The 72,089-nt window shown below is 44.1% G+C and overlaps 2 protein-coding genes across 2 annotated transcripts; both read left to right on the top strand.

The window, feature by feature from the left end:
- The first annotated feature begins 11,521 nt into the window (after positions 1-11,521).
- On the top strand, positions 11,522-68,615 carry LOC142748240 (uncharacterized). The gene is made up of 12 exons (XM_075855347.1): positions 11,522-11,600; positions 43,593-43,634; positions 45,393-45,451; positions 45,551-45,638; positions 51,165-51,282; positions 54,941-55,116; positions 55,656-55,737; positions 59,525-59,670; positions 61,606-63,132; positions 63,219-63,350; positions 67,818-67,951; positions 68,479-68,615. The coding sequence occupies exons 6-12, from the start codon at positions 54,972-54,974 to the stop codon at positions 68,557-68,559; spliced, it is 2,247 nt and encodes a 748-aa protein (XP_075711462.1). The 5' UTR covers positions 11,522-11,600; positions 43,593-43,634; positions 45,393-45,451; positions 45,551-45,638; positions 51,165-51,282; positions 54,941-54,971; the 3' UTR covers positions 68,560-68,615.
- Positions 68,616-69,217: 602 nt separating this feature from the next.
- On the top strand, positions 69,218-70,910 carry ADRA2B (adrenoceptor alpha 2B). The gene has a single exon (XM_075855346.1). It carries the CDS (start codon positions 69,504-69,506, stop codon positions 70,698-70,700), a length of 1,197 nt encoding a protein of 398 aa, XP_075711461.1. The 5' UTR covers positions 69,218-69,503; the 3' UTR covers positions 70,701-70,910.
- Positions 70,911-72,089: the final 1,179 nt, after the last annotated feature.

The following is a 72,089-nucleotide window of genomic DNA, read 5'->3' as shown; positions in this document are numbered from 1 at the left end:
GGGAGCAGTGTGTAAGGAGGGGGTCACATGGGGAGCAGTGTGTGAGGAGGGGGGTACATGGGGAGCAGTGTGTGAGGAGGGGGTGTACATAGGGAGCAGTGTGTGAGGAGGGGGGTACTTGGGGAGCGGTGTGTGAGGAGGGGGGTAAATGGGGAGCAGTATATGAGGAGGGGTATACATGGGACGCTGTGGGATACTTGTTTAGAGTTGTGTTGTGAGTAGTGTGTGTGTGTATCTAGTGCTTATGCGGTGAAGTGTTTGTAATGTCTGTGTGTGAGACGTGTGAGTAGTAAATGGGGGGGGGGGCTCTATTCTGAGGATATAACATTTAGGTGTCTTTTTGTTGTCTCTGAATTTATTTAAGGGACAGAATTCATTTTTTAAGGAGTAGCTGTCACCAAGTCCTAACATCCCGTTTACATATATTACCTTTACCCCGCTCCCTCCCCGTTTCCAGAGCGAGGCAGTTTAGAACAAATGCGTTTGATTAGAAGACTTCTCCCTGCGTGGTGATTGGACAAGGCTTGTCATAAGATACTTTGCGCTGATTGGACAGCATCAGAGGCCGTGAAGTTGGCTCCACCCAGGGGGATTCACTGTAGTTCACGCCTTGTTGGCTAACTACAGAGAATTACAATATTGGTCGCCTAAAGTCGGAGCATCATTATTCAGGAACAGGGGGGATCAGAACAAAAAGAAAAACAGCTTTTAAAACCGTACTTGTCCCCTGTGCCCATTCCCTCCACGTCATGCTGCTACAGCTAGTATAACCGTACTTGTACCCTGTGCCCATTCCCACCATGTCATGCTGCTACAGCTAGTATAACCGTACTTGTCCCCTGTCCCCATTCCCACCATGTCATGCTGCTACAGCTAGTATAACCGTACTTGTCCCCTGTGCCCATTCCCTCCACGTCATGCTGCTACAGCTAGTATAACCGTACTTGTCCCCTGTCCCCATTCCCTCCATGTCATGCTGCTACAGCTAGTATAACCGTACTTGTCCCCTGTGCCCATTCCCACCATGTCATGCTGCTACAGCTAGTATAACCGTACTTGTCCCCTGTGCCCATTCCCACCATGTCATGCTACTACAGCTAGTATAACCGTACTTGTCCCCTGTGCCCATTCCCACCATGTCATGCTGCTACAGCTAGTATAACCGTACTTGTCCCCTGTGCCCATTCCCACCATGTCATGCTGCTACAACTAGTATAACCAAACTTGTCCCCTGTGCCCATTCCCACCATGTCATGCTGCTACAGTTAGTATAACCGTACTTGTCCCCTGTGCCCATTCCCACCATGTCATTCTACTACAGCTAGTATAACCGTACTTGTCCCCTGTGCCCATTCCCACCATGTCATGCTACTCCAGCTAGTATAACCGTACTTGTCCCCTGTGCCCATTCCCACCATGTCATGCTGCTACAGCTAGTATAACCGTACTTGTCCCCTGTGCCCATTCCCACCATGTCATGCTGCTACAGCTAGTATAACCGTACTTGTCCCCTGTGCCCATTCCCACCATGTCATGCTGCTACAACTAGTATAACCGTACTTGTCCCCTGTGCCCATTCCCACCATGTCATGCTGCTACAGCTATTATAACCGCACTTGTCCCCTGTGCCCATTCCCACCATATCATGCTGCTACAGCTAGTATAACCGTACTTGTCCCCTGTGCCCATTCCCACCATGTCATGCTGCTACAGCTAGTATAACCGTACTTGTCCCCGGTGCCCATCCCCACCATACCCTATACTGAGAATAAAAGGAGACCCCAAAATAGGTGTCGTGTGTGTTTAAAGATAGAGATAACAAAAGTGTCAGGGTGCATTTACTTCGTTTCTTGTACTGTAGATGAAACGTTTGTCCTATACAAACTCATTTGTGAAAAAAAACATAAAAATGTAATATTTCATACCTACATTGTATTAATTCCTGCAAAAAAATAACAAATGAGCTCAAACTAAAACTACACGTTAAAAAAATTTCAAAGTCACACGCACTCTACAGTCAATTCAATAGGCACCAATCAACCTTTGAGTTTATATTTAGGAGACATGCAATAACTGGCACAAGCAAGCAGAACAAGCTTCTCATGGTGCATGTGGATGTGGGATGTGGTACTAGTGGATGTGGGAAGGGAGATTTTTCATGGGCATTGTACATTGTACATTGCCATTACAAATGTGGCAGTGTCCACTTCTCGGTTTTGTCTTTTTATCCTAGAAGTTGACTGGCCTCTATCCTTTTTCAAGCCAGTAGCAGCACTCCCATTTCATACACTCTTACACATCATCAATCGTGTGCTTTTGCAGGGGAGAGGAGAACGGATCATCATTCCATCATATGGTAGGCTTGGCAGCACCTAGCAGAACGGAAACAGGAACAATGTATAGGGATATGAATTGTGTGTGCAGTATATGGCAGCAATATTTGTGTATACAGCATAAGGGTAGATTGTTTGTTTGTATAGTATAGAAGTGCAAGCACCCCTGCTAAAAAGAGTTGTCCTACAGAAAGCCAGAAGTAAAATGGAACATTGAATTGAATAGAATTGAAATGAAATGCAGTTGCGGTGCTTCTTTTGCCAACTGCTCATTAAAATATATCAAAAAGCTAGCTTGATGATTGGCTGAAACTATAGCTTAGTGGTTAGAGCATCGCCTTTCAGTGCTGGGGTTTAAAGTTCAAATCCCACCTTGACAACATCTCTTCAATTTCTGAGGCTTGCCTGCTTGTGCTCTTTTTTTACCCTCTTCTAAATGAAAAAAGTCAAGTAAAGCCTCATTCACTCAGTTGTATTTTGGTCAGTATTATACTTCAGTGTTTGCAAGCCAAACTTCAGGAGTGGATCCAAAACAAGGAAGACGTGCAAATCCTTCCACTATGATAGATTTACGCTGACACTGATGTCATCGCTGTGTTTTTGGATCGATCACCCCAATCACCAAGCCTGGCTGCATAGTGGACTACAACTGCTTCATGGGTGGGGTGGACTTATCCCATCAAGTCATTAAGCCCTACGGTGCCATGCGTAAGACCGAAACATGGTACAAGACGCTAAGTCCGCCTCACCCAAACTGCATGGTATGATGCGTTTGTGTTGGCCAGGTATACAGGAAAATGTGACCGATTCATCCGATTCTGGAAGAAGGTTCTCAAGGCCCTTATCTTTGGGAATCCAGAAGGGGAGGGCACTGCATAGGGCAGTCACATCTGCCGCATAATTCCTGAACAACATTTTCCATCTGAAATACCCCATACTGAGAAAAAAAGGAGACCCCAAAATAGGTGTCGTGTGTGTTTAAAGATAGAGATAACAAAAATGTCAGGGTGCATTTACTTCGTTTCTTGTACTGTAGATGAAACGTTTGTCCTATACAAAACTCATTTGTGAAAAAAACCATAAAAATTAAATTTTTCATACCTACATTGTATTAATTCCTGCAAAAAAATAAGAGATGAGTTCAAACTACACGTTAAAAAAATGTCAAAATCACACGCACTCTACAGTCAATTCAATAGGCACCAATCAACCTATGAGTTTATATTTAGGAGACATGCAGTAACTGGCACAAGCAAGCAGAACAAGCTTCTCATGATGCAGATGTTGACAAAGCAGGATTTCAACCCACAGCACTTCAAGGTGATTCTCTAACAAGTAAACAACCACACCAACCAATCAGAGGCCTTGCTCATCGATATATGCTAATGAGCTGGTGTCTGTCAAAAGGGGCACAAGCAACTTCTTTCCAATAAAATACTCCTAAATATTCTATTTTCAGCGAGGGTGGGTCATTTAGTAGCCAGGTCCCTTTCCATTGTCTTGCGATAGGCCTCCCAAGGGCCGCCATCAGGGGGGTATTAGGGGGTACTACTGTAGGGGGCCCGGCCAAACTTAATTGAAAGGGGGGCCCGGCAACTGCCGCGACTTGCCTTTGGTAGAAAAAAACAGGCCCCTGCAATGGGGCCTGTTCTTTTCACCAAAGCAATGTCGTGAGCTGCGGGCCCCCCTCTCGTCAAACACCGCCGTGAGCTGCGGGCCCCCTCTCATCTAACACCGCCGCAAAACACAGCGCGCGAACGACCACAAGCACGCACCGGCGCGCTCGTTACCGCAAACGCGCGCGAACGCGTGAACGACCGGACACGCCGGAAAGCAACCCGCTCGTGCCCGCCGCCGAGAGGGATGCACACAAATGTACAGCGACCAATCAACTGGGAAGAACAGCCAGGACAGCGGCACACAGTCTAATTACCTGCTGGCACGCCTCAGACTCCGCCTCCTCGTCCTCCTCCTCGCCTCCTCGTCCTCCTCCTCCGCCTCCTCGTCCAGCGCCTCCTCGTCCAGCGCCTCCTCGTCCAACTCCGCCTCCTCGTCCAACTCCGCCTCCTCTTCCTTCTTCTCCAGAGCGTAGCTGCGTAAGGAGAGGGGGAGGAGTCCAGTTCTTGCGCGGTGGCAGGAGTTCTTCGATCCCCGCCATTGCCTGGAGGTGAAGGACGACATCTGGACCGAAGACATCGCCTGACGAGGACTGGAGTGGGAGCAGCTCTTCTGACACAGTGAGTAAAATGTCTCAAAGTGCTGTTTATGTATGGCCCTGTTCACACAGAGTATTTTGCAGGCCGAAAAAATCTGCCTCAAAATTCCTTAAAGAATTTTGAGGCAGATTTTGACCTGCCCACACTATCTTGCCGCGTTTTTTGCTGCGTTTTTTGCCTGTGGCGATTGAAGACAGCAGACAAAAAACGCAGCGAAAAATGCATTTTCTGCCTCCCATTGATTTCGATGGGAGGTCAGAGGCGGAACCGCGGCAAGAAAGGACGTGCTGCTTTTTCTTTTTTCCGCCACTGGCTCCCATTGATTTCAGATTAAATCAATGGGAGGCGGTTTTGGAAGTTGTTTGGTGCTGATTCTGACGCAGTGTCCGAGTCAATATCAAGGCCCAAAAACTCTGAACTGGGCCTTATTGTTAGGGCTTATTCAGACGAACGTGTAATACGTCCGTGCAACGCGCGTGATTTTCACGTGCCTCGCACGGACCTATGTTACTCTATGGGGCCGTTCAGACTGTCAGTGATTTTCACGCAGCATGTGTCCTCTGCGTAAAACTCACGACATGTCCGATATTTGTGCATTGTTCGCGCATCACGCACCCATTGAAGTCAATGGGTGCGTGAAAATCACGGCCAGCGCTTCCGCAGCCGTATAAACTATGAATGAAAACAGAAAAGCACCACGTGCTACAAACATACAAACAGAGTGTCATAATGATGGCGGCTGCGCGAAAATCACGCAGCCGCGCATCATACGCTGCTGCCACACGGAGCTGTTATGGACCTTTTGCATGCGCAAAACGCCACGTTTTTGCGCACGCAAAAAGCATACGCTTGTGTAAATCCGGCCTTAGGGTAGGAACACACTAGGCATGAACGCTGCGGATTTTATGCAACACATTTTATTGTGGAAAATCCGCTTCGTATTACAGTCGCAGCAGAGTGGATGAGATTTGAACAAATCTCATCCGCACACTGCAAAAATAATGGACCTGCAGTGTGGCTTTTTAAGCCGCAGCGTGTCAATTTATTCTGTGGGATCGCTGCTCCTCTGTTGCGGAAATGCTGCGGTTCTGCCGCAAAAATCACACATGAGAAAAAAAAAAGGTACTTTATTACATTTATAAAAAAGTTTAGACATACCCCGACCGTAGTCCTGGTGACGCGATCCTCTATTCTTAGCGCAGCTCGGCCTCCTGTCATGACGTTTCATACCATGTGACTGCTGCAGCGGTCACATGGTCTACAGCGTCATCCCAGGAGGCGGGGCTACGTTCAGAAGAGAGAGATGCGTGACCAGGACTACGGCCGGGGTAAGTCTAAACTTTTTTTTCCCTGCAGGATTCCCGCAGCGGACAAGCCTCACGAAACCTGCGCCCCTATTTGGTGCGGTTTTGCTGGCAGAATTCCCTGCGGCTACCAGGGCGGATAAGCTGTGTAGTTTTACTCAGCATATCCGCCTAGTGTGTCCCTTATGATGTCGCTCCTGGAGCTGCTGCCGGTCTCTAAATAGGAAATTGGTCCAGTAGAATTTGGAATTATTTTTTTTTGTGAACCAGCTTAAAAAAATACAAAACTTTTGTGTTAGGGCCTGTTCACATCACCGTTCGCTTCCGCTCCGGGGTTCCGTCTGAGGTTTCTGTCGGGTGAACCCCGCAACGGAAAGTGAAAGTGACAGCACAGCTTCCGTTTCAGTCACCATTGATCTCAATGGTGACGGAAACATCGCTAATGGTTTCCGTTCGTCACCATTCCGGCAGGTTTTCGGACGGAATCAATAGCGGAGTCGACTGCGCTAATGCTGACTGAAACGGAAGCTGTGCTGTCACTTTCACTTTCCGTTGTGGGGTTCACCCGACGGAAACCTCAGACGGAACCCCGGAGCGGAAGTGAACGGTGATGTGAACAGGCCCTAACACAAAAGTTTTGTATTTTTTTAAGCTGGTTCACAAAAAAAAATAATTCCAAATTCTACTGGACCAATTTCCTATTTAGAGACCGGCAGCAGCTCCAGGAGCGACATCATAAGGGTAGGAACACACTAGGCGGATATGCTGAGTAAAACTACACAGCTTATCCGCCCCGGTAGCCGCAGGGAATTCCGCCAGCAAAACCGCACCAAATAGTGGCGCAGGTTCCGTGACGCATGTCCGCTGCGGGAATCCTGCAGGGAAAAAAAAGTTTAGACTTACCCCGGCCGTAGTCCTGGTGACGCATCTCTCTCTTCTGAACGTAGCCCCGCCTCCTGGGATGACGCTGTAGACCATGTGACCGCTGCAGCAGTCACATGGTATGAAACGTCATGACAGGAGGCGGGGCTGCGCTAAGAATAGAGGATCGCGTCACCAGGACTACGGCCGGGGTAAGTAAACTTTTTTATAAATTTAAAAAAGTGCCTTTTTTTTTTTTCTCATGTGTGATTTTTGCGGCAGAACCACAGCATTTCCGCAACAGAGGAGCAGCGATCCCACAGAATAAATTGACACGCTGCGGCTTAAAAAGCCACACTGCAGGTCCATTATTTTTGCAGCGTGCGGATGAGATTTGTTCAAATCTCATCCACTCTGCTGCGACTGTGATACGCTGCGGATTTTCCACAATAAAATGTGTTGCATAAAATCCGCAGCGTTCATACCTAGTGTGTTCCTACCCTAAGGCCGGATTTACACGAGCGTGTGCTTTTTGCGTGCGCAAAAACGTGGCGTTTTGCGCATGCAAAAGGTCCATAACAGCTCCGTGTGGCAGCAGCGTATGATGCGTGGCTGCGTGATTTTCGCGCAGCCGCCATCATTATGGCACTCTGTTTGTATGTTTGTAGCACGTGGTGCTTTTCTGTTTTCATTCATAGTTTATACGGCTGCGGAAGCGCTGGCCGTGATTTTCATGCACCCATTGACATCAATGGGTGCGTGATGCGCGAACAATGCACAAATATCGGACATGTCGTGAGTTTTACGCAGCGGACACACGCTGCGTGAAAATCACTGACAGTCTGAACGGCCCCATAGAGTAACATAGGTCCGTGCGAGGCGCGTGAAAATCACGCACGTTGCACGGACGTATTACACGTTCGTCTGAATAAGCCCTAACAATAAGGCCCAGTTCACAAAGTTTTTGGGCCTTGATATTGACTCGGACACTGCGTCAGAATCAGCACCAAAGAACTTCCAAAACCGCCTCCCATTGATTTAATCTGAAATCAATGGGAGTAAGTGGCGGAAAAAAGAAAAAGCAGCACGTCCTTTCTTGCCGCGGTTCCGCCTCTGACCTCCCATCGAAATCAATGGGAGGCAGAAAATGCATTATTCGCTGCGTTTTTTGTCTGCTGTCCTCAATCGCCGCGGGCAAAAAACGCGGCAAGGTAGTGTGGGCAGGTCAAAATCTGCCTCAAAATTCGGTGCGCGGTTCCAGGCGGTCGCGGGTGCGCATGCGCGGGAGTTTGCGGGTGCGCGCGATCGGTCGCACGGGCGGCAGTGTTTGACGGCCCCCATGACGACCCCCATGCTACCCAGGGCCGCCATCAGGGGGGGTATTATGGGTACTGATGTGAGAGGCCCGGCCAAACCTAATTGAAAGGGGGGCCCGCAGCTCACGACATTCTTTTGGTGAAAAAAAAAAGCCCCATTGCAGTGGCCTGTTTTTTTTTCTACCAAAGTTGCCGGGCTCCCCTTTCAATTAGGTTTGGCCGGGCCTCTCACATCAGTACCCATAATACCCCCCCCCTCATGGCGGCCCTGGGCCTCCCACTCTCTCTCTAAGATCAAAGTTTCTCTAACTTCGGACACATAAATAGAGTTGAGGTTTAATAGTGAATGTGGGAAGGGAGATTGCTCATGGGCATTGTACATTGTGCATAGCTACCACAAACATGGCAGTTTCCACTTCTCGGTTTTGTCTTTTTGTCCTACAGCTTGACTGGCCTCTATCCTTTTTCAAGCCAGTAGCAGCACTCCCATTTCATACACTCTACACATCATCAATCAAAGGGTGCTTTTGCAGGGGAGAGGAGAACGGATCCTCATTCCATCATATGGTAGGCTTGGCAGCACCTAGCACAACGGAAACAGGAACAATGTATAGGGATATGAATTGTGTGTGAAGTATATGGCAGCAAGATTTGTGTATACAGCATAAGGGTAGATTGTTTGTTTGTATAGTATAGAAATGCAAGCACCTCCGCTGAAAAGAGTTGTCCTACAGAAAGGCAGAAGTAAAATGGAGCATTGAATAGAATGGAAGTGAAATACAGTTGCGCTGCTTCTTTTGCCACCTGCTCATTAAAATATATCAAAAAGCCAGCTGCGTGATTGGCTGAAACTATAGCTTAGTGGTTAGAGCATCGCCTTTCAGTGCTGGGGTTTAAAGTTGAAATCCCACCTTGACAACATCTGTTCAATTTATGAGGCTTGCCTGCTTGTGCTCTTTTTTTACCCTCTTCTAAATGAAAAAAGTCAAGTAAAGCCTCATTCACTCAGTTGTATTTTGGTCAGTATTATACTTCAGTGTTTGCAAGCCAAACTTCAGGAGTGGATCCAAAACAAGGAAGACGTGCAAATCCTTCCACTATGATAGATTTACGCTGACACTGATGTCATCGCTGTGTTTTTGGATCGATCGCCCCAATCACCAAGCCTGGCTGCATAGTGGACTACAACTGCTTCATGGGTGGGGTGGACTTATCCCATCAAGTCATTAAGCCCTACGGTGCCATGCGTAAGACCGAAACATGGTACAAGACGCTAAGTCCGCCTCACCCAAACTGCATGGTATGATGCGTTTGTGTTGGCCAGGTATACAGGAAAATGTGACCGATTCATCCAATTCTGGAAGAAGGTTCTCAAGGCCCTTATCTTTGGGAATCAAGAAGGGGAGGGCACTGCATAGGGCAGTAACATCTGCCGCATAATTCCTGAACAACATTTTCCCTCTGAAATACCCCATACTGAGAAAAAAAGGAGACCCCAAAATAGGTGTCAGGTGTGTTTAAAGATAGAGATAACAAAAATGTCAGGGGGCATTTACTTCGTTTCTTGTACTGTAGATGAAACGTTTGTCCTATACAAAACTCATTTGTGAAAAAAAACATAAAAATTTAATTTTTCATACCTACAATGTATTAATTCCTGCAAAAAAAAAACAGATGAGCTCAAACTACACGTTAAAAAAATGTCAAAATCACACGCACTCTACAGTCAATTCAATAGGCACCAATCAACCTATGAGTTTATATTTAGGAGACATGCAGTAACTGGCACAAGCAGGCAGAACAAGCTTCTCATGGTGCATGTGGATGTGGGATGTGGGATGTGGTACTAGTGGATGTGGGAAGGGAGATTGTTCATGGGCATTGTACATTGTACATTGCCATTACAAACATGGCAGTGTCCACTTCTCAGTTTTGTCTTTTTATCCTACAGGTTGACTGGCCTCTATCCTTTTTCAAGCCAGTAGCAGCACTCCCATTTCATACACTCTACACATCATCAATCGTGTGCTTTTGCAGTGGAGAGGAGAACGGATCATCATTCCATCATATGGTAGGCTTGGCAGCACCTAGCACAACGGAAACAAGAACAATGTATAGGGATATGAATTGTGTGTGCAGTATATGGCAGCAATATTTGTGTATACAACATAAGGGTAGATTGTTTGTTTGTATAGTATAGAAATGCAAGCACCTCCGCTGAAAAGAGTTGTCCTACAGAAAGCCAGAAGTAAAATGGAACATTGAACAGAATTGAAGTGAAATGCAGTTGCGGTGCTTCTTTCGCCACCTGCTCATTAGAATATATCAAAAAGTTAGCTCTATGAATGGCTGAAACTATAGCTTAGTGGTTAGAGCATCGCCTTTCAGTGCTGGGGTTTAAAGTCCAAATCCCACCTTGACAACGTCTCTTCAATTTATGAGGCTTGCCTGCTTGTGCTCTTTTTTTACCTTCTTCTAAATGAAAAAAATCAATTTAAGCCTCATTCACTCAGTTGTGTTTTGGTCAGTATTATACTTCAGTGTTTGCAAGCCAAACTTCAGGAGTGGATCCAAAACAAGGAAGACGTGCAAATCCTTCCACTATGATAGATTTACGCTGACACTGATGTCATCGCTGTGTTTTTGGATCGATCACCCCAATCACCAAGCCTGGCTGCATAGTGGACTACAACTGCTTCATGGGTGGGGTGGACTTATCCCATCAAGTCATTAAGCCCTACGGTGCCATGCGTAAGACCGAAACATGGTACAAGATGCTAAGTCCGCCTCACCCAAACTGCATGGTATGATGCGTTTGTGTTGGCCAGGTATACAGGAAAATGTGACCGATTCATCCGATTCTGGAAGAAGGTTCTCAAGGCCCTTATCTTTGGGAATCCAGAAGGGGAGGGCACTGCATAGGGCAGTAACATCTGCCGCATAATTCCTGAACAACATTTTCCTTCTGAAATACCCCATACTGAGAAAAAAAGGAGACTCCAAAATAGGTGTCGTGTGTGTTTAAAGATAGAGATAACAAAAATGTCAGGGTGCATTTACTTCGTTTCTTGTACTGTAGATGAAACGTTTGTCCTATACAAAACTCATTTGTGAAAAAAACCATAAAAAACGTAATTTTTCATACCTACATTGTATTAATTCCTGCAAAAAAATAAGAGATGAGCTCAAACTACACGTTAAAAAAATGTCAAAATCACACGCACTCTACAGTCAATTCAATAGGCACCAATCAACCTATGAGTTTATATTTAGGAGACATGCAGTAACTGGCACAAGCAAGCAGAACAAGCTTCTCATGGTGCATGTGGATGTGGGATGTGGTACTAGTGGATGTGGGAAGGGAGATTGTTCATGGGCATTGTACATTGTACATTGCCATTACAAACGTGGCAGTGTCCACTTCTCAGTTTTGTCTTTTTGTCCTACAGGTTGACTGGCCTCTATCCTTTTTCAAGCCAGTAGCAGCACTCCCATTTCATACACTCTTACACATCATCAATCGTGTGCTTTTGCAGGGGAGAGGAGAACGGATCATCATTCCATCATATGGTAGGCTTGGCAGCACCTAGCAGAATGGAAACAGGAACATATCTACAGGGGGGCTATATGGCGCTATCTACAGGGGGGCTGTATGGCGCTATCTACAGGGGGGCTGTATGGCGCTATCTACAGGGGCTGTATGGCGCTATCTACAGGGGGACTGTATGGCGCTATATACAGGGGGAACTGTATGGCGCTATCTACAGAGGGGCCTGTATGGCGTTATCTAGAGGGGGGACTGTATGGCGTTATCTACGGAGGGGGCTGTATGGCGTTCCCTACAGAGGGGGCTATCTGGCGTTATCTACAGGGGGGACTGTATAGCGTTACCTACAGGGAGTCTGTATGGCGTTCCCTACAGGGGGGTCTGTAGGGAACGCCATACAGCCCCCCCCTGTAGGGAACGCCATACAGCCCCCCCTGTAGGGAACGCCATACAGCGTCCCCCCCTGTAGGGAACGCCATACAGCGCCCCCCCCCCCCTGTAGGGAACGCCATACAGCGTCCCCCCCCTGTAGGGAATGCCATACAGCGTCCCCCCCTGTAGGGAACGCCATACAGCGTCCCCCCCTGTAGGAAACACCATACAGCGTCCCCCCCCTGTAGGGAACGCCATACAGCGTCGTCCCCCCTGTAGGGAACGCCATACAGCCCCCCCCTGTAGAGAACGCCATACAGCGTCCCCCCTCCCAAAAAAATGCGACCTACAGTGTGTCCTAATAAAAGACATGTATCCCCTATCCACAGGATCGGGGAGACATGTGTGATCGCTGGCAGCGATAGGGAGAACGGGGGACCGAAAGTCCCCCTGAATTTCTCCATGACTATCCTCTGACTTCCGGCGTCTGCGCAGCTCTGTAGAAATGAATGGAGCGCTGGTTACGCATGCGCACAAGCGGGACCGGCGCTCCATTCATTTCCACGGAGCTGACGACACAGACCCCGGATGTCCGAGGTTTGTGATGGAGAACTTCAGGGGACTTTCAGTCCCCCGTTCTCCCTATCGCTGCCAGCGATCATACATGTATCTCCTATCCTGTGGATAGGGGATACATGTCTTTTGCTTAATGGCAGAGCGGCGAGATACCTCCCTGCTCTGCCGTACTGTTCAGTGGCGTCCCGCTGTAGCAGCCATAGCGGCTGCTAGCGGAGCCCCCGGCCATGGTGGGGGCCCGTGCCGGCGGGCGACACGGGCCCCCTCATGCCGCGGGCCCCGTAGCAGTCGCTACTGCTGATACGGCGGTAGTTACGCCACTGGTCCACATACAGGTTATGGCCCTTTTCTAGAAATGGGGTAATAAGCTTCCAAGCAATTTTTCCACTTGTCCCTATATAGGAGAGGGGGGGGGGGGCATTATGGTGGGTTTAGTTGGCTTTCGTTTCCCTCATAAATGCGAAAAGCTGATGTGTACCCTGTTGCACTCTCGCACATTTTATAGAGTTCTATTCCAAACCTTGCTCTTTTAGATGGAATAAAATGTTTGAAGTGCAGTCTCCCTTTGAATTTTACTAGGGACTGATCAATGGAAATGTTTTGCGTGGGGGTGTAAATTAATAAAAATGTGTCTGACAACGCTTTGATGATGGGCCTGATTTTGTAGAGTCGGTCATAATCTGGGGCACTTCTAGGGAGGCACTGGCTGTTATTGTTGAAATGCCAAAATCTCATGAGCATTTCATAACGGGCTCTAGGAAAAATGGCAGCAAAGGCAGGGGTGGTTAGAAGGGGATAGGTGGACCAGTATGATTGAATGCTCGGTTTTTTAACAAGCCCCATGTGAGGCCTTTAAATCTTTTCATTCCATCAATATCTGTTGGCCTCCATGAATTTTGCCTGGCATAATAGGAACGGGGATTCTGAGAGATGAATTCGGAAGCATATAAATTAGTTTGGAAAATAGTATGTTCCAGCAAATCATTTGTTAGAAAGAAGTTAAAAAAATTAATTAGTCCAAAACCTTCCACCTCCACATTTGTACCTAGGGTGGCATTAAAGTCAGGGATGAATGGCGTACCAGAATTTGAAGCCTCCCATCTAATAAATGCTACATCTAGTGGCAAACTCCCTTGTAGGTTAGCATGCGCCTGTTCACTAAAACGAGGCATGTCGCTTGTACTGGGCATCGTGCCCTGATTTGGAGAAGTTTCTCAAACAGCCCTCTCTACCTCTCCTGTACTGGTCCTTGTCTTTTAAGAGGATGAACCAGAATGACCGCTAGACTCTGAGCTGTCACTTTCGCTAAGAGCAAAACCCTCAAAATAGTCATCGCCATCTGACAAGACACTATCTTCGCTGTCAGAACATAAAAGGGCATAAGCCTCCACTGCAGAATAAAATTCACGGGCCATTTTATTACGTTTATATTTTTATACGTAAAGGTCTATAAACGTAAATGGTATGAAATTAGTTCATTTAATTAGAACAAATTAATTGCTACAACAAATTAATTGACTGGCACAGCACTTCCTATCAAATTGATTACTAATATAACTTATACTACCCTAACAGTCACCCTAAATTATTACTAACTATTCCCTAATAATTAATATTACTAACTATACCCTAATACTAAAACCTAGCACTATACCCTAACCCCATATCCTACCTAACAAGGCAGATTAATGGGATTGGGGGAATTTGTTATATGGTGTTTTTTTACTGTGTCTTATACTGTAAGGCTGGGTTCACACGACCTATTTTCAGACGTAAACGAGGGGTGTAGTGTGCACTTTGACCCCACAAGTGTTTCATAGATTTTATCAGAATTGGGCAGTGAAAAAATTTTCTTCAATAAGTTTTAGCTCAAAACTACGACGCGTAAATTGACTGCCTCGGCAAAGAAGTGCAGGACACTTCTTTGCAACGTAATTTGAGCCGTTCTTCATTGAAGTCAATGAAGAGCAGCTCAAGATTACAGGCGTCAAAGACGCCTCTCATAATACGAGGAGCAGCATTTATGTCTGAAACGAGGCAGCTGTTTTCTCCTGAAAACAGTCTGTCTTTTCAGACGTAAAAGCCTCTCATCGTGTGCACATACCCTAATATTCACAGATCTGACACTGTCTCTCCTCTGTTTGTTCTCTGACAGAGAGCAGGGGAGAGAGAGTGTTTTTATATACTTGGTCCCAGGGAACGTTTGTTGCTACAACAAACTTTCCCTGCAATGGCCATGATTTGTTACCTTGACCATCACATGATCGGGACCTAAAACAATCAGGTCCCGATCATGTGTCTGGGACCAGAGGCGGACGTCAGCAGCGTGATCCGGGTGTCAGCGGCTCTCTGAGACACCCAATAGCTCTGTTAACACCCACCGTGAATTCACGTTGGCGCTGCACAGAGCCCAACCAGCGCCGACGTGAATTTACTGTGGGCGGTTGGGAAGCGGTTAACACCATACTGCATTGGTATAATTTTGAAAAATGGTTAAATGGGACTAGAGAGGGGCGGGGCTTAACTATGGCGGAGTGAACACGCATCTCGGGGGAGCTCCGTGCAGCCGAGTCATATAAAGCAGCTTGAGCCCGTCTAGAACCGGCGGGAGATGCCCGGAAAGCGTCGGGGACAAGGCTCTACACCCTCCCGCTCCGGTGCCTCCAGGTGTCATGGCGGACCCTGCACAGTCGTCAACCACGTGGAGACCAGACGGCCTACTGAGCACGCCAGCCGGCTCACACTTGCAGGGACAGATGATCGCACCGCAGCCTGGGGTCAGCACTTTTGTGGTACCGCCTGTGTCCCCTGCCCTCTCCCCGCCTGCCCTGCCGTCAGCCACTTTACCCCTGCCAAGAAGCTCAGATGATCTGCCTCTGCAGCCTGCCCTGCATGCGGATTTACACCTACTCAGGAAATTGATTCAGGCTCTCCCCACCAGACAGGATTTAGACTCCCTGGTTACTAGGATTGAGCAATCCCACCAACAAGATATTGCTGACTTAAGACAAGAAGTGGATAGGGTGGACACTAGGATTAATACCACTGACCACACAGTTTCCTCTATTGATCGCAGAGTGTTAGCTCTGGAGCAGGCAGCCATTTCAAACAGATCACACATGCAGTCCCTTGCACTCCAGTTGGATGATCAGGAAAACAAGGGTTGTAGAAATAATATTCGCCTGAAAGGCCTCCCGGATCTGGGCCCCAGAGATGATCTCTCGACCAGGATTACCGCTATCTTTAATACGGTCACCAATACACCTCTGGAAGCTACATTCTTACTGGACCGTGTTCATAGAGTCTCCCGGCCCCAAGGATGTCCTGTGCCGCCTGCACTACTATTCTGACAAGGATTTAATTGTCCGAGGAGCGTGGTCGCATGGACCGGTATCTGTTGATGGCTGCAGTGTCTCGGTCTACCCGGATGTCTCCCCGCGAACACTCTACATGAGACGTCTCCTACACCCATTATTAGAAAAGATCAAAGTGGCGGGAGCCACTTATAGATGGGGACACCCGTTCCACGTGGTCGTCAGGAAAGAAGCAGCTTCCTTTCTTCTGCGCCATTTCTCGGATTTGGATGCCCTATTTAGTTTCTTACAGATCGAACCGTTCCCGGTACCGGATTGGTTGGCACTGGACCGGCCTGAACCACCTCAACGTCAGCGCAATCAGCGCCCTAGCCAGCCTTTCAACAGGCCTCCGCTCCGAGAGTCATTAAGGTCTCATCCGGACCTTTCGCTGCGGCTACCTCCCGAGGCCTGATACAGACTTACATTTTGACTACATGGCAACGCATTGACTGCATCTAATGTCGCTATGCTCCCTATAGTGCCTAGTGGTTCTTTTTGTTACAGGTTCCTTTAACGGCCCCTCCGAAGAGTGTCCATCTCAGCGGAATTTTGTGAGCAGTCTCGTTATTTCTTCACTGGATCGTTGAGATTCCCATGGGTTACATACTGCCAAGGTCGATTCCACAGCTTCCTTCAGAACTGTAGCTATACCCATGTCTACATATTACCCTTCTTATGTTCCTTGTCATCCCCCCCTCCCCCATTTTCATCATGTCTTTTTACTAGTATGTTTATGATCCCCTTCCCCCTTCCGCTCCTTACCCTTACTCCTCTGCTCTCCCACTTGTGATCTGTCGTGTAGTTGCTCATTGTCATGAAACCCGTCAGTATTGCTGCCCCGGTCCCCACTACATTATACCAGACTATTATAGCGTACTTTATAGGGCTGCACTCATTTCCTGTGATCTTGTAGTATATACGGTTGATCCGCGTGTACATTAATGTGTGTAATATTTGTGTCTGCCTCTACCATCTTTCTCCCGCCTCTCTCCTGACTTTTCTCCCCTTCCACGGTTGGTCTCTTTCTTTATCTCTCTCCTTTCCCCTCCTTATTTCTTCCTCCCCTTTCTTCCTTCCACCTTCCTCTCCCCCTTTTAAAGGGTCTACTAGCTCTACTAGCCTCTTCTTAGGCAACAGTAGCTGTGGATATCTCACTCTTACGACAACTTTGCTCTGTTTTTTCCGTATTCATTTATCAATGTTCTCAGGAAGTGGGTTACTATTGTTTATATGGTCTTGCTCGCAGAGCCAGGTTATAGAAAGTGTTGTTGCCTCCCTTGCTCACCTCTTGGTGGGTACCGGACGAGTTTGTTTCTTATGTTTTTGTACTGCTCGCTGCATTGATTTTCCTTGTCCCCGTTCAGTTACTAACTTTCTCCACAGGTTTTCTTACCACTAAGGAGTCGGCCTTTGGGCCCCTTTTCTGTCTACTTCTCCTCCCTCCCCTTGGTCTTTCACTTTTTCCTTCTTTGTATTCCAACCCCCCCCCCCCTCCTCCCCTCTTCCCACCGGGGACATGGCACGTCAATCCCAGACAGACCTGCGGATAGGTTCGCTGAATGTCAAGGGTCTGCATGGACCTGGGAAATGATCCATTCTGTTCAACATGTTGAAGGGTAGACACTTGCATGTAGCTTTTCTTCAGGAAACGCACCTGAGTGAGCAGAAACCCTTCAAGATGAATAACCTATGGTTTCCTCACACTTATTATAGTTTTTCTCCTGACCCGAAATCCAGGGGGACGAGTATCCTCCTTTCCCGCTCTCTTCCGTGGGAGTTTCTGGATTCTCGCAGTGATGGTATGGGGCGAATGCTCTTAGTCAAGGGCAGCATAGACTCCCAGATCTATATCTTTGCTTCCTTCTATCTGCCCAATGTGGGACAGGGTTCTGCCCTGATTGGCTTTTTGGATGTTCTGGAGGAGTTTGGTGAGGGTACCATTGTTCTAGGGGGTGACTTCAATGTTGCATTGGAGCCTACCATGGATGTTTCAACGGGATCATCGTCAATCCCACACTCCCAGCTGCGCCATATTAAACGTGTGCTTCATGAGCATAATTTTGTGGATACGTGGCGCTTATTGCATCCGGCAGACAAAGACTTCTCCTTTTACTCTTCTGTTCATGATATCTACTCCAGACTTGATCTGTTCTTTGTCAAGCACCGCTCCCTTCCAACCCTACAGGCGGCCGACATTGATTCAATTTCTTTCTCAGATCATGCCCTTGTCACGCTGTCTTTGTCTTTGCAAACTACAATACTGCATCAATCCCAATGGAAACTCAATCCCTCGCTTCTCAATGGCTCCCTGGTCTCTTCTGACGTGCTACGCACACTCGACGACTACTTCAACACTAATATCTCCTCAGATACGAATCCACGGGTACAATGGGAGGCCCACAAATATGTCGTCCGTGGCACCTTCATTAAGTATGGAGCCCGGTTGATAAAGGAGCGCGCCGTGGCCATTGTCCGGCTTCTTTCAGAGATTAAGGCTTTGGAGTCCACGCATAAACGTTCCCATGAACTGGAGTGTAAAATTGCGTTAATTCAGAAACAGGAGGAGCTTCGTACCCTACTGCTATCCAAGGCCAAAGCCACCCTCTCTAAGTGCAAACGTCATTTTTACGAATACGGTAACAAATGCAGCAAGTCACTTGCCAGAGTACTGCGACTCCAGCAAGCACGCACTTACGTACCCTTTATTGCATCATCCCCTACCACTCGAGTTAATCTGCCTTTATACATAGCATCACAGTTCCGCGACTTCTATGCTTCTCTCTATGATACCGACTCCATCAATCCGGCCACGCTATCTAGCGATTTCCGTTCAAATATCAAGTCCTACATTGCAGACTCGAGTCTTCCTCCCCTATCCAAAGAGGTCCTCATTGCTTTGGAGGCCCCAATTACTATGCTAGAATTAACCGACGCTCTCAAGAACTCCGCCTCTGGTAAGGCCCCTGGACCTGATGGATTTACGCTTCCCTATTATAAAAAATTCCTCGACGTCCTTAGTCCGCATTTTTTATCGTCCTTGAATTCTTTCTCCTCCTCCGCTCGCGTTCCACCTGATGCGATCAGGGCTCACATTGCTGTGATCCCCAAGCCAGGGAAAGATCCTTCCCAGTGTGCGAGTTATAGACCAATTTCCCTTCTTAATACGGACATCAAACTCTTCGCATAGATTTTGGCAATGCGTTTGGCCCCGCTGCTCAGTGGTGTCATACATCTTGATCAGGCGGGGTTCATGTTGGGTAGAGAGGCCCGTGACAACACCATGAAGGCGATCAATCTCATCCATAAGGCTAAGCTGTCCCATGTACCACTCATGCTTTTGTCTACAGACGCTGAAAAAGCCTTTGACAGAGTCAATTGGACATATATGGAGGAAACCCTTCCGTGTGAATGGAATCCTCTCGGAAGAATTCAACATCCATAACGGGACCCGCCAGGGCTGCCCCCTGTCCCCCTTGATTTTTATCCTGACATTGGAACCATTTCTACGGCATGTTCGAGCGAACCCGGATATTAAGGGCTTAGGTGTGGGATCTCGGGTCGACAAGGTTGCAGCGTACGCAGATGACCTTTTGTTTTTCTTGACCAACCCGACCATCTCCCTCCCGAATCTGATGCAGGAGTTTCATCGCTTTTCCAGTTTATCCAAATTTAAAATAAACTTTTCCAAATCAGAGGCCATGAATGTCTCCCTCCCCTCCTCCCTCCTACTCACATTGGAACAATCCTTTAGCTTTAAATGGAACTCGGTGACACTCATGAACCTGGCAGTACGGATTCCGGTGGACCTTAAGGAACTTTTTAACTTGAACTTCCCAGCATTTCTTTCCGAAGTTAAAGCGGATTGTGCCAGATTGTGCGGTGGCACATTCACGTGGATGGGTCGCTGCACTATTTTTAAAATGAATATTCTTCCTCGACTACTCTACTTATTCCAAGCTCTTCCTATAGCAGTTCCAACATCGTTCTTCAAAGCAGTCAACTCCATACAAATTTCCTTTGTCTGGAATGGTAAACCTCCACGCCTTAGTCGAACGCTCCTATGTCGGTCTCGGGCGACGGGGGGGATTGGCACTTCCTGACATCCGATCGTATTACATAGCATCCCATCTGTCGCGCGTCGTGGACTGGTGTAGACACGCCCCTTTCAAGTCATGGCTGGATCTTGAGCAAAGCTTCTCCGCACCGCAGCCCCCCTCGAGGTGGTGCCGTGGTTGGAACGCGGTCTTCTCAAATCCATCCGCCACCACCCCACTATCAGCCCCACGCTGCGATGTTGTGCCCTTCCTACGGTACGATCAAGCTTACTGCCTCTTTGCTCCCCCATGTCTCCAATCCTGGGGAACCCTTCTTTCCCGTCTGGGTTGACAGATTCAGTTTTCCGGTCCTGGTTTGCGGCAGGTGTATTTAGGGCAGCGACCTTCCTGAAGAATTCGGAGTGGCTCTCCCTTTCGGAGTTGGCACAGATGCCTGAACTCCAACCTTTGGGTCATTGGCGCAAATTTCAGCTCCGCCACTTCTGCTCCTCATTATCGCCTCCGGCTCTATTCCAAGCTCCTAGATCTCCTTTGGAAGATATGTGTGTTGGCTCTGACCCAGCTCGCCACACATTGTCCACAATCTACCATCTCCTTCTGAACCCGCCGGATCTTCCCCCTCCTGATTACATTTCTGAGTGGGAGTTGGACCTGGCTATCACCTTTACCGCAAGCCAACATTCCCGCATCCTCACTTTAGCTCATAAAACCTCAATTAGCTCGCGCTATCAGGAAGCCAGTTTTAAATTGCTCTGACGGTGTTATAGGACCCCGGTCCACCTACACCGTATTTATCCCGACAGTTTCCCCTCTCTGTTGGAGATGTGGATTTGACAATGGTACCCTCCTTCACACTTTCTGGTCCTGCCCGCTACTCGCAGAATTCTGGGAAGTGGTTAAGAGGGTGATCTGCGAGGTAACAGATACCAGTCGTATCATGGATGCGGCCTTCTTCCTCCTCCATCACTGTGACATCCCAGCAAATAGTTACAAACGCTCTCTGATTCACTTTTTAGTGATGGCCGCTCGGCACTGCATTCCACTGCGATGGAAGAGTTCCTCTTCTCCCACTTTGTCCCTCAAAGGTCAACGACCTCATGCACATGGAGGACCTGACCTCTTGCATTCATGACACCCACGCTATGTTTTGCCTCACGTGGTCTCCTTGGATTGTGTTCCAGGACACTGACTCCTACAAAGACAATCTTAGAGGGATGGACACTGGTCAGTAGCCTGTAGTGGGTTCTCTCTGGAGTAGCAGAGATCTCCTCGGTGGGAGGTGTTGTCCTTCCTCCTCCCTTCACCCTACTCATTTCTCTTTCACTTCTTGCCTTGCCTCTTCTTTCTCTCGCATAGTGGGGAGTGTCAATCAGTTAATATGGAGATGACATATGTTGTCCTACCTCTGGCTAGGTTTACAGTATGCTGTTCAATTTCATGCATCTTCCTCTCTGTATATGTGCTTCATCATCCCATATGTACATGCTGTATTTTTTATTATGTGAAAATGTGGCTGTTGGCCACGAAAATAAAGAATTTAAAAAAAAAATGGGACTAGAGAGGGAAAGATAAATGCACGGAACTAAATCTATGCAGTGAGTTGCGCCCAAAGGCAAAACTGCATCTGTTGCTGACAAATAGATTGAGTGAGATGTGAGTGAGGGTCTGAACAATATAGTCTGGCAAAAGCTCAATATAAGGCCTTATTCACACGAACGTCTATTACATCCGTGATACTCGCGTGAAAATCAGGCGCGTCGCACGGACCTATGTTAGTGAATGGGGCCGTTCAGACAGTCCGTGATTTTCACGCAGCGTATGTCCGCTGCGTAAAACTCACGACATGTCCTATACTTGGCAGTTTTTTCACGCATCACGCACCCATTGAAGTCAATAGGTGCGTGAAAATTGCGCACGGCACACAGAAGCACTTCCGTGTGCCGCGCGTGATTCGCGCTACAGTTGTAAATGAATGAAAACATAAAAGCACCTCCTGCTTTTATGTTTGTCAACATAAAAACAGTGTCATAAGCATGGCATATGCGTGAAAATCACGCAGCCATGCAGCACATACTGATGACACAAGCAACTGCAACGCGCAAAACGCACACGTTCGTGTGAATATGGCCTAAGAGCAATCTATTTGTCAGCATATCATATACCATATCATATACCAAACATGGTATGATGTTAAATGGGATTTGAAATTACAATAGGGAGTTCTTAATTGAGGGACTGTTCACCCTATCTCTGCTTGGTAACATATACCTTCTTAAGCCGGTTTTATTCATTCAATCAAGAGACCTTTTGATCCTAACGCTTCTTGCCCTACTTTTTCACTTATTTTCCCCTTTCCACCCTTTTGCTATATTTACCATTAGTGGTGTACATCAGGGCACTATAAGAAGCTTAAAACCCTAAAAGAGGTACCGCTATAAGTGTTCGACATATAGCCTTCCCTGTAGATAATGTCACTCACACCTTTTAAGTGGAAAAAAATAAACTTTACATACTCACCTTGATCCAGTTGACACGCCGTCCGGTGGCAATGCAGACCTGCTCTCTTTTGAGCAGGTCTCGTGGGGCTGAACGACGCAAGCGGCGCGATTACATAATCGCGCCACTTGCGTCGTTAAAAAGCACTGATTGGCAGGTCAGAATGACTTGCCCTGTCAATCAGCTCCTTTCAACAATGGAAGTGGCGCGATAACGTCATCGCGCCACTAGCATCGTTGAAAGGCACTGATTGGTGGGGCAAGTCATTCTGCCCCGCCAACCAGCGTCATCGTAAAGCGCTGAATGGTCAGGCATGGAACTTGCCTTGTCAGCGCTTAGGCATGCAATTCTACGTGGATCCTATAGACGCAGGTACAATTAGTGCAGGAGGTGGGGTGGCGACGGCAGGTTTCAGTGGCGCCACTGCCCCCTCAGAGAGGCAGCGGGGCGCCGCCTAAGGCGAGATGCCCATATCACCTCATGGACAGTGCGGCCCTGCACATGCCCGCAGAGTGAATAAAGCACACATATTTGGTATCCCCATGCACGGAAGAAGTGGCAGAATGTGAAGATGAATTTTGTCCGTGGTCCATACTGTGTGTGAAAAATGCTAGCATAAACTGACGCATTTGCCAGAGAAATGCTAATTTTATTTTGTTCCATCTTATTCATGAAACTTTCAGAAGAAAACTGGACTTTCTAAAAAGATGATAAACCCCCTGAAGAAAATCTTGTGGGGTCTACTTGTGTGAATGAAGTAATTTATGGGGTGTTTCTAATGTTTCAGCAGCATTAGGCCCCCCAGAAAACAGTAAGCGTCTATAAAATCAAGTGCAGAATTCCTGGACCGAAAAGGCCAAAAATCCTCCTTTTATGTCAAGCCCTGGCACATGCCCGCACAGTGGATAAAGCACACATATTTGGTGTCCTTATGCACGGGAGAAGTGGCAGAATGTGAAAGGAGATGAATTATGTCCGTGGTCCACACTGTGTGTGGAAAATGCTAGCATAAACTGACGCATTTGCTAAATTCTTGAATTTTTTTCCAATTTTGCCCCCTTTAGAGAAAAAAATTTAAATGATGTATACTGACAAATGCCATTAAAACAAAGCCCTATCTGTCCTTTAACCCTTTCTATCTTTGGCCACTTTTGACCTTCAGGACAGAGCCTCATTTTTCAAATCTGACATGTTTCACTTTATGTGGTAATAACTTCAGAATGCTTTTACCTATCCAAGCGATTCTGAGATTGTTTTCTCGTGATACATTGGACTTTATGTTACTGGCAAAATTAGCTTGATACATTCAGTATTTAATTGTGAAAAACACCAACATTTTTGCGAAAAAATTAGCATTTTACTAAATTTAAATGTATTTGCTTGTAAGACAGATAGTAATACCACACAAAATTGTTGCTAATTAACATCCTCCATATGTCCACTTTAGATTGGCATAGTTTTTTGAACATCTTTTATTTTTCTAGGATATAACAAGGCTTAGAACTTTAGCAGCAATTTCTCACATTTTCAAGAAAATTTTAAAAGGCTATTTTTACAGGGGCCTGTTCAGTTGTGAAGCGGCTTTAAGGGCCTTATATATTAGAAACCCCCGATAAGTCACCCCATTTTAAAACTTCATCCCTCAAAGTATTCAAAACAGCATTTAGAATGTTTCTTAACCCTTTAGATGTTTGACAGGAATTAAAGCAAAGTAGAGGTGACATTTTCAAATTTCATTTTTTTTTGCAGAAATTAATATTTTTTTTTTAAAACTCGTTTTATTGAAAAGTAAGTTTGTTTCATCACAACTTAAGGCATAAAAAAAGGTAAAGGACAACAGTGTCCCTATCAATACAACAGAGCACTCGCAGGTGCTGTACAAATTCCAACAACATTACCACACTGTTTTCTCCGCTACACAAATGAGGCATAACTCTCACGGATAATATATTTATCAATTAGATCATATACATCATAAGGCTCATACAAATGTGTTTATATGTGAGAGGTCCGGGAGATCCACTGATTAATCAGACAAACTAAATCCCATCTACCTAACCCTCCTCCCCTCACCGCGTCTACTGCCGTATCCAGCTCCCCAGGAGAGTACGTGGTGTCGGAGTTGCTGCACCACAGGTCCCATATCTTATGGAATTTGTCTGGCCAATCTCTATGTTTGAAAATGATACGTTCATACGATATAGTAGAATTAACCATCTGTTTCCATACTGCAACCTTAGGACCCTCAAGGTATTCACCTAGGTGTGCAGCAAGCATGTTAACACCGCAGGTGTTTGCCAGAAATTGGTGTGCACTCGATGTTGCAGAGTGAAAATGGGATTATTTTCCATAGATATGCCAATATGTGGTGCCCAGCTTGTGCCACCATAACAAGACTGCTCTCCTATTATTATGCTGTGTTTCCCGGTTTTATAAATACCCTACATATGGCATTAATCTTTTGCCTGGACATTTGGCAAGGCTCAGGAGTGACAGAATACCATGTAAAATTGAGGCCTAATTTGGCGACTTACACAATATTGGTTCACAATTGCACAGGCTCAAATGTGAAATAATAAAAGAAACCCCTGACAAGTGACCCCCATTTTGGAAACTGCACCCCTCATGGCATTTATTAAGGGGAGTAGTGGGCATTTTCACCCCACAGGTCTTTTCCATAAATGATTGCGCTGTGGAAGGTGCAAAGTAAAAATGACAATTTTTCTCTAGATATGCTATTTCAGTGGCAAATATGTAGTGCCCAGCTTGTGCCACTGGAGATACACACCCCAAAAATTGTTAAAAGGGTTCTCCCGGGTATGACGATGCCATATATGTGGAATTAAACTGCTGTTTGGGCACGCTGTAGGGTTCCGAGTGGAGGGAGCGACATTTGGCTTTTGGAGCGTGGATTTTTGCTTGGTAGTAGTTTTGTTTGGAGTCTTACTGGTATTTAAGTTTATAATGTGTGGGTACATGTAAGCTGGGCAGAGTACATCAGGGGCATAGTCAGGTGGTATAATAATAAGGTAAAAAAAAGAATAAAATAATTCATAGATGTGTGTTACGCTGTGACACAATCCTTTCTGCAGAGGCGTAGCTAGGTTCTCCAGCACCCGGGGCAAAGATTCAGTTTGGCGCCCCCCCCCCCAACCTCTTTCCCGACATCTCCTTCCCCCTCGCCGTGTTTGTTTTCTCTACCAATCGACGTGTCATTTATTTTTATGTAACGCGAGCATAAAATTATTTGTACATTTCACAAGCAATATGGTTCTATACACAACACCAGAACCAAGCTCAGTACATATATACAGCCCCAGCGCAAATACAGCTCAATTTAGTGCAACCCCTGCCATATAGGTTTGTACGGCGTAAAACTACAGCTCCCAGCATGGCCCGAACAATGATAAGGATATGCTGGGAGATGCCGTTTCACAAAAAATAAATCCTATCATAATCATACCACCCATCATCTCGCTGAAGATCATACAGTGACTACAGTACTGATTAGAGGCAGAGTGAACATTTACATTAAGTGACTCACCGGTGACGTCTCAGATTCTAGTTCTTTTTCTCCATCCGGTCCAGACCTCTATGATGACTTCTCCCGGTCCATTTCTGCAGTTTGCCGCTCACATGTCTTCAGCTTCTCACTTTTCCAACATTTCTGCACCTATAAATAAATATAAAGTTATCATTATACCACACACTACGCCCCTAAATATAATAGCGCCATACACTGCACCTCTAATTATAATAGCACCATACACCGTGTCCCACACATACACACACACACACACACACACTGTGCCCCCTGTAGATAGTGCCTGCCATAGAGCCCCCTGTAGATAGTGCCTGCCATAGAGCCCCCTGTAGATAGTGCCTGCCATAGAGCCCCTGTAGATAGTGCCCCCATATAGACCACCCCTGTATATAGTGTCCCACAAATAACTCCCCCTATAGTGCTCTACAGATAGCCCACCCCTGTATATAGCCCCCTTTAGATATAGCCCACCCCTGTATATAGAGCTCTACAGATAGCCCAACCATTTATGTAGCCCCCCTGTAGATATAGCCCACCCCTGTATATAGTGCTCCACATATAGTGTTTCACAGATAGCCCACCCCTGTATATAGCCCCCCTTGTACATATAGTCCACCCCTGTATATAGTGCTCCACTAGATAGTCCACCCCTGTATATAGTGCTCCACAGATAGCCCATCCCTGTATATACTATATACAAGGGTGGGCTATCTGTGGAGCACTATATACAGGGGTGGACTATATGTACAAGGGGGCTATATACAGGGGTGGGCTTTCTGTGGAGCACTATAAGGGGAGCTATTTGTGGGATACTATATACAGGGGTGGGCTATATCTACAGGGGGACCATATCTACAGGGGGACCATATCTACAGGGCTGGGCTATACACAGGGGGGCTATATCTACAGGGGTGGGCTATACACAGGGGGGCTATATCTACAGGGGTGGGCTATACATAGGGGGGCTATATATAGGGGGAATATATCTACAGGGGGCTATATCTACAGGGCTGGGCTATATCTACAGGGCGACTATATCTACAGGGGGGCTATATACTGGGGTGGGCTATCTATGGAGCACCATATACAGGGGTGGGTTATAGCTACAGGGGGCTATATACTATATAGCCCACCCCTGTTTATGGTGCTCTATAGACAGCCCACTCCAGTATATAGCCCCCCTGTAGATATAGTCCCCCTGTAGATATAGTCCCCCTGTAGATATAGCCCAGCAGATATAGTCCCCCTGTATATAGCCCAGCCCTGTAGATATAGTCCCCCTGTATATAGCCCCTCTGTAGATATAGTCCCCCTGTATATAGCCCAGCAGATATAGTCCCCCTGTATATAGCCCAGCCCTGTAGATATAGTCCCCCTGTATATAGCCCAGCAGATATAGTCCCCCTGTATATAGCCCCCCTGTAGATATAGTCCCCCTGTATATAGCCCAGCAGATATAGTCCCCCTGTATATAGCCCCCTGTAGATATAGTCCCCCTGTATATAGCCCAGCAGATATAGTCTCCCTGTATATAGCCCCCCTGTAGATATAGTCCCCCTGTATATAGCCCAGCAGATATAGTCCCCCTGTATATATAGCCCCCCTGTATATAGCCCCCCTGTAGATATAGTCCCCCTGTATATAGCCCAGCCCTGTAGATATAGTCCCCCTGTATGTAGCCCAGCCCTGTAGATATAGTCCCCCTGTATATAGCCCAGCAGATATAGTCCCCCTGTATATAGCCCCCTGTAGATAGTTCCCCTGTATATAGCCCAGCAGATATAGTCCCCCTGTATATATAGTCCCCCTGTATATAGCCCAGCCCTGTAGATATAGTCCCCCTGTATATAGCCCAGCCCTGTAGATATAGTCTCCCTGTATATAGCCCAGCCCTGTAGATATAGTCCCCCTGTATATAGCCCAGCCCTGTAGATATAGTCCCCCTGTATATAGCCCAGCCCTGTAGATATAGTCCCCCTGTATATAGCCCAGCCCCGTAGATATAGTCCCCCTGTAGATATAGTCCCCCTGTAGATAGACACCCCCCGTAGATAAAGTCCCCCGTGTAGACAAAGTCCCCCCCCGCAGATACAGCCACACTTCTATTACAATTAAAAAATAAAAAATAAAAAATTTCAAACTCACCTTATTCCCGCTCCCACGCCGTCCGGCAGCCATGGAGACCTGCTCTCTTCTGCGCAGGTCTCCTGGGGGTTGAACGAAGCGTCTATGAAAGGCGCTGATTGGCTGGGCAGGATGACTTTCCCTGTCAGTCAGTCAGCGCCTTTCATCGACGGAAGCGTCACTGGTACAAAAGGTACCAGTCGCGTCATTCATGGAAAGGCGCTGAATGGCCGGGCACGGAACGTGCCCGGTCATTCATTGCTTCTAATTGTACCTGTGTCCTTGCGACACAGGTACAATTATAGTGCAGGAGGAGGTGGCGCTGGCGCCCCCCTCTGAACTGCGCCCGGGGCACATGCCCCGCTTGCCCCCCCCCCCCTAGCTATGCCCCTGCTTTCTGTACAGGTGAGTGTCATACTGATAAATGGTGTCCTTACCTATCCCCCTTTAGGTCCACACTCCGCACATCAGTTTGTGAAATTTTACTGGGAAAGTGTTGTCCTGGTATAATACGGGCACCCTCACTCCCAGCAGATATGTTTTGGCCCTCCCCTTCCTGGTTCCCTAATTTTAGTGCCTTGATAATTCGCCTCTTGAAACAGAAGAATTGTTCCCCTCGGGCTGCACAACTGGATGTTTTTATTTCCTGACTTATTGGAGCCTTAACTAATTTTATTTTTCATAGATGTAGTGGTATGAGGGCTGCTTTTCTGCGAGTCGAGCTGTAGTTTTTATTGGTACCATTTTGGGGTACATGCGACTTTTTGATGACTTTTTATCTTTTTTATGGGAGACAAGGTGACAAAAAAACAGCAATTCTGGCATATGTTTTTAGTTTTTTTTATATAGCGTTTACTACACATAATAAATGACATGTTAACTTTATTCTGCGGGTCAGTCCGATTCCGGTGATACCTAATTTGTAGCACTTTTTTATGTTTTACAACTTTTTGCACAATAAAATGACTTTTGTAAAAAGAATGTATTTTCTCTGTCGCCATGTTTTTAGAGCCATAACTTTTTAATTTTTTCGTCGACGGAGCTGTATGAGGGATTGTTTTTTGCGAGACGAGTAATAGTTTTTATAGGTACCATTTTTGGATACATGCGACTTTTTGATCACTTTTTATTTCAATTTTTGGAAGACGACGGGACCAAATAAACAGCAATTATTTTTTAGTTTTTTTTTACGGCGTTCACCGCGCAGGATAAATGACATTATATTTTTAGAGTTCAGGTTGTTACGGGGTCAGCGATGCCAAATATGTATGGCTTTATCTTTTTTTCACTAATAAATGACTTCATCAGGGAAAAAGGGCGATTGTGTTTTATTTAGTGCAATGTAGTGCAATGTATTAGAACTGACAGTTGTTTACTGACAGCAAGTCGATCAGGCCCCGCCTCCGGACGGGGCCTAATTGGCTTCCGTAATGGCAGACAGGAGACCATTGTTAGGTCTCCTGTTGCCATAGTAGCAGTCGGCGGCCTTGCTATTGGATGGCATGGCTGCCGATTTGCTACTAACCCAAGATGCGGCGATCGCTGCATCTAAGGTGTTAATGGCAGGAATCGGAGCTAGCTCCGGTTTCTGACGTTACAGTGGGGTGTCCGCTGTAACATACAGCGGACACCCACTGCTGATAACGCCCACTCAGCTTCTGAGCTGAGAGCTGAGCCGGCGCAATATTGCCGATGGTACCAGTAGCATTTTAGGCCCTGCCGCCGAGCGGGGCATAGGAGTCATCCGTTGCTGGCAGACCGGGAGGCCAGTATTATGCCTCCAGTTGCCATTGCAGTCATCGACAACCCAGCGATCACGTTGCTGGGGTGCCAGTAACTAAAATCTCCTCACATGCTGCGATCTCTATTGAACGCAGCATCTGAGGGGTTAACCGGCCGGATCGGAGGCTAGCTCCGGTCCTGGCCGTTACATCAGGGTGCCACCTGTAACACACAGCTGGCACCCGGCGGTGATGGCGCTGGCTCAGCTCCTGTACTCCTGCTCCTCAGTACTGTACGTGATTTTGCGGGAAGGGGTTAAAAAAAGTGTAAAATTCAAAGATGAACTTTATTCACCTGCAGAGTTATAATCATCTAAAGAAGCGGGAAGAAAAATTAGACATTTTCTCTAGTCGTTTTGCTTTAAATCAGCCTAACCCTTAACCAGTTAAACAAAACTTTTTTTTTTACCGAGCAGTAATTTATAGTGCGGCAATAAGGAGACAATTGTTTGTTTGTTTTTTTTGGGTTTTTTTCTCTCTCTCTCTCGCTACGTGGGAACCCGGCCTTACTGTGTAGAAAAGCGTAGTCTACTACACTTTTCTATGCAGAGACATCCCGCGGTACAATTATTTAGCGTTGGAGCCTATGGGTGACATTTGCCACTGTATGTCTATACAGTGCCATACATCTGAACCTAACATCAGAGGAGTAAATCCTTCAGTTATTCTAAGCCGAAACCAGGATTACATCAAGGAGTAAAGAAACTTTAGGGGCTTCCTTTATATATTTCTTCTTTTAGGTTCCGTTCCTGGTTTTGGCTAAAAAAAATACATACAAAATCTGCACAGTGTGAACAAGGCCTACATTTCAACATTCAGACCCCTCCCTAATTTAATTCAAGCAGCTGTATAAAGTAATCAGAAAGAGACTGGGCCTCACTCTTCGTTCAATGTGTCATCATGAGCTGGCTGGCAGTGATCTGTCTGCTCTTAGTGGAAGGTAATTGTGTGGTTTTGGGTTTAAGTGCCCCATTATATGATACATGCAAAGTTTTTAAACTAATATTGTTTTTATTTGTGCAACTGTGGAAGCAAGTGGTCCTGTTATAGCTTCATAATTTTACGCTATATTACGTTGTTTCTTTTTTACTTAAATGAGGGAACTCTGTCATAATGAAAACTGAGATTGGTTTTTGTGGTGGGGTTTTTCTTTTTCTTCTCTCCTTCGTTCAAAAAAAACAATTTCAACATATCCTAGTGGGTTGGAAGAGAGATGTGTCATTGTGAGAATTATGGTTAAAAGAACTAAAAAAAAAAAAACACAACCTGTTTCACGTGAGTATTTGTAAACGTCCATGGTTTGGATGATATTACATCAGCGTTAGAGATCCATAATACTTATGGGTTTTCTTCTAGTGAATTCATTGAATAACCTAGGACATCCCATTTGAAAAAAAAAACTGATGCTGTACTGATGCAATACGGACCAAGTATGGATGTGTATTTATTTTAAAACCTCTCTGTAGGCTTCATTGGGTGTTTTCCATCCGCAAAACGGATAAAAGTGGTGCATGCTATGTTTTTAAAATACATGTGTACTTTTATATGCCTGTGAATAGCCCCATAGGTTAACCTTCGCTCTGTATTATGGACAGAAAAATGGATTTGATACTGGTATAAAATAAGCTTGTGTGGAGCCAGCCGACGTCTTATTTAAATACATGCTTACGGGGGATTCTCATACGGTGTAACTTTACGCCACAGAATTGTCCGAAGCGAATCCATCTTGATTGCTGTGTATTTTGCCTTTTTTATAACTGATTTTAAAATGCCCAATCCTTATTTACTGCAGCAGATGAGCTGCTGACAGGTCTGGCAGCAGCCTTTTACCACTCTCCCTACTGAAAAAAACATGTAAGCTGGTTTGAGTGTGTATGGGAAAGTTGGGAGGAGTGGCTGACTGCTATTTAACCCCTTCCCGTCGTAAACAACTTTTCAGATTTTCGTTTTTCCACCCCATATTCCAGAAGTCATAATGTCTTTATTTTTCCATTGATTATAGTACTATGGGGGGCTTGATTTTTGCGGGACGAGTTGTCGTTTTTTGTAGCACCACTTATTGTGCCATATAATGTACTAGGAAACAGGGAAAAAAATATTTGTGGGGTAGAAAATAAAAAAAACAGCGATTCCTCCATGTTTTTTTTCGCGCTGTTTTTACGGAATTCACTGCAATTAAAACGACAAGTTAACTTTATTCTGTGGGTCAATACGATTACGGCGATACTAAATATATAGTTTTTTTTCTATATTTTACTACATTTACATATAAAAACGTAAGTGTAAAAAAATTTGTGTCGCCAAATTCTGAGAGCCATAAGTTTTTTTTTTTGTTTTTTTTTTGTTTTTTTTCGTCGATTTTGAAGTGGTATGAGGGCTTATTTTTTGTGGGATATGCTGTCGTTTTTAATACCATTTTGGTGTACATGCGACTGTTTAGTTTTTTTTCTTTTTTTTTTGTGGGAGATTAGGTGACCAAAAAATAGACATTCTGGCGTTTCCAATTTTTTTTTTAACGGCGTCCACTGTGCGGATTAAATGATGATATATTGTAATAGTTCAGACTTATGAACACGGCGATACCAATTATGTTTTTTTGTTTTTTTTACGAAGCTCTAGGGGGAAAATGGGAAAGTGTTTTTTTTTTTTTTTTGTTTTTTTTCTACACAAAAAACCCTTTTTATTTAACTCATTTTTACACTTTTTTTTTTTTTTTATTATTAGTCCCCCTAGGGGACTTAAACCAGCGATCGTTATATCGCTTGCACGATATACTGCAACACTAATGTATTGCAGTATGTCGTGATTCTGACAGGCACCTATTAAGCCCTGCTGGAGGCAAGGCTTAATAGGTTTACAAAGATGGTGGACCTGGGGGCGTTCATTAAGCCCCCAGACGGCTATAGCAACCATTGCGGGGGGAGCGATGAGCTGTTAGAGGGGGTCGCCCCCTCTTTCTGACGATATAAATGCTGCTGTGGGTATTGACCGCAGTATTTAACAAGTTAAACTAGCGGGATCGCGCTCGAGCGTGATGCCGCTAGTTGCTCTGAAGTGTCGGCTGTAACATACAGCCAACACAGGCATCATATGGAGCGAGCTCACTGCGTGAGCCCGCTCCATACTTCCCCTACCCGACTTTGGCGTATGGATACGTCAAATGTCGGGAAGGGGTTAAGGGCGCTAAGCCTCTGTGGCGAATGGCTGCGTGATCTAGCTGGTAAAACTGGTATTGCATTTTATGTTGCGTTTTTAAACCGCAGCAAGTCATTTTTCAATAGAAGTCAATGGTGAAATGTTATGGACAGACTGCTGTTATTGTATTACAATGTGATTTTTGTGCGGTTGACCGCATCTTCAAAATGTCCGACCGCATGCGGGTAATGACAGCGCTGCCAATGTTGTTGCTGAACTACTTGTGTTTTTGCTAACCGTTCTGCAATGTAATGAACTATATACAGGAAGCGCCTAACAAATTTCCACACCAGTGAAAACTGTGTCCATAAACGGTGTAAAAAACAAAAAACGCAACAGAACTGCAGGACTACAGAGACAAAACGCATGCAGTTGACAGCATGCGGTTTTTAAACGGAACGAAGCCGCTTCAACGATGCAGCGTGTGGCCTTACCTTTTATTGTATGTTTAATCATGAGCAACTCGGTTTGTTCAAGGACCCAGCCCACCATATCATAAGTGTATTAATATTGTGTTATCTCACAGCTTGTGTATTGTTGGATGAAGATACTGGCACAAGCTGAGAATCTGAACACACCCCCCCCCCCCCCTTCCTGACATCCGCATTATATATACGGCGCTGTCGGGCAAAGCGCATTACTGCTACGTCGCGTTGATAGTGCGAGCTCTGCTCCTGAGCCCTCACTATCACCGCCGGGTGCCAGCTGTATGTTACCCTGCGATAACGGCCAGGACCGGAGCTAGCATCCGATCCAGCCGATTAACCCCTCAGATGCTGCGTTCAATAGAGATCGCAGCATGTGAGGAGTTCTTAGCCACCGACACCCCAGCAACGTGATCGCTGGGTTGTCGGTGGCTGCAACTGCAACCGGAGGCCTAATACTGGCCTCCCGGTCAGCCAGCAACGGAAGTCTCCTATGCCCCACTCGCCAGCGGGGCCTAAAAGGCAAGATTGGGCCGGCTCAGAAGCTGAGGCAGCTTCATCAGCAGTGGGTGTCCGCTGTAAGTTAAAGCGGACAGCCCGCTGTATCGGCAGGGACTGGAGCTAGCTCCGATTCCTGCCATTAACACCTTCGATGCAGCGATCCAATGCGATCACTGCGTCTTAGTGGTTTGTAGAAATTTGGCAGCCTGCCATGCGATGGCAAGGCTGCTGACTGCCACTATGGCTACAGGTGACCAGAAAAAGAGACAAGTCACGACAAGATAAGTAGAAAAATTATAAACTATCTTTAAAGTCAATTAGACACAAGAACGCACATAAAAACAACTACTATACACAATAAGATAACATAAGCCCTCGTAAAAAGATGGAGTCAGAACATAAAAGCAGTGTGGCCCCCCAGATGGGAAACTGGTCACACAATCACCCAGAGGGCTGAAGTGCATGGATCAGTAATTTTAAGCAGGTGTTGGGTATGGTACGTTTGCACAGATACCTATACATGGAAAAAATGCAAGTGCAGTCTTACACAAATGTAACAGATAAATGGCAGTATACCTACACCTACACAGTACAAGGATGGCCAGGAGATCAGGACCGGGAGGGGGGACCGCTGCTGGACCCGACGCACGTTTCGCTGATGCTTCGACAGGTGTTTATGTCCAGATCACCCACGCAGTCCTAAATAGTCTCTCCTCTCAAGTGGTTTCAGATGGAGTGTCGGCTGTTTCACATCGGGTGGCTCGTTGTTCGGCGGCGGTCACCAATGACAGCCGCCAATACACCCCACCAACCCACGATATCGTCCTATCGTATAGTCCCATGTTTGGAGCCCCCTCCTCCAGCAGCACAGCCACGTCAGACAGGCGGGGAGCAGGAAACTCCCCACCCGCCTGACGCGGCGCCGCAGCCAAAGGCAGATGCAAGGAGTGAAGCAGAGAATAAGACCATATAAAAATCTATGGCAACAGTGTCTTCCTAACCCAGGCCAGGACAATCAAATCCTCTAAACAGTGTTGCAAAAAAAGGGGAAACCGAGGGAAGGAATGTGCTGTTTAGAGAGCCGAGCCCAAGCGTCCTGTTGCTAGGCAACAGTCCAGCCCAGGAACAGCGGTTGCTGTCCGAAGTGCTGAAGAGAATAGCAGAGCAATCACAACAGAGGTCGCTGTCCAACATGCTGAGACTCAGCACAGCCGTCAAAGCAGAGTAGCAAGGCAATCAGGGCTGCTGCTGTCCAGAGTGCTGGAAAGGCCATCGAGCTGCCCAGAAGCTGGAACAAAGTACCGGAAATGTGAGAGTGCTGTGAAAGTGAGAATAAACCAATAAAAAAAAATTAATGAATAAAGAAAAAAACATGCAAAATCGTGAAGATTCAAACAAAAGGCAGAATAAAGTGTGAGGAAAGTGAAGAGTATAATGAGAGAAATAACTAAATGGATAAGAAAAGAAACCTTTATTAATGTACAGGGTGGGCCATTTATATGGATACACCTAAATAAAATGGGAATGGTTGCTGATATTAACTTCCTGTTTGTGGCACATTAGTATATGGGAGGAGGGAAACTTTTCAAGCTGGGTGTTGACCATGGTGGCCATTTTGAAGTCGGCCATTTTGTATCCAACTTTAGTTTTTTCAATGGGAAGAGGGTCATGTGACACATCAAACTTATCGAGAATTTCACATGAAAAACAATGGTGTGCTTGGTTTTAACGTTACTTTATTCTTTCATGAGTTATTTATGTCATTATGGGTGTCAGGTCCGAGCATTCCTAGATGAACAGTTTCCTGGAAAGTGGATTGGTTGTCATGGGCCAGTTGAATGGCCCCCTAGGTCTCCCGATCTGACCCCCTTAGACTTTTATCTTTGGGGTCATCTGAAGGCAATAGTCTATGCTGTGAAGATACGAGATGTGCAGCAACTGAAACTACGGATACTGGAAGCCTGTGCTAGCATTTCTTCTGCGGTGTTGCTATCAGTGTGTGAAGAGGGTGGCATTGACAATCCAACACAATGGGCAGCACTTTGAACACATTTTATAAGTGGTCAGAAACGTGTAAATAACTCATGAAAGAATAAAGTAACGTTAAAACCAAGCACACCATTGTTTTTCTTGTGACATTCTCGATAAATTTGATGTGTCACATGACCCTCTTCCCATTGAAAAAACTAAAGTTGGATACAAAATGGCTGACTTCAAAATGGCCGCCATGGTCAACACCCAGCTTGAAAAGTTTCCCCCCTCCCATATACTAATGTGCCACAAACAGGAAGTTAATATCACCAGCCATTCCCATTTTATTTAGGTGTATCCATATAAATGGCCCACCCTGTACAATAGGCATGCAAAAAAAAAATATATAGTAAATAAAAACGTGTTGAAGGCTGTTGGTGAGGAAAATTAAGCCGCTGCAGCTGAATAGCCGCCAGGTAAGTATGTAGGTGAATACTCATAATTAAATGTGATGAATGTAGGAACAAACTGGTATATATTAACAGTGACAATATAATGAAGCCATTATGTGAATGGTGATGGGAAAAGCTGATGACAAAAAAATGCCACAAGCCAAAAAATGGATGTGGAACAAGTGAGTGTAATGCGGGGACAAATGTTGACAAACAAGGTGACAAAATAATTACCATACATATGAATTTAGGCGTGTATATTACTCAATATAACTTATTGTATCAATCTGTGCAAAAGTTGCCAAAATATAACACGGAAATAAGGGACAAGCGGGCCGATGCAAGAAGGAAACTCTACCCTAACAATGGCCTCCTGTCTGCCATTACAGAAGCCGATTAGGCCCCGACCAGGGCTGGAGCCTGATCGGCTTGCTGTCAGTAAATGACCGTTCTAATACATTGCACTACATAGGTAGTGCAATGTATTAGAACATCAATCAAACCGTTGCACCTTCAAGTTCCCTAGTGGGACTAAAAAGTGTGAAGGAAAAAAAGTGAAAATTTGTAAAAATAAATAAATAAAAGCTTCAAGTAATAACATAAAGCACGATCGCCTTTTTTCCCTGATCAAGTCCTTTATTATTGAAAACAAATAATAAACCATACATATTATCTCCCCGTCCGTAACTACCTGAACTATAAAAATATTCTGTTATTTGTACTGCGCAGTGACTGCCGTAAAAAATAATGCCAGAATTGCTGTTTTTTTGTTCACTTTGTCTTCCAATAATTGAAATAAAGTGATCAAAAAGTCGCATGTATCCAAAAATGGTACCTTTTTAAAAATTATAGCTCGTCTCGCATAAAACAAGCCCTTATATGTGAAGTCTTAGATCCTCAGTTAGTCAGCCTGGTTTTCACCGAGTAGTGCGGGAAGAATTAAACCAGAAGCAGAGCTCGGGTAGAATATCCTCTCTCGATGAGATAGGAGCACAACAACTTTATTTAAAACAATGCAAAACTTATATAGCAAAAATGGCGTCCATTATCAGTATATGATCTTGTGACACCTCCAATGTGCTAACTAGTTCTTGTTCAAACATGCCCTTTTCTTATTTGTTCAGTAAGTTTGTGGGATAATACTTCATGTTGCTGCTTTCACGTTCCAGGGCTTTGTCTCATGCTCTGGCGCCATCTTGTGCCATTTTGTCATACTACATGGCATTATAGCAAAATATGATATACTGAGAAGCTTTATGTAAGGATAATAATTATTTTTGCAAGCACACAAATATACATAGTGGTGATCCTTCACATTATACAGCTCTGTCAACGGACAAATTAAAAAAGTTATGGCTCTTATAACTTGGCGACAGAAATAATACCTTCTTTATACAAAAGTAATTTTAGTGTGCAAAAAGTTGTAAAACCTAAAAAAGTTCTATAAATTTGGTATCGTCTGAATCGTACTGACCAAAAGAATAAAGTTAACATGTCATTTATGACACGTGATAAACGCTGTATAAAAATTAAAAAACTTGCCAGAATTGCGTTTTTTTTGTTTTTTTTTTTTAAAATCACCTTGCCTCCCAAAAAAGGGTAACAAGTGATCAAAAAGTCGCATGTACCCCAAAAATGGTACCAATAATAACTACAGCTCGTCCCGCAAAAAAACAAACAGCCCTCACACCGCTACTAGGAAAAAAACAAAAAGGGAGACACGGCGCCAAGTAGCGTGATCAATAGTATAAGGAGCAAAAAAACGGTACATAAATGCTCACCTGTTCAGTGGCAAATTACCGGCATGTAATTTGTATCAATAGCTGCTGCCAATCCCGGAGGCAATCCCCGTGGAGATGCCAAAGTAATATTGAAGTAAGAGAAAAAAAAAACGGGATAAACGGCACTGCTTATAAAGGTACGGTTTATTAGAAGGATGCTACGCGTTTCGGCGCCGGACCGGCGTCTTCATCAGGCATCGATGAAGACGCCGAAACGCGTAGCATCCTTCTAAACCGTACCTTTATAAGCAGCGCCGTTTATCACGTTTTTTTTTCTCTCATACCGCTACGTCTATGAAAAAATAAAATTGGTTAAGGCTCCAATAAGTCAGGAAAGAAAAATATGTGGTTGTGCTGGCCCGAGAGGAACATTTCTTCTGCTTCAAGTGGCGATTTATCAAGGCCCTAAAATTAGGGATCCTGGAAGGGTAGGGCCCAAACATATCTGCTGGAAGAGAGGGTGCCAGTATTCTACCAGGACAACACTCCCAGCTAAATTCCCCGAACTGCAAATGTGTGGACCAAAAGGGGGATAAGAAAGGACATTTTATAGGTGCGACACCGACCTGCGCATTAAGGATTGTGTCACAGCGTAACAAATATATATGGATTATTTTATTGTTTACCCCTTTATTATACCACCTGACTATGCCCCTGATGTACTCTGCCGAGCTCACATATGCCCCACATTATAAACTGAAATACCAGTAAGACTCCAAACAAAACTACTACCAAGCAAAATCCACGCTCCAAAAGCCAAAATGGTGCTCCCTCCCCTCTGAACCCTGCAGCGTGCCCAAACAGCAGTTTACTTGCACATATATGGCATCGCCATACATGGGAGAACCCTTTTAACAATTTTTCGGGTGTCTCCAGTGGCACAAGCTGGGCACGACCTATTTCCCACAAATGGCACATCAAGGGAAAAATTTCAGTTTTTACTTTGCACCATCCACAGCGCAATCAATTATGGAAAAGACCTGTGTGGTGAAAATGCTCACTACACCCCCTAATGCCTTGAGGGGTGTAGTTTCCAAAATGGGGTCACTTCTCAGCGGTTTCTTTTATTTCACATCAGAGCCTCTTCAATTGTGAACCAATACCGTGTAATTTGCCAAATTAGGCCTCCGTTTCGCATTGGTAGTCTTTTAATCCTGAGCCCTGTCGCTAGTCCAGGCAAAAGATTAGTGCCCCATGTAGGGTGATCCTAAAACTGGGAAACACTGCATAATAATTAGAGAGCGGTCTTGTTATGGTGGCACGAGCTGGGCGGCACATATTAGCATATCTATGGAAAAAATCCCATTTTCACTCTGCAACATCGAGTGCACACTAATTTCTGTGAAACGCCTGCAGGGTTAACATGCTAATGCAAGATAGCGACCAGAAACCAAACCGCAAAATCTGTACTCCAAAAGCCAAATGGCCCTCCTTACCTACTGTGTGCCCAAACAGCAGTTTATGACCACATATGGGGTATTGCCGTACTCCAGAGAAGTTGCTTTACAAATGTTGTGGTTCTTTTCTTATTTGTTGGGAAAATGAGAAAATATGAGCTAAAGCTACGTCTTATTGAAGAAAAAGGACTGTTTTTATTTTCACTGTGGGGTCAAAATGCTCACTACACCTGTAGATTAATTCCTCAAGGGGTGGAGTTTCCAAAATGGGGTCACTTGTGAGGTTTCCACTGTTTTGTCCCTTCGGGGGCTTTGCAAATGCGACCTGGCCTCCGCAAACCATTCCTGCTAAATGTGAGCTCCAAAAGCAAAATGGCGCTCTTTCCTGTCTAAGCCCTGCCCTGTGTCCAAACAGCCATTTAGAACCATGAAGAATGTGGGGTATTTTTTTACTTGGGAGAAATTGCTTTACAAATGTGTCATTGCTTTTTCTCCTCTTTAGCAATTTTTTTTTTCTCATTTCCACAAGGACTATTTGCCTTTTCTTTGAAAGAATGTAGATTTTAATTTTCATGGCCTAATTCCATTTTCTGCAATAAACCTGTGGGGTTAAAATGCTCACTATACCCCTAGATCATTTCCTTGAGGGATCCAGTTTCCCAAATGGGGTCACTTTTGGGGGGATTTCTACTGTTTTGGCACCGTAAGAGCCATTCAAACCTGACATCGTGCCTAAAATATTTTCTAATAAAAAGGAGGCCCCAAAATCCTTTAGGTGCTCTTTTTGATTCTGTGGCCGGTGCTTCAGTCCATTAGCACACTAGGGCGACATGGGATATTTCTAAAAACTGCGGAAAGTGGGCAATAAATATTGAGTAGTATTTCTCTGGTAAAACTTTCTGGTAAAACCTTCTGTTACAAAAAAATTTGTACATTTTCACCTCTACGTTAATTCCTGTGAAATACTGTACCTATATGGAGAACCCCAAGAAAATGTTTTTTTTTTTTTTAAATTATAATCCCCATAGATATGTATAATACATGTATGTCCCTATTGGTGTATAGGATCTGGAGAGGAATGAGCCTATAAACCCATAATAAGCATAGTAGTGAACGGTGGAATGCCCGCTGAAGGAAACAAAAACCTAAAGATAGGAGTCTGACACACCGAAAATCAATTAAAATATCGGCAAGATATGCTATGCCTGACGACCAGCACATTATCCCTCCACGTATTACACATAGTACTGACACCCCATGTACTATTCACAGCACTGACCCCTATTCATCACATTTATTTATTATTTATTTTTATTATATTATTACACAGTTCTGACACTTCCATACATACACATTTCTTTTTTACCATCCATTCACACCCTAGCACTACACTGACACACAATTATCGCACACCTTTGAGCACTTAGTTTGCCACTCCCCTCAAGACTAGTGGGAGGGGCTATCACTATTTAATGCACACTCCTTCTCCAGCATTTTTTGACCTGTCTGCGTCCTGCTGGGAACGGGTTTTCACCCACCCACTTAGTAAGTATGGCCTTTTTTGTGGTTTTGATGATATCAATGTCCCATTTTTTTTCTGCTTGTGTATCAATTCAAATATGTATGAATTTATTAGAACAAATATACAAAAAATGACATAAAACAGATTAAAAATTATTAAGAGATGATCGCCGCAGTGTGGATTAACACCATACAGTGATATGCGCAAGTATGCAGCACAGGATATATATAGTTGGTACTAAATGGATGATAGGAAGGCAGGACTGTAATACATGACATGTTGCATCTGTGTTTGATTGAAATAACACAAGACCCAAAAACAGCCTGTTCACAAAATGTTATCAAGTGACCAGATATGTACAAGAATAAATGAACAAATGAGTATGGTAAGGTTTGAGCAAAAGATGCGATGGTGCCTACATCATATTAGCTCTACAATAGCACTCCTTATCCATATCACGGTCCACACTGTCTGGCACCAACCCCAGGGCTTGGTGCCAGACAGTGGGGTGACTTATTGGGGGTTTCTAATATATAAGGCCCTCAAAGCCGCTACACAACTGAACTGGCCCCTGTAAAAATAGCCTTTTGAAAATGTGAGAAATTGCAGCTAAAATTTCTAAGCCTAGAAAAATAAAACCATGCAAATCTAAAGTAGACATATGGGGGATGTTAATTAGCAACTATTTCGTGTGGTGTAACTTCCGGTCTTACAAGCAGATACATTTAAATTTAGAAAAATGCAAATTTTTGCAATTTTTCACTAAATTTTGGTGTTTTTCACAATTAAATACTGAATGTATCAAGCAAATTTTCCAGTAACCTAAAGTCCAATGTGTCACGAGAAAACAATCTCAGAATCGCTTGGATAGGTAAAAGCATTCCAGAGTTATTACCACATAAAGTGAAACATGTCAGATTTGAAAAATGAGGCTCTCGGGAAGGTCAAAAGTGGCCAAAGAGGGAAGGGGTTAAGGATAGGACCTTGTAGAATGAGTGTTTGAATCTAATCTTTGTGGTTTAGTATCGCTGCTAGTATTAAAGAGTTAGCGTTTATAATTCTCCTACTCCTCGGACTGCTATAAAATTTAAGCAAGTTTTCAAATAAGATATCCAAACAATACAGGTGCTGATAAGAGAATGCCGGTTATAGCAACATCTCACTCCAATAACCTGTCTGTGCGTAGAAGCTGAGCCTGATCACCACTTTATCTTCATGTCCGCCCCCTTCCCCAGAAAACTCTAGTCAGGAAACTGCAAATTAGGTGTTTTGTTTTTTTTATGCGGAAACCTTTCCAAAAAATGGCTGAAAATGCCTTCCATTGATTTCAATGGGTGACAGGTGGTTTTTCCCACGAGTGGAAAAAAACGCTCGCAGGAAAAAAAGCAACATTACCTATCTGGAGGCGTTTTCAGCCTCAAAAGCCCTATTGAAAGCAATGGGAGGTGGAAAAACTGCCTCTGCGTCTTATGATGCTTTTGGAAAAAACGCTCAGTTTTTTCTTTGCTTGTTGAAGAAAGGGGTAAAAAAAATTGCAGCATAAAACTTGTCAAAAAAAGCGTGTGGTGCAAAGAAACAAGAGCTGAATTTTCTGCCTGCAAAATACTGTGTGAACTAGACCTTATATTGACACTCACAGCAAGGAAACTGCTCCTAGATTAATCACCTTAAGGCCCTATTCACACGCACTTGTCCGTTTTGCGCATGTAAAAAACGCAGCGTTTTTCCTGCATTGCAGTTCCGTGTGACATCTGTGTATGGCGCGCATCTGTCTTTTGCACGCCTATGTCATCCGTATCGTGTTTTTTTACGTCAGGAGAAAAACCTGAAGGAGGTGTTTTTCTTATTTCTTTAGCAACTGTTACGTGAATAACAAATGTGCGTCCGTGTGCTGGCCGTGATTTTCACGCATCCATTGACTTCAATGGGTGTGTGATGCGCAAAAAACACGAATAGAACATGGAGTGAGTTTCACGCAACGGACACACGCTGCGTGCAAAACAATGTCTGAATGGCCCCATTGAATTGCATAGGTCCGTGTGATGCCTGTTTTAATGCGCGTAACATGGGCGTGAAATACGATAGTGTGGGTTTACAAAATTAGGCCTTAGTCACACGGAGTCCAAATTGAGGAATGTATCCATTCAGTAGCTTGGGGAAACTTTGGTGACCATACTTGTGGTAGCTTTAATATCTGTTTTTGTTATGGACCAGCCAAGTCTCATCTAATGTATTTAAAAGAGTTTTGAGATTTGACACCATGACTGCTTTTTCCCAGAAATGTTGATGCTCTTAAGGTAAATGGGTTTGAGCTGCAATACCACACGCAGCCCAAGAACTAGAGTGGCACTGTTTCGGAAAGAAGCAGACGTTTACTTTTCTTGTACAACTTCTTTAATTGTTATATTTAGTTAAATTGATACATCGTTGTAACTGCTTGATCTTAATTTTTTTTTTTTTTTTTTAGGGGTGTTCCAAGAGACTGATATCATTTTGGAAATAAACAATAGTAAGTTGTTGTTTTTTTTTGCATTTGCAGTGCACATAGGAGCTATGTTTTTCCCAATGTAAACTTCTGACAAAAGCCTCCGATGTATGCATACATTGGCATATGTTGCCTATAGCCTTCCATTGAAAGAAAAAAAGAAAAAAAAAAAGTATACTGCATTTCGCTTGTATGAAATAGAGCAGAGAACTACACTATTACATACAGTTGAAATAAGGTAAACCGGCCAAAGGAGGCGAAAAGGATGCGTCATGATTTCTACCTCAACCGTGCTTCTCAAAGTTAGGTGTTTGATTTGGCGGCTGTGTATGAAGTTAACATTAGCCGAAATCTATTTTTTTTTTTTTTTTTTTCCCCACCATACAAATTTATGGTATGGATACAATTTGCCATTAAACAAGGAAACAGGGCATTGAATGTGGTGTGTGGCCTTCGTATGGCGTCAATAGGCTGCATCTAAGGCTCCTACAATGTGGTAGGTTGGCCGCCACTACTCTCTATCATAATGTTCTCATTCCTGCTTAGATGAGCATTTTACTCAGCTTCTGATAGATATATTGCTTGCAGAAATTACACTGCACGTTTCTTCCTGTTCTCAAAGTCATTACTTGGTGCCTAGCTGCAGCTCTGAGGGAGAGAAGTATTACTTTATGGCAAAAGCCATAGGTCATGTACCTGGACCCAAAGGAAATTATTGTCACCCAATGTATGTATACATGCATAGACTGGTGATTAAATAGCCCAGGCAAATTCTAGTGGATATGTTATGCAGCAAGCCTGAAGAAACCATGGGTTTAAAGGGGTTATGTGGGCACCAAAAATTATTAGCAGTGTACTCACTGCAGTATGTGAGTACTCTCTAATATGCATTCCGGTCCCCTGTCGAGCTGATTATGAGATTTTTATAGCGCTGCCGGGGGACCGGAAGCCTAGTTGCACAGCCTTCTGTGACGATCTGACTCTTCGTCGCATGGCCCACCCCGCTGTACTACGGCTTACAAAGCTGGATCGGTCACATGACTAAGTCGAATCGTCCTCAAAGAAGGCTGTGCAACTAGGCCTCCGGTCCCCTGGCAGCATATTTTAGTGAGTGTACTTGCATACTGCAGTGAGTATGCTGCTAATAATTTTTGGTCTCCACATAACCCTTTCTTAAAGGGAACCTGTGACCAGTATTTCACCTATTGAATGCTACTCACCCCTCGCTGGCCGCTGCTATAAGAAGTTCATTGTCATCCTCCTCTCCTAAACTCCTCCTCCGACTGTAAATAACGGTCAGCAACCATTTTGTGCCTTATATCAATCCGGTGTCCCTTTGTGCGCACACACCAGAAGGGGACATCAATGCACAAGCGTGGGATTTTGTGTGCTGGGGGAAAGCGAGGAGCTGTCAAGCAAAAGTAAGGAGGCGGGAAAAACAAACTCAAGGAATGAAGATTTGACTCTTTTATGCTGATTTGCATACGGTGTGGGAACACTAAAAAAGGAATACTAAAGCTACAGAGCCGACTATGAAGACAATTATAGGTTTTATAGAAATGATTTTTCACCTACTGCCACCAGGTATTGCTGGTTTAATAGTTGAAATGCTGGTGACACGTTCCCTTTTAATGTAAAAATTCTTATGAAAAACATTATTTTTTTTTTCCCCTGAGGTTCATTTCAGGTATTATGTGATATGACCTTTTAACATGCTAAAAGGGGTTTTAATAAAAGCTAGCATCCTAACTTCATGGTATTGTCACAATATCTGTCCTCTAGAACTTATTCCGGAAGATCCGGCCAGCAGCTTTCTCACTGAAGGAGACATCGTTATTCCTGTGAGTTTTGTCAGCAGTTTGGATTATTTACTAAACATATATAATATGGGACGTCACAATTTATCTTTTTTTTTTTTTCCCACTTCATGATCCTTACAGGCAACAAGTAAATACAGCGCTAAACTGAATCTGTGGCCGAAGGTTGGTGAGAATGTGGTAATACCCTATGTCCTATCTAATGAATATGGTGAGTTAATTGTTTTATCTTTTACACACTATGTGATGCAGAAGTTGGACTTCCTAGCCAGGGGTGTCGCTAGGAGGGGCAGGTGGGACATGTGCCCCAGGCTCAACTAGGTGGTAGGGAAGGGGGTGCCGCAGAGCACCTGATCAGCATTAGAACGCCGCTGCATGAACTACTGGCTCTTTCTGACGGAGGTCTGTGATGGCACGGGAGTGGACCAGTCCAGTCTGACCTGTCCAGTCGTCTGACCTGTCCAGTCGTCTGACCTGTCCAGTCGTCTGACCTGTCCAGTCGTCTGACCTGTCCAGTCGTCTGACCTGTCCAGTCGTCTGACCTGTCCAGTCGTCTGACCTGTCCAGTCGTCTGACCTGTCCAGTCGTCTGACCTGTCCAGTCGTCTGACCTGTCCAGTCGTCTGACCTGTCCAGTCGTCTGACCTGTCCAGTCGTCTGACCTGTCCAGTCGTCTGACCTGTCCAGTCACCTCACGTCAGTGACATGGGGTCACCAACCCTAGACAGAAGGAACTGCACTGCTGCCTGTGCCGCATGACCTCCTCGGCTCCTCTGGTGAGTCATGTCAGGGTGAGTGGTAGCGGTAGGCTACCACTGTCTGCTCTGTTTACCGTGTGGTGCAATTTACAAGGGGGAGGGATTGTTAGCCCGATTTACAGGGGGGGCTGTGTGTGGCACGGTTTACGAGGGGGGGGGCTGTGTAGTGCTGTTTACGAGGGGGGGGGGCGGTGTGGGTGGCGCTATCTACAAGGGGGGGACTGTTGCACTAGCTACAGGGGGGCTGTGTTTGTGGCCTCTAATTTATTTTTATGTTAACGCCCTTATATAACGATCTCTTGTAAAATTTAAAAATGGTTTTATGCTTGAGTTACATTAAAAATTGTGAAAAGAATTTACACCCTGTTGATTGGTAGAGAAAGCAAACCTAGTGAGGGGGGAAGGAAATGTCTGGAAACAAGTTGGGGTGGGGGCACCAATCTGAATCTTTCCCCCGGGTGCAGGAGAACCTAGCTATGCCTGTATCCTAGCATCTTGTATTTGCAGATGACACTAATCTCTGATGCTGTAGATACTATATCGCCTTTCTCAAGGAAGATGTGTAGCCCTTTTTTGTCTGACGGATTTGGCAGTAGCTGTAAGTGTGGATAGATTTATGAACCTTGTGCAGGATTAGAAAAACATGGCTGCTTTCTTCCAAAAAAAAGTGCTGCACCTATCCACAAGTTGTCTGGTATTGCAGCTCCGCTTAATTGAGCAAATGGGGCTGAGCTGCAATACCACACACATAAAAATACAAGGCCTCATGCACACGACCATAAAAACTCCCGTTATTACGGGTCGTAATCACGACCCGTAATAACGGGCTCATAGACTTCTATTGGCGACGGGTGCCTTCCCGTTTTCTCACGGGAAGGTGCCCGTGCCGTTGAAAAAGATAGAACATGTCCTATTTCAGGCCGTAATAACGGCACGGACAGTCCATAGAAGTCTATGGAGCTCTCGTAATGACGGGTGGCTACATGTGTGCACCAGTCATTACGGCAGCGTTGCTAAGCGACGTCAGTAAATAGTCACTGTCCAGGGAGCTGAAAGAGTTAACTGATCGGCAGTAACTCTTTCAGCACCCTGGACAGTGACTACCGATCAGTATAAACCTGTAAAAAATAAAAATAAAAGACGTTCATACTTACCGACAACTTCCTGCTTCCTCCAGTCCGGTCTCCCGCCCGTTGCCTTGGTGACGCGTCCCTCTCGACATCCGGCCCGACGTCCTGGATGACGTTTCAGGCCATGTGACCGCTGTAGCCAATCACAGGTCAATCACAGGCTGCAGCCGTCACATGGACTGCCGCGTCATCCAGGGATGTCGGGCTGGATGTGAAGAGAGGGACGCGTCACCAAGACAACGGCCGGGTAAGTATGAATTTCTTTAACTTTTATTACAGAAAAGGCTGTCCCTTCTCTCTATCCTGCACTGATAGAGAGAAGGGGCTGCCGATTAGTGCAGTGCTATTTTGCCGCCAAAAACGTGCTCGTAAATACGGGTGGAATACGTGTGACACCGGACCCATATTTACGGGCACGGGTTCGTAAATACTGGTGCAAAACGGGTGGAATACGTGTGACACCGGACCCGTATTTACGGGTGGGAAAAAATACGGTCGTGTGCATGACACCTAACCGAAATGATTTTCGGTGCTGCTTGACCAATTTGGGAGCCTTTGTTTTTGTTTTGTTTTTGTCCCCACAAAATGAATGATTTATCTGTTGCTATGCGCATTCATTTCCATAATATCTGACTATTTATGTGACCATTTCCCCCTTCGCTGGTACCCTGCTGGGTTGGATTACTTTAGTGTTACATTTTTTCTAAAATTCCCTGTTCTTAGGGAGCGCTCTCCCCTCCTGACCAAGTGGTGAGATGCTTCTTTATTGTAGATTGGGAAATTAGTGGTCGTCAAGATGAGGATTCTCCCATAAATCGTATATTTTCAGAGTCTTCAGGTTGTTATCCCTTCCTGTATCCTGAAGCTTTTACAGAGGAATTAGTTTTTTGGCACTCCACTATACCTAATGTCCAGAGGCCTATCTTGAAGCTCCTGGGCACCAATGCAAAAATCTATAACAGGGCCCCCAGATATCATTTAGAATACTGGTGTCTTATGCAGCCTTATGCTCCAGGGCCCACATGCGACTGCTACATCTGCACTGCCTATAGCTACAATCCTGCTCGTGTTGCTCAAAACACTATGGAGGAGATTTATAGTGCGTTCTGTGCTAGTCTTCTGGCAGAAATAAGCTGCGGATTTTTGCGCATGCCTGTATTTTTTTTTTATTTTTATTTTTTGTTCAGTTTTATTCCACTCACCTCTTTTCTTAAGGGCTTATTCAGACGACCGGGATATAGGTCTGTGCAACGCGCGTGATTTTCACGCGCGTCGCACGGACCTATAGTCTATGGGGCAGTGCAGACAGTTGTGTGATTTTTTTTTTTTTCCTCAGCGTGAGTCCGCTGTGAAAGTCACGACATGTCCGTTCTTTGGGCGTATTTCGCCATCACGCACCCATTGAAGTCAATGGGTGCGTGAAAGTCACACGCACCACACGGAAGCGCTTCCGTGGAACAAGCGTGATTCGTGCAACAGCTGTAAAACTATGAATGAAAACAGAAAAGCACCACTTGCTTTTCTGTTTACAAACATCCAAACTGAGTTTCGTAATGATGGCGGCTGCGCAAAAATCACGCAGCCGCGCATCATATGGGGCTGACACACGGAGCTGTTAAGTGCCTCTTGCGTGCGCAAAACGCCACGTTTTTTGCACACGCAAAACACACACGCTCGTGTGAATCCGGGCTAAGTCTTAACTTACCATAAGGCTGGATTCACACTAGCATGTTTCTGCCCATAAAATACGGACCGTATGTCGGCCGCATTTCCCAGACCGAACACTCTCTTCAGGGAGCCGGGCTCCTAGCATCATAGTTATCTATTCTGTCTCTGCCTCACTGTGGGAAAACTGTCCCATACTGAAAACGTGATTACAGTACGGGACAGTTTTCCCACAGCGAGACGGGGGACTCCTAGTGTCATAGATAACTACAATGCTAGGAGCCCGGCTCCCTGAATTGTGTTCGGTCCAGGAAATGCGGCCGACATAGTCTGTATTTTATGGACTGAACATGCTCGTGTGAACCCGGCCTTACTTGCGCAAGAAATTTGACAAACTAGTGGAAATCTGACAGCTCATAGCCCCTTCAATCAATTTAGCGCATCTTACTTTAGCGGCCTTGTGTTTTAAAACTGCCACGTGAAATGCCAGTCTTAGTAAATTCCTCTCTGTGTTTATCCACAGGAGGCCTGGAGGTTTGGGAATTTTTCACTTAACAAAATATTATGAGAGCGTAATGGCCCAATTGTCCCTCTTGCATAATCGTTCTGCTATGCCTCGAGAGTTATCTGGAAATACCAAATTGCTCATGGCTTCCTTTTTAAGCCCCCTACTGCAACATTTCTTCGCAATTTGGGAGCAGGTTAAATATTGTAATAACTCAACTTCCAGTCTCTAGCATAACACAGATTTTCCCTAGGTTCATTTAGCACTCAAGCAGTTTACTGGTTGAGGTCTTGGGGATACTCAAGTCAATCACCTTCTCCCAACAGGTGTAATACCTTTAGCAGATATTGCTGCTAAATAAGATCCCCCCCCCCCCCCAGTGGAGAGTTGTTACGGTATCTACAGATAAAGCACTAGATTGGAAGCCTTCTTACAACTATGCTCCCCTCCAAAAATTTACTCTCTTTGAATCCACTTGCTGAAACTACCCACTCTTAAGGGGGATAACTGGCCTTCTTTGCTCCCCTCTTATTAACCATGCCCCTTTAAAACTCAGAGGTTTCACTGTAATTATGAGACTATCAACCAATTCCAGTGAAAAATGGTGCTCTAGGGGGTGGCCTTTTCAAAGAAGGGGCCAATATACACAGGATATAGGGGAATTGAAAATCTGGTCTAGATCTGGGGTGGACAACTCCAAAGAGGTGATATATTGGAGTGGTTTAACTATATATAATCAGGTGAGAATCTGATCTGAATTTGTCCAGGTGAGCTGGATTAGATGTGGTCCTAGATTTCTTCCTGTTCCATAGAATCTGCCTCTAAAGTGCTGATGCACTGGAATTTGGTACCTGCCTCCAAAACTAAAGCTATCCCAGAGCAATCTGCCCTGGGGTTGTGGACAACAAGGGAATGCGCTCTACAACCGGTGGACGTGTCCAAAGTTGGTCCAATTCTGGTTATGAATATAAAGGCTTCTGTTTGTTTGTTTGTTTTTTTTTTTTCCCTCCTTTCTTTCACATCCATCCTAGAACCCCCCCCCCCCCCTCCCATGTGAAGCCCTGCTTTATTTTAAAACGGCCCAACTTGCACCTTCCCAATTCATACTCCTATCCTTTCCATTTTTTCGCTATCGCACGTGCCTAGAAAAAGCTCCCTGTGGCCTTTGTGGACGTATAACCCAGGCTAGAAGGATTTTTGATCAATGACCTAGCATTCTTGTTAATATTGTTAAAAGGAAGCAGCTACTTTTACTAATCCTTTAGAGAATCCTTTACACAAGGTGGATACGGTACAGGTTTTCTGTGAGGGGAAAATCTGCAGTGTATTACAGTAACCGCACAGTAGATGAGGTTTGAACACCCTGCAGAGAATTAAAGTATAATGGGAAAGTCAATGCCAACTGCTGCAGATATGGCTATAATAAATTATGTAACAAAATATATTTCTCCTGTATTTCACCACAACCATAAATCTACCCCAAAATAAGCATGATTTGGTGCAGATTTCCAGCTAGGTTTTCTTGCGGCTTATGGGTTGAACTTGCTGTCGAATTTTCCACAGCAAATCCGACCCGTGTAAACTTGCTGCACAGCTATGCACTTTACCCTGACTGCAATGGAAACTACAACACCGCCCCATTAACTTGACTGACTGTATTGTAACACTTCATATTTGCAGAGGCGCGTCAGCGGATTGTCATATTTGAAGCTTTTAAGGACTTTGAAGCGTCAACCTGTATCCGTTTTGAAGAACTCTCTACCCAGCGAGACTATATCTACATTTTGCCAGGAAATGGGTGAGCAAGCATTAAAAGTCAAGCCATGATTTCTAATTTTAGAAATGGCGGTTTAGCAGGAATTAAGTTTTGTGGTGTAGTTGGGTGGGCTAACAGGGACATAAGTAGGGCCTAATTTATTAAAACTGCCTAAGAGAAAAACTATCCTTTGCTGCCTATGGCAACAAATTAGCACACTAAAGTCTTTAAGAACAGTTTAAAAAAAATTAAACTCTACTTGGATTGGTTGCTATAGGAAACAAGGCCAGTTTTTCTTGTTCGCAGCTTTGATAAATAAGGCTGATAATGAAGGTTTAAGGGGTTATCTGGACTAATGGAAATTGTAATCTTACCTGCAAGTCAGTGGCGTATCTTCCATGGAGATAGACCACATGACTGCTATGGGGCCGAGGTGGAACGACTTATTTTTCTAGTTCCTGACAGTCCCCCGTCCGCCCTTTTTTCTTTTGTCAAGGTTGTTGTAATTTTGGCAAAAACGCAATTGTGTAAGGTCTTGCCACAACTATGGCAATTGTGACAAAAAAATTACTAATGTAAATTTACTTGTAGAAAAGTTAAAGAAAACGAAGTCCAATCTGACTGTATTTACCCCACGCTACATTTACACACTTAAATGTACAGCTTTGTTACAGTTAGTCAACTCCAGTGGGGGAAGGGACCCATTGATTTTGTGTATGCCCCTGCTGCAAGTCACATTTTAATAAGGAAGGAAGAGCTGGCAGGGTAGCCGCTGATACTCGCCGCCTTATCCCCTGCCATTCCAGGGCCGCATGTCCACTGTACCCTGCCTATCTTTGCTTACATTGGCTGGAGTGGTTACGTTCTGATGTGGAACATCATGGTTCCGGTAAATGTAAACTGAGGGTACAAAAGTGTATATATTTTATTTATTTTTTTCTTCACATTGCTTCTAGACTAAAAAAATTAAGCAACTTTACAAATAGTCCTGGGACCTCTGGCGATCAGTCTAAAGGGGTAATTTTGTCAGTGAGTGCTCTGTCCTCTTCATTGTTTGAAAACCTACAAATGGAGGGGGTCAATAATTACATAATAATCATAATAGAACGAGAGTTTTTACTTTAATAAAGACATGTATACAAAACGATTAAAAAAAAAAAGCTGTACAATGCAAATGATGGCGTCAGCCTGTGCCAGCAGTATTTATAACCAACTGAACCCAAAGAGGGCAAAGCGATTTACTAAAAAAATGGTGATCAGGTGTTACATCAAAGTGATTATACAAATCCATCCATCAATCATCTATACCACTATGAGAAATCCACAATAAATAACCAAGCATGAATTGGTGCATTGATCAAAGGCAACTAGAGACCTACAAACATAAAAATTATCAACTCTGGCACAAAGGTATTGAGTATATACATTTTATTAGAGACAGACAAAACAGAATAAAAAAAAGGAGTCTCACAATGAGAAGGCGTCGACCTGTGCAAGACCAAAAAACGTGTAGCGAGCATGATCATAAGTAAATGTCAAAATACAGGCGCATGTGCAAATTGGAGTCCAGAAGGGATAGCCAAGCTGCATACGATGTATAGCAAAATAGTTAATATCTGTAACGGTAACAGTCTAATGTAAATTGCTGAAAGATGCAGGTAGCACAGCATATAGCCATAAACTACTAGACTACATATGAGTCAATACAAGCCTAGGGCCTATGCAGCCCATTAACTGAAGGGCCAAAGTAACAGACCTAAAGCATGTAACACACATAGCCAAAGTCTTGGTCTCGCACAGGGAGGATGCCAACACCCGACGCACGTTTTGGCAGATGCCTTTTTCTGGGGGTAAAAAGACTAATACAAAAGTAAACACATACCCATGTTGGAACTCCTGCATGGGTATGTGTTTACTTTTATTTGTTAGTCTTTACGGTCTCAGCTCTACTAATGTGTGGATCATGATTTTACATGGCCATATGCACACTTTCTATTTGCCCTACTGACATGCTGAATATTGTGCCTACAATTTGATCATATTTGTCATTCCTTTTTCTGGGGGCAGTTATTTGACTTTTTTCTGGCTGTTACTACATTTTTGTTTGTATTTATGCATGTGGATATGGTTTTCCACATGCTCGACTTGTATTACATTTCACTGTCCTGACAGCTCGTTTGTAATTGCTAGCTGGAACTCGTTCCAACATGAGTTCTATCAGACATTGAATTTGCGCATACACCTTTTGTATATATGTATGCGCAGCACAGCAGTGGGTGCAGGCCTCCTAGGTTGAGGCTAGGAACACTTGTTAATGAAATCTAAAAAGAATGGAGGTAGCACTCCAAGGAAATTGGTGAAAAAATGTGGTGCGTTTATTCACCCCAGGCAGGCAACGTTTCGATCAGTCTCTATGGGATCTTTGTCAAGCTCTCAGTACACTATAATTTTTAATATCTATTGACACCAATATATACTCCTGGCACAGGCTGACGCCATTATTTGCCCTATACGACTTTTTTTTATTTTTTTTTATCGCTTTTGTATACGTGTCTAATAAAGTAAACGTTTTTAATTATATTATGATTATTGACTCCCTCCATTTGTAGGTTTTCTCTGTCCCTATTGGGTCAATGCACGAAGTCACGCTTGGTATAATGTTCTTAAATACCCTAGAAATCATGGATATATGTGAATTATTTCACAATCTATCTTGGCAGGTTACACCTCTGTACATTAAGGAAGAAAAAAAAAATGGCACAGATGTGCTAACAATGAAGAGGCAAAGCCTATCGGCACGAATACATAACTGCAGTGCCAGGCACAGACACCGAAGTCCTGTTTAAGTGAATAGGACTACGCTTGCAATACCAGGCACAGGCACTCTTATGTATGACTTTGCACCTGTTTAAATCATGAAAGGAATAGGACACACTGGTATACTGCAGCCCACTAACTTTGCTGGGGGTTAGATCATCACTGATCAGACATTTATGGCCGATGTCCTGGAAAACTCCTTTAACTAGGCCACACCTCTCTATGGGCTTAATAGCAGCCACCATTGGATATTTATGAAATTTAGGAATACATTTTATATTAATGTCTAAGCAAACATGGGTGAAAATAATTAAGCCACTCTACAGCAGGGCTAAAGAGTAAGGCTGGATTCACACGAGCACATTACGTCCGTAATGGACGGAACGTATTTCGGCCGCTAATCCCGGACCGAACACTGTGCAGGGAGCTGGGCTCCTAGCATCATAGTTATTGACGATGCTAGGAGTCCCTAACTCGCTGCAGGACAACTGTCCCGTACTGTAATCATGTTTTCAGTATGGGACAGTTGTCCTGCAGCAAGGCAGGGACTCCTAGCATCGTACATTCATATGATGCTAGGACACCCGGCACCCTGCACTGTGTTCGGTCCGGGACTTCCGGCCGAAATACGTTCCGTCCATTACGGATGTAACATGGTCGTGTGAACCCAGTCTTAGCGTGAACTCACATGCAACAGATTTGTTGCAGACGTTTCTGCGACTATCCCATTTATCTGAATGGGGCTTGCAGAATTCCATGTGCTAGCTGCAGAAACGACCCCGTTCTGATGTATGGAACAGATTTTCAGCTGCAGAAATTTCTGCAACCAGTCTGCCACGTGTGTGCTTATCCTAAGTGTTTAACTTTACAATCTGTTTTACAGTTGTTATTCCAGCGTTGGTCGTGTCGGGAAGATGCAAGTTGTCTCATTGGCGTTTGAGTGTGTTATAAAAGGAGTTGTAATGCATGAATTGCTACACGTGTGTGGCTTCAGTCATGAACACTCACGTTTAGATCGAGATGAATATGTGAAAATTCATTGGGCCGACATAAAGGAAGGTATGGACAAAGTCACAACGCTATGAAGAGTTGAACTGTTGATTGGAGATGTGATGTTGATCTATGAATTAATTTGCGCTGATTTCCATGTGGAAAATGTTCCACCGCATCTAGATAAGATTTGTTTAAATCTCATGCGCTTGGCCGAGACTGTTCCGCTGCAGATTTTTCGGATTGAAAAACTTTGTAGCATTTCAGTCCCGTGTGCTGGGGCCTAAAATTCTAACCATTGTAAAACATTTATTTTATTTGCATTGTGTTGGTGGTTGATGGATTTCCAAAGGTGATGACTAACAGGAGCTGATACAGTGGTCCTACAGGTTCTGTATGACTTAGACAGAAAAAAATGGTGGCAAGGTAACTCTACCTCCGTAATAGGGCATCAATGTTCTACAGCACCACACAGAGCACCATACGTTGACATGTGGAGCCCCTGCTATGCGCATAAGGATAATATTTATTAAGTAAAATGTAGAACTATAATCTAGGGGATTTTGAAATTACGATTTCCTATAACATTGAATGTTTTTATTTTTTAGTGTATTGGAAAAACTTTTGTAAGTATGAGACGGCAAACATGTGCGTGAAATATGATTTGGAGTCCCTCCTTCATTATTCCAGGTCAGTCCTATTTAATTTATATACCTATAGGTTATTTTTTTTTTTTTTTTAAATCTTTATTTTTTTTAAGATACGGTATATGATCTGTAGACTTAGATTGTGAAATGTTAACCTTATATTAATTAGCGGTCTATGCATTTCTGATCCTTTTTCATGGTTTCCCCGAAGATCGTTTGTAATCTGTGGGGGGAACTTGGTATCAAGTGTTGTATTCCCCTGCAGCACCACCGCAGGCTAAAGAAAGCCTTCGTGCCAATTGAAATCAAAGGAAGCGAGAGATTCCATTTGTACAGAGTCTCTTCTCTCTAATAGATGAGGGTCTTAAAGGGGTAGCCAGCAAAGCGTATTTAAAAATGGGTTTCTAAACCAGACCACACTCCCTCCTTTTAATGAACTAATAAACACACCATCAATGTGCCAGACTAGATAGTAGTTTATAATGGGCAGACCTGCTTACTGTACAGCTTATACTGTTGCTCCAAGTCATCCGTCTCACCCATGAGACCAAGCAAGGTAAATGGGGATACAAAGTGAAGACGTCGCCTAGCTTCTAGATGGAGCTTGGGGGGGCCCCTACTTAAATTTATGTAGCTACAAATCATCTCTTCCTAATTCAACAATTGAGAAATTCCTTAAAGGACACACAGCCCTATTAGTGACCCAGCCCTATTCTTAACAGCCATAAAAACAACCTTTGTTGCATTGTTAAATAGAAATTGGTGTAAAATAACTATTGAAGAGAAAAAAGTGTAAATTTGTCCAGCAATATTGTGAAGTAAAACCACGCTAGGTGTCTATAATTGGGAATATAGCACATAATAATGTTAGTGAATTAGAATATGATCGTTAATTTATTTCAGTAATTCAATTCAAAAAGTGAAACACATATATTATGTAGATTCATTACACAGAGTGATCTATTTCCAGCAGTTTTTTCTTTTAATGTTGATTTATGGCTAACGATTAATGAAAACCCAAAATTTAGCGTCTCAAACGTAAAAATAATTTTTGCATTTGGGCTTGCATAAGATTCTGATAACAAAATGTTGGCCTACTGAAAAGTATGTCCAGTATATGCCCTCAATATTTGGTCGGAGCTCATTTTGCATGAATTACTACATCAATGCGGCATGGCATGGAGGCGCTCAGCCTGTGGCACTGCTGAGGTGTTATGGAAGCCCAGGTTGCTTTGATAGCGGCCTTCAGCTCGTCTGCATTGTTGGGTCTGGGGTCTCCTCTTCCTCTTGACAATACCCCAGAGATTCTCTATGGGGTCTAGGTCAGGCGAGTTTGCTGGCCAATCAAGCACAGTGATTACTGTGGTTGTTACACCAGGTATCGGTACATTTGGCAGTGTGGGTAGGTGCCAAGTCCGGCTGGAAAATGAAATCTGCATCTCCATAAAGCTTGTCAGAAGGGGGAAGCATGAAGTGCTGGAAAATTTCCTGCTAGATGGCTGGACTTGATAAAACACAGTGGACCAACACCAGCAGATGACATGGCCCCCAAACCATCACTGTGGAAACTTCACACTGGACCTCAGGCAACTTGGATTGACGCCTCTCCACTCTCCCTCCAGACTCCGGGACCTTTATTTCAAAATGAAATGCAAAATTTACTTTCATCTGAAAACAGGGCTTTGGACACTGTGCAACAGCGTTGGTCCCCTGTGTTTATATCCAGTCCAGAGACAACGCAGCCAAGTAAACCAGGAAATTCTAGAGCACTTCATGCTTCCCTCTGCTGAACCTTAAAAGAAAAAAATGCTGGAAATGGATCACTCTGGGAGAAACTCATGCATTCAATAGATTAATTACACACAAACAGGAATTATAAAATTAGTGTTAACAATCATTCTCTAGAATTTGAATACAGTGGGCTCCAGTATTTTTAACTCTAATCCCCCTGACATGTCTTGCTGCATCATCAGGGGTATAGGACACAGGCATAAGTGCCGATTAACACCAGCTCCTCTGTAAAGCCTCTGCCGCCATCATCCGAAAGCAGTCGGTCACATTGAATCTGCATCACTGTTGCTAAGGACGCTGGGACCAGATACACTGCATGGTGCGCCGATGCTCTATGCATCACGAGTCCCAACAGTTGCTGGGAACGCTATGCGATAATTGAACCAAAACCATTATGTGATGCGTATCATGTAGACGAGCCTAATAACTTGGGCAACTGTAACCAGGGACGCTGTTACCTCTATGAAAGGTTGTGGCATAGCTCTTTACTATGCAAGTATATAGACTGAAGGGATATTACCAATGGTGCTAGAGCCATTCGTCATCCAAAGATGGAATGGTATCTATGTATCGCCATGTTAGTTTGATTGCTGCTAGTGTCAAACTTAATATAGTTATTGCTACAAGATTACCGTTTTATTAGAGCAATACAGTTAAATGGACACCAATGAAAGAAATAACCTTTTTAATCTCAAATAATTGGACTAAAAGTAAACTTCATTTGAGGCCCTCGAGGCAGTGACTTAAATGGGTTTACCACTTGGGACAATCTACTTGTCCGAAGTGTCTTGACAATAAGCAGATCACAAAGTGCCCACCTGTTGGGAACCTCAGCGATCAGCTGTAATCTGTTGGGAAACCTGGCAGTAACTGTTCAATTTCCCTGCAGCGCCACCACAGGAGAATTAAGCATTACATAAAGCCCATTCCTATCAATGGGTTTGTCTGTGTAATACAGGACAGGTCCTTCAAAGCGACACACACTTTGTGACCACACTCCACCCTGGCTGAGAGGTGAGGATCCTTAACAAACCCCCCTATGTTAACACAATTCTCTAATGGGGTGTATGAAAATGGATTAAAAGTCTTAAAGGGGTTGTCCAGTTTAAAAAAACAAAACAAACATTTGGCTTAGTCAACAATTGATCAAGATTGCCCATCCTTGGGCCTAACTTACAACATTGAATCCCACAGCAATGTAAACCCAGAAGGCATGCAGTTTGGTAAAGCATATAAGACCTCTGAGTGCCTTGGTGGATCGTGACAAGAGTGGCTATGCCCGTCCATCAGGACAGTTAGATTCCCTGTGGCGTTCATCGACGCATATGCCTCTGTCCCATGCCACTGATGCTGCGAAATGTGGGGGGATGATGACACTGGAGGAGTTTGAGTTTCACATAATAGACAGCGACTGGGAATCCAGTTCCCTTAGTCCTTTTTGAGATATATTGGAACGCTGTATAGCGTCATATAAATGTAATTGGGAATACTATAACCAACAATACTGGGCACCTAGCATTTGTTTTAATTGCTGAACCCATTCACACCAATTATTTTGAACAAGGATGCAATAAAAGGTTTTTATGACCTGTTGGAGAAGGACTGGGTCACTAGTGGTGCTATATGCCCTTTTTTGGATTTTTATTTTTATTTTTTGTCTTCGTTCTGAGTCTTTCCCTTCCCAGACCATTGTTCCCCTTGTAACATTTAGCCAGTTCTCTTCCAAATTGTTGAATTAACCGATGTATGAGCACTTCTGAGAGCCAGAAGCATTCATGGCATAGACTTTCAGACATGTTGGAATGTCTTGATAGACCTTCTGATATGGCGCGATGGCAGCTATCTGGCGTTTAAGGACAGGATGGGCTCTTGTCAATAGGGTCTTGTCCTGTGTGTTTAGACTGTAGTAATTAAACATTGTAACGTTTTGTAAGTATATAACTGCAGTATATATTTAATATATGCAGCCATTGACTAAGTCTGATTTACAGGCCCTTTTTAAGATAGGTGGTCACTATTGGTATTTATGTTCAACACAGAAGCGCGTTTGCAAAGTTGAAGGGTTCTACCACCATCGAGCCATTTGCTAAGAGAGTAAACATGGGCCAAAGAATAAAACTCAGCAATTCTGACATTTTGAGAGTAAACAAATTCTACAGCTGTCCTCAATATGTCCCCTCAGAAGGTAAGCACAATTCTAATAGTCCATAGGTATTCCACACTAAGTCACGGAGTTGCTTGAAAATTGCTACAGGCAAGTGAGATGTTGGTCTTTAAGGTAAACCCAAGCCATTAGGATGACTGAGCACATGATCATGCTAATAGTAATACTTTGCTTTTTGAAAAAAAAAGTTACGAAAAGTGAATTGTTCCAGATGTTGCGTGTTTGCTATAGAATACTGGAATTCCTAGAACCTCTACTACACATGGACCATTTTGGTAACTTTATCACTCTTGCAACTTGGGCTATTAATCCCCTGCACAAGCTCTGGAGGAAACACAGCTCTGACATCCCCAACTTGGGAGCTAAACAGTGATCTTCAAATGTGATTTCCTTTGTGCATTGATATACCTGTACTTCTATCTGTTTTTGTTTGGCAGAACTTTTTTTTTTATTCCTTTATTGTAATGCACCAGCTCTGTTTCAATGAAACTGTAGAAACTTGGTGTGTATGTCTCCAATGCCAAAATAGGATGCTTAGAATAAACAAAAGAATTAGGCTGGATTCACAACTTCTTCCCGCATATGCTAAGTGTGTGAAGAAGGCCTTACAATTTTTCTAGGCTATGACTTCATTTGCAGTTTTTACGAGTGACCATACACCTGCAGTTTTCTAAAGAAAACCATTCCCTTCCTAAACTGTTCAAAGAAATGTAGCTGTGCACAAAAATTTGTTTGACGACTTAGTTTGACTAGTTTAACTGCTTGTAAAATAATAAAGTACTAATACTGACCTTTATCAATACCCTGCTGCTTCTGTGGCAGTACTTCACCAATCTCTGATCTTCCTGCAGTGACATGTGACAATTGCAGCCAGTCACAGGCTGTAGCACCAACCTCAATGGTGTCAGTTAGCCAGTGATTGGCTGGAAAGGTCACATGTCATGACAAGTCACTGCTGGAGCAGGAAGGACTGAGACCAGTGAGGGACTGGTGTGGCAGGGGGATTCATAAGGTCAGTCTTACACTTTTTGTATTTTTATTTTTCACACATATACATACACACGGACAACACCTCTTTCAATGTGTGTGAACAGCAGTTCTGAATTTCACTGGCTATCTGAATGGAGAATAAAACTTCATAATTAAAAACTATACCAGATAACTACCTCTGCAAATGCTCTACTAGGCCTTGTTCCCACAGCATAAATGCTGCGAAATTCCATAGCATTTTACAGTAGCAGCAAAGTGGGTGAGATTTAGTAAATCTTGCCCAAGCTGCGGGGAAAAAAATGCAGCGTAAATTTAACTCCGCAGCATGTCAATATATGCGGTGTTTTCACTGATCTGCTGCGGATCTTTCCCATTGAATTCAATGGGGATGCAAAACCTGCAACAGAAAGCAATGTTGCGACTTTTGCAACGTATTCGCGTTTACGCGGAAAAAATCGCAACACCAGAAAAAACAAACCAATCTACTTACCCAGAATGCACTCCTCTGTGCAGTCCAGCCTCCTGGGATGACTTATCACATGTGACCGCTGCAGCGTCACATGGTGTGAAAGCTCATCCAGGGATGTCGGAGGGGGTAGGTATGTGCGCTTAATTACGCAGCGGAATTTCCATCCACAATGTGGTGCGTTTTTAATTTTTTTTATTTTTTTGGGATGGAAAGTCCTGCGGGTTCCAGGACAGATACGCAGCGTATCAGTCCTGTGGAAACCCGGCCTTAAAAGGAAATGGACTTTTTTTTTTTTTTTCTCACACGAATTCACAATAAATTCAAAATATTTAGCAAAGACTATTGAACCAGTCCCTTAACACATACGGGGATGTATAGGTGCTGGTAATACTATTGATTCCTTCATTTCTTCGAGCTTGGTTGCGCATACATGTAGGCATTAACTTTTTATACTCTGTATTTTAAAACCGGTTTTTGTTGTCATTTAACTGTTTCAGAAGACAACAAAGACCTCTCTGTGCTTAATGATGTTACTTCTGGTGCCACCTCTTGTTCTGAAGCAAATGTAAATGATCCTGCTAGCTACTATTCTGTCAAGGGCAACCTCAGAGCCTTCAATATTTTGGCAAACGCAGGACGAAATCGAGATTTTCCTCCAACTCAAGAATCCAACATTAGCCCCATTGCCCTCTATTCTTCTAGCCAAGAATCCAAGCTTGGTTCTACCCCCACTAAATTTGTGAGTCAAGATTCCAAATTTGTATCAACAGGTTTTATGGAATTAATCCATTCCACTACAGACTTGACAAAGCTTTATAATGATGCTACATTAGATTCTTCAAGGGGAACAGAAGATCCATCCATACAAGAAAACTGTAGAGTTTTAAACACCAAAAAGACCACCGATCTGCTACCAGACCACAGTACGGCTTTCACTGTTATTCCTGCTGTAGATTCTTCAGACACCAACTCAGAATCGAATATGAGTACTAGAGAGAACACCGGTATACCTCTAAAATTTAACACCACTGCAATTTTTAAATACAACTTTACTGGGGAAGAAAATGGAACAGAAGACACTACAATGGAAGTCCTTTTTGAAGCGAAGTCTTCTGATGGTATAACTACAAAATCCACTATTGGGGATATTTCAATAACAGAGTCAATACTACAGACTTCCATCTTCACTCCAAAAGTAACTTTGGCTAATGTGGATAGAGTGGAAGAAAACACCACTTTGCAAACTTCTGCAAGCTCTCAAAGTAGCAAAACGCAACACACCACAGCTGAAGATGCATGGAGCCCCAAAAAGACCGATCTGCTACCAGGCCACAGTACGGCTTTCACTGTTCCTGCTGTAGATTCTTCAGCCACTATCTCCGAGTCAAATATGGGTACTAGAGAGAACACTGATATACCTCAAACACTTAATACCACTGCAATTTTTAAATACAACTTTACTGGGGAAGAAAATGGAACAGACCCTACAATGGAAGTCCTTTTTGAAGCAAAGTCTTCTGACGGTACAACTACAAAATCCACCATTGGGGATATTATAATAACCGAGTCAATGCTACAGACTTCCATCTTCACTCCAAAAATAACTTTGGCTAATGTGGCTAGAGTGGAAGAAAACACCACTTCTGCAAGCTCTCAAAGTAGCAAAATGCAACATACCACAGCTGAAGATGATCAAAGTTCCTCTGGGGGTGACATTTTGAAAGTGTCACATGATCAAACAAATGAGATTACAAAGGAAAATCTTCTCTTAAACATTGTTGGGAAAAGGTCCTTAGCTTGGCAGACATTTGGTTCGTGGTCTGAGCACCATCCAAGGCAGATACATGGTAATAAACTAACACATTCATACAATAACAGAAGGAAAAGAAGTTCAGAGACCTTTAAGCCTGTCTGTGGGTTTGAACATGGATTTTGTGGATGGAAGCAAAGCACTGAAGATGATTTAGACTGGAGGCTGTGTTGGGGAGCTTTGAATGTTAACTCTGGCAATTTCAGACCGGAAGGTTAGTTTCAGCCTTTTTTTTTATTTTAATGTACAGAAATGTATTTATTCTTTTTCAATCTATATCCTATATTTTTATTCTATTAGGCTTCCATCTGTCACTTAAGAGCAGCCCCAAATACGTAGCCTCAGGACAGAAGGCTTTACTTCAAAGACCTATAGTTCAGCCATCTAATTGTATCTCCTTCTGGTATAGTTCCTGGAAAAACGGTATTATGGGTAAGTCTTACAATAACACACATTATTTTGAGAAGACTAATTATTGGCTACATCTGTGTAAGTTTCAGTACTTCAAAAGCATGGCCTCCATCTTAGGCTCTGTTTACACTGGCGACCAGTTACCACAAAAGCCAAGACTGTTATAAAGGATTTATTGTGTAATGCGGTGGTCTCCGACCTGTGGCTCTCCAGATGTTGCAGAACTAACTCTCAGTATCTCCTGACAGCCTAAAACTGTCAGGACATGATGGGAGTTAAAGTTCTGCAACCACTGTAGAGCCACTGGTTAGACACAACTGGTATAATGGGTCCTAACTGATTCCACTGATCAAGCTAATTCCAGGGCGACTATAGCATTTTATATCTATATTCAGCTGACTTTGTTTTGGTTTGTTTGTTTTGTTTTTTTTTGTTTTTAATGTAAACCTACAGGTTTGGAAATGTACCATTTGGATATTTGAACATTACCTGTTTTGTTGAACATCTCAATTGGAAATCAGACCCTTCCATAGCGTTCCCCATGACGGTAATACCTGGAGGTTGACCCTTAAATTCTCTGTAGGGATGGGAACAGAGCGAGATTATAAAGTGTTTCCTGTCCCTACTACAGTCACGGCACTGAAGTCCCAGGGGAGAAGAATTCTGGTTGGGCCACTCATTTTCCTGCTGTGGATGCTTCCACCTTGGTGGCCATCCCCCTCCCCTGCCTACCAAGTTTTAAAAGCCCGGAAGCACAGCGACACACAAATTTGTCAGAGCACTGGATGACCTCATCTAGGTGTTCCCTGGCATTAATGCACGCAGGGCATGTTGGAGTTATGTTGCCGTGGGGATGCCAGACGATTTAAGGTCTGTCTCATCTAAAATATCTTATTTGGCATCTGATCATGTTGATCCTAGTCACTCCACTCGTGTCCTAATTGCGTCTACCTCAAGTGCTGTGGGTACCTACATTTGCTGTGGGTTTGTCTCTTGTGATCCTTATATATTTTTCTTGATATTTGAAAGCCATGGCGGTCCAACTTCTTTAATGCTGTCTAGGATAGAAAAATTTCACAATACAGAGTGCATCGCTGTGTAGCCGCAAACCAGTCAGAATGCCTATGCAGACAGAACACCGTTTGATTTTGTTTTTATTGAGCGTTTTGGGGGTGGTTGTCTTGACTTTTTTTTTTTTTTTTTTTTATGTTCTTGCCTACCTGGAGTTCATTCTGCAGGCTTGGGCCCAGGATAAAGGTCCTGTTTAGGTTTGTGACAAACTAAAATATGCGCCTAGAACCACACATTTGTATCAAATTGTGTGGGCATACCTGCCATGATGACCTTTTTAAAGTAAAAAGCAGTAATGCAATTTAAAACCTATATAATACACTTGGTGGTCTTTGCGCTCGCAAAGTGCTGTTATGGTTTTTTGTTTTACAATGGACACTAGCATTAGAGTGGACCATGAAACCATGTAATAGAAAGTGACTAATCAGACCAGGCCACCTTCTTCAATCATGTGAACCACTAGGGGCATGTGCAGAGCTTACCTGGGGAATAAATGTCACCAGGATATACCATGGGAAGAAGGCAAGCTGGTGAAGGCCGTGTGATGCGCTGGGAATTCTTGGGTCCCGGCATTCATGTTCTTTGACATGTACCACCTACCTAAGCACCTGTCTCCATAAAAAGATGATTCCTGGGATGAGAAGTGATTCTCTTCCACATGCCCAGTGGCGCCGCTAGCAGCCGTTATGGCTTACGGCTGTAGCGACGCTACTATGGGGCCCGTACCGCTGAGCCTCTAACAATTATGGGCCGGGCGACACGGGCCCCCTCATGCCCGGGGGCGTCGCTAGCACCAGAGGGGGCCCCATGGTGCTAGCGACAGCCACCCCCTCTTGTAGTAATTGTACCTGCGTCTATAGCATACATGTACAAATACATGTATTAGCGCTGAATGGCCGGCCTTACAATGACGCTGATCGGCAGGGCAAAATGACTTGCCCCGCCAATCGGCACCTTTCAACGATTCTAGTAGCGCGATGACATCATGCCGCTTCCGTGCTTGAAAGGCGCTGATTGACGGGGTAAGTCGTTTTGCCCCGCCAATCGGCGCCTATGAACGACTCGTCGTTCAGCTCCAGCAGACCTGGCGGCTCTATCTACGGGGGGGGTGGATCAGGTCTATATGTGGGCCCTGTATACAGGGGTCTATGGGGATGTGGGGCACTATATACACAGGGGGCTATATTAAGGAGTTTGTACAATTTTTTTTTTTTTTTTTTTTTTTATTTTTTTTATGCGGATTCTCACTAAACCCAGGGAGTAATTGCAAGTTGTATATCTTGAATCATGTCTGGCTGTAGAAGACCTGAAGTATATCCGAGATGTGTTCAGTGTAGTTTTGGCCTGATCTGTTACAAGGCATTCTTATGGCGGATTTACACGAACACGATATACGTCCGTGCCACCCACGTGTTTTTCACGCGTGTCACACGGACCTATGCAAGTCTATGGGGCAGTACAGACTGTCCGTGATTTTTGTGCAGCGTGAGTCCGCTGTGTAAAACTCACGACAGGTCCTATTCTGCGTTTTTCACGCACCCATTGAAGTCAATGGGTGCGTGAAAATCACGCGCACCACACGGAAGCACTTCCGTGGGATGCGCGTTATTCGCGCAACAGCAGTCAAAAGTATGTTTGGAAACATCCAAACGGAGTGTCATAATGGCGGATGCACAAAAATCACGCAGCCACGCATCATACGCGTCTGACACACGGAGCTGTTAAGTGCCTTTTGCGCACTTAAAACGCTGTGTTTTTTGCGTGTGCAAAAACGCACACGCTTGTGTAAATCCGCCCTTATGGTAACATTTTGTGCACCTACTTGAAGGTTGTGTGACCATGCATGGTCAGGAGGCCTCATCACACTTGGCATTGTGGTGTATCTTAGCCTTAAATGGGTTTTCCCACAAGGGACATTTTTGACATATCCACAGAATGGGTCAAATGTCAGATGCGGGTCCCACCTCCTGGGACCTGCACCTATCTCTAGAACGGGGCCCCCTAAACCCTATTCTAACTTTGTCTGCTATCACTGACTCCCAAACACATCCTGACTATGGTTTGGGGTTACGAAAACAGCGTAGCCCGCTGAGCTATGTGGTTTCCGTAACTCACTATGAAGCTTACAAAGACCATAGCTCAGCGAGATACACTGTTTTCACATTCATGGTCGGAAATCAGCCGACAGAGGTAGAACTGGGTTTAGGGGCCACGTTCTAGATGGGTGCGGGTCCCAGAGGTGGGACCAATTCCCCTCTAAGGCTTGGCAGCTCCGGAGTGGGGCAGTTAGGGAGCCTCAATCAATGGTGGGTGATCTGATGACCAAAAGTAATACCCCAGTACACACTAATATAGCGTACTAAATAAGAACTTATTTAAAAATTTTGTTTTTAACTACTTTTTTAAATACTAATAGTATTACAAGTACACCAGTTAAATAGACCATTATAAACACCAATTATAGGCATCAATGCCAATAAATACTCCGCCGATTGACCCGCATTTGCGGACCATGCTCAAATTATTATGGAAGCACGGTCCGTAAATGCAAAAAATAGGGCAAGTTTTTTTGTTTTGTTTGTTGTGGGTAATTTCTACAGCCCAGACACGCATCCGTAAATACACGGGAAGGTGTCTCTAGCCCATAGAAATGAATGGATCAGTATTTTTATCTGCAATTACAGATCCGTAATTGTGGATAAAAATTACGGTTGTGTGCATGAGGCCTAAGTGATAAGAGCATAAGTGACACTTTTTTTTTTTTTTTTTAAGTGATCACACGAGTGGGATAGTAAAGATGAGTAGGGCACAACTCTGGTTGAATTAAACAAAGTAATACAATTGAGATATTACTACTAAAAAAAAAAAAAAAAACCCTGCCTGGGTTTGAACCAGGGACCTTTCACACAAGGCTAACACACTAACCACTGCACAACAGAAACTGATATTCAAAGCTCCTTCAGAGTGTTATATAAACTTTTTAACCAGTAAAAGTCCGTCAACGCTCAGCCGTATTACATAAAGTAAACTTGCCAAGTAGTAGATTGGGTTCAATTCTATTACGGCCGGCACGGTCTGTCTCTCCTGAGGTCTGTCTGCTGCGTGGGGGTTGTAACTGGTCAGAGTAAGACTCAAGTCAGACTGGCTGCTGCTGCATGCAGTGTGTAGTTGGAGTGACGGACTCTCCAATCCCAGCCCTGCTTGTAGCTTTCCCACACTAAGCGTTGGATATGTCATAAATGTCCCTCGTTGGAAAACCCCTTTTACGTAGGGTTGTCTACCTTGCAATAATTTCAGGGAGTTCAGTGGTTTGTACAAAAGATGGCTCTCAACATTTGGTACCTCACTCGAAGCCCACGTATACAGGCTTTCTTATGATTTTGTTTTTGATGCCAGATCTATTGTTTTGTTCCAAAGGTACTCTGAATGTGTATATTACATCTTCTGGAGGGAAGAAGACTCTCTTGTGGTCATCTGGTAACAAAGATCATGTGAAGTGGACAAAAGCCCAAATAATGCTATCACCACATCTTCATTACAATAATGTCCATGTAAGTAAACTCATCCAGAGAATTAATTGGTGCTATACAGCCTAGGAAACTGTTGTGCTAAATATTTATGTAAGACATGAGGTTTATAATTTACAATCTTAATAGACTGGATAGTTATTGGCAGTTAGGTACATTTAGTAGGGTGTTTTCTGATAATTTTATAGACCAAACTGTATAATAATGCTGAACAAATGCAACTGCACCCAGTAAGAAGCCAACTAGGGAATCACTCGACCCGCACACCCATCTGCCATTAACCTGTTCTTGCAGCCCTGACTCTTAGGAGTCTGGATGAAAGGCCCACTTCTGGGTTATTGATTATCTTTTTGAGGTCCATTACTGGGTACAATTTTGTCCATTATTTTATCTAATAGGATGTTATACAGCTGTCAATACTTTAGGAGAAGCTCTACCGATTTTTATATTCAACTTACACATTTGTATTCTCATATGCTGCAGTGTTGAGTGACACATCTAAAGTACCTAGGAGGTGGATTTACTAACAATGCCCACTTTTTATCTTTTAGGTGGTTGTGGAAGGAATTACGGGACCATCTGACACAAGTAACATTGCGATGGATAATCTATATGTTGGGCAGTGCCGTTGATGTAAAGTTGTCTGTCACTTCCATGGATCAACCTAATAATAAACCTTTTAACAAAGGACTTGCATTGTGTTACTGCTTTAACAAATGATCAGTAGAGGGTGCTGATGTAGAGTGCTTTCCTGTGCCTGTGCTTTCCTTGGTGCTGAAGTAAAATCTGGTTATTGAAGGGGTTAAAACTTTTTATTTTTGCAACGCAGGCTACGTTTGCTATACTTATTCAATACACTAAAGCGGAATACTTGGGGTATATATTAACTAGTACATTGTGTTATTGACTGTAGCAAAGATGGGAAGTTTGCTACTGGGGTTTAACTATAAACTGTAAAAATATCCAAATTCTTTCTACATCAAGTGGCATATATCCCGGCGGCTACAGCATTAATGTCTGTGCAGTGTGACTGAAGCACTGAATGCTATTAGCTGAATGCTGGTGAGATTAGTAATGATGCTCCCGGTGGTTTCGTAAGTAATGTGCAGTCACTAAACCCTCTGCTAACAAACAGGAGGAAATGCTGTGAAGAACACCATTTGGGAATAAATCTGTATAGTGAAGAGGATTCAGCATGAGACTCCCTCCCCTAGTAAAGGGGGTTGAGCTATGGAGTATGACATCATGGTAGGGCTGGAGAAGCTAAACATTCAGTACTTTAAAAGCACAGGAAATCTGCACTTCTCACCTCACAGAGAAGTAGATGCGAGACCTTTTTTATTTTCATTGCAAACAGTGTTGTATCCTTTGAAGTCTCCTCTTCTGATATATCCTAAACCACAAGATCTGCTGCCTACAACCACAACTTGGTCTGCTGAACTTTAGATGAAGTTCTGAAAACTCCAAGCCCCGCATGAACGTAGCTGTGGACTGATGGAGCCTGAACGTTTGAGACTTACTTAGCCTGGACATTTTACTGTCCTGAAAGATCTACCAGTCTTTCGTGCTCGTAGACATGGCTTCTACACTTTCTTACTCTATACAGACCACTGCTGCTATAGCAGCAATCATTGCCTTTCTTATACTTTTCACTATTTTTGGAAATGTTTTGGTGATAATAGCAGTTTTGACCAGCCGTTCACTCAAAGCTCCTCAGAACCTCTTTCTGGTGTCTCTGGCTGCAGCGGATATCCTTGTGGCTACTCTTATTATTCCCTTCTCCTTGGCTAATGAACTAATGGGATACTGGTACTTTGGAAAGACTTGGTGTGAGATGTATTTGGCTTTGGATGTTTTATTTTGCACCTCCTCCATAGTGCACCTGTGTGCTATTAGCTTGGACCGGTACTGGTCTATCAGCCAAGCCATAGAGTACAATTCCAAGCGGACTCCTAGGAGGATAAAGTGCATTATTCTAATGGTCTGGACATTGGCAGCCTTAATTTCTTTGCCTCCGTTGTTTTACAAGGGCAAAAAGGAAGACCACAAAAATGAGAAGCCCCAATGCAAGCTGAATGAGGACTCCTGGTATATTTTGTCCTCCAGCATCTGCTCTTTCTTTGCACCCTGCTTGATCATGATCCTGGTGTACCTAAGAATTTACCTCATAGCCAAACGTCGGAGCAAGAAGAACAAAGATGGCAACAGACCTAAACAAATGTGCTGTATGTCGGTTAACTGTCAGACTAAACTTAATGTGGAGAATTTACCTGTTCAAACTTGCATGACTCCGCCGGAGAAGCCGGATGCTGACATCTGTTGTAGTGGTAAAATTTCCCTTCCAGCACAAAAGGAGAACCATGCTGACCCAGCACTGTCCAGCAGAGTCAAAGACCCAAATGGCCATGGGCCTTCCATCATGGACACTGTTGTAACACCCAAAGGTGTTATTCTGCTGCCAAAGAAGTCACCAGATGTGGTCTCCATGACCAAGAAGAAAAGCCACATCAATCGGGAAAAGAGGTTCACCTTTGTCCTGGCTGTGGTCATTGGGGTGTTTGTCTTGTGCTGGTTTCCTTTCTTTTTCACGTACAGTCTAAGAGCCATATGTCCTGAGTTGTGCTACATTCCACAAAGTGTCTTTCAGTTCTTCTTCTGGATAGGGTACTGTAATAGCTCACTAAATCCAGTCATTTACACAATATTTAACCAGGACTTCAGAAAGGCTTTCCGTCGGATTCTTTGTAGTCATTGGACGCACTCTGTTTGGTGACCACCAGCGAAGTACAGGATGCTTAGAACTCCCCTATTTAATAAACACAAGAGGTAGAGATTTAAGTGTATAGAGAGATAGATGTGAAATATACTAGAAAAACCAAATCCATCACTGCTGGCATCGTAGATGTTTACTGATGGGAATTATCTTCTGCTCTACGTTTATATTGTCTGCTAAGCTGAGCTTGGTCAAATAAAACTGTTTACACGTGTGATCTATATCTGGTATTGCAAATGGGTTGTTTTTGTTTCATACCCACCCCCCCCCCCAGTCTTTTTGTATATTTCAGTATACACAACCTTTCATATCAAGCTAAATAAATCCCCTTTTTAGTATTTTTAAGACTGCCCTAAATTGCGGCAGCTGAACTTGTATAACCCTTGAACACCTGTAGTCTAATGTAGTAGATTTACTTGCAGTTCTGTAGAAATGTTACTTGCTTCTGCTTCACTCTCAAACAAAGGCACAATGCAAAATTGATGGCACCCTGAAGAATTAACCAGTTTATCTCTGCTACATCATTAAATGATGCTAGTGGTGTGCTATTGGCTTATTCCGTAGATAGTTTGTCTAGTAAATTGATGATCTACCATGACACCACACACAAGGCTAAGCTCCAGCTCTCGGAGGAAGAGGGTAATAATGCTGAATGATGCTGATCTGTTCGGTGAACAGGCCTGTACCTGATTAAAAGCCAATATCATGTTCTCGTGAATTGCGTCGTAGATCCATTCTGTGATTGTACAGATGTCACATGCCTGGTGCTATAGTTACAGGATGTTTGGCTTAATAACCTTTATGCATCCTATAATAGAAATGACAAATTGCTAAACAAAGAAACATTAACTTTGCTGGTAATTTAACCACTTCCTGTCCAGTTAAACAATATTGCAGAATTTCCTAATTCATGAAATCTAATGATGACTTGGTGTTTTTAAAAACAAAATTTGGGTCAGAGAAAAAGTCTGGAATAAGACGGAGCATGGGAAGTGTGTGTGTGTGTGTGTGGCGGTGGGTGACCGGTGGACATATTGTACCTGCAGCCTAAATGTATATGGACTCTTATTTATCATGTAGTAGGGGAATGTGGCTTATAAGGGGCAGTAATGTATAAGGAAAAAGCAAAGCTGCTTTATATATAACTGCAACAATGTTGCACTCATTTGCAAGCGATGTGGCTATGTAACGATGTGCTGTTTATTTCACTGTTCCCTTTAAATAAGAGCATAATAACTGAGATGGTTGTAGATTTAGTGAAGCCCATTTGTGGTTCACTGCTGAAATAATATCCCAACCTACCATGGTTAGTGTCTTCCACAGCCTCAACACAAACGAAGGCCTCATTTACACGAGCGTGTGCATTTTGCGCACGCAAAAAAACGCAGC

This window comes from Rhinoderma darwinii, chromosome 3 (assembly GCF_050947455.1).
Source record: "Rhinoderma darwinii isolate aRhiDar2 chromosome 3, aRhiDar2.hap1, whole genome shotgun sequence".
Classification (NCBI taxonomy): Eukaryota; Metazoa; Chordata; class Amphibia; order Anura; family Rhinodermatidae; genus Rhinoderma; species Rhinoderma darwinii.
This window is presented reverse-complemented; position numbering and strand designations above follow the sequence as displayed.

What these genes read in the sequence shown, in the direction of transcription:
- ADRA2B (XM_075855346.1), top strand. Translation starts at nt 69,504, where the DNA reads ATGGCTTCTACACTTTCTTACTCTATACAGACCACTGCTGCTATAGCA.
- LOC142748240 (XM_075855347.1), top strand. Translation starts at nt 54,972, where the DNA reads ATGCAAGTTGTCTCATTGGCGTTTGAGTGTGTTATAAAAGGAGTTGTA. An exon ending in TTGGGCCGACATAAAGGAAG is followed by an intron (nt 55,117 to 55,655) that starts GTATGGACAAAG and finishes TTTATTTTTTAG; the next exon opens with TGTATTGGAAAAACTTTTGT. An exon ending in TGGCAATTTCAGACCGGAAG is followed by an intron (nt 63,133 to 63,218) that starts GTTAGTTTCAGC and finishes TTATTCTATTAG; the next exon opens with GCTTCCATCTGTCACTTAAG.